A 66,056-nucleotide genomic window follows, 5' to 3' on the forward strand; every position below is an offset into this window, starting at 1 on the left:
AAATGTACAGAGACTAGTCCTGAGCCTCACAATACATAGCTTTGCTGCCAGAGAGACATTGATCATCTTCCCTAGTTCTGGTTCAAAAAGCCCTAGAGAAGAGTTCTGATAAGTTTGTTATGACAAGTACTTACCCTGGGCAAATCAACAATAGCAAGGAGAGCAGGGTCAGATAGCAATGATATGAGAAGAAGGGCATTCTCAATCCTTGCCACTCGAAGTGAGGTCCTCTGGTATCATTAGAAATGAAGAATCTTGGGCTCTGAATCTACTGAACCATAATCTGCATTTTAGCTAGCTCCCTAACTGATTACTTAAATTTGAGAAACACAGGACACATTGACTGGGAATAACTGCTCTCTATTTCTTTTGAGGTTGGGAATAGTAGCACTGGTTTTAAGTTGTAGGAGATGTTTCAAGGACATGCCTGCAAGATCATCCTGAGTATTTTCACATAAAATACAGTATTTTGAAAAGTTTTGGAATTTTCTTTTGAAGCAAATTTTACAGAGAAATATTATTCACTATTTTTTCTGGTATAGTTTGTCATATTTGTAAAGAAATAGACATTTCAACTTCCTTTACTGTCCCATTGTTTTTATAGTAAACTTACCTACTCTTATTGCATAGCCCAAAGACTAATTATTGGCTCCTGGAAATCCCCATTTCTATACCAGTGACCTGGTTTCTCCTTGGGCCCCACTCTTATTATGTTTTTGCCAGATGGTCCTAATTAAACAGTTGGACATTGACCATGATAACTCCTAGAGTGGCCCTATGGTGGTATCAACACACTTTCTGAGCTTGTATAACAGTAACCTATGTCAACCAGTCAACAAATATGAGGCTCTGGGTCCTCAGTACTCAGGGCTGTGTCTAGTGATGTAGAGGCTCCTTCTGGAAGGAATAAAATGGAAGAATTCATTTGTACATCAAGCTAATAACAGGTTGTTGAATTTACCAATCTTCTAGAGCATTCTAGATGAGGTCTAAAGACTAAAGAAATAGATATCATTGAACTTGGTTGAATTATTATATGACCTGAAATCTCATTGGCCTGGATTATTCCACTGGTACAGTAATTTTAAGGAATGTGGCTGGTTCTGTCTATGTGAAATAATTTCTTTTTCATTTTTCTGAAAGATAATGTTCCAAAGCAGCAACTCTCCATTTGATTTATATTGAAACTAGAGTAGCCAAGAGCCCTCTCCATTTGGTTCAAAGATTTACTGAAAGGCAACTGATTTTTTTTTTTTTTTTTTTTTGCTCAGGAAGTAAGTCCCTGAGAGAACTTGGTTGGAATCAGCCCAACTTCAGATTAAGGACAATACAGGATTAATATTTGTAAAGTGCAAAATGCAATGCAAATTAAGGAACCAGTATGTAATTAGTTTTGCTGGCAAAATTTTCAATCCAGATCAGATTCTGAAACTATCTGGGGGATGATTTCCTAAAGTCTGGAATGGTGTCAGGTGAAAACACCCTAGTTGGCAGATGCTTTAGGCTGTGGTATAGGCAGTGCCAGACAATCTGCTATTTCTTCTTATTATTTGCAGAGTATATGATAGCCTTGATTGTCTGTAATCGATCAGGAATAAATAATGTCACTGAAATTTCCAGATAACTGAAACCTAATCCATAGAGTTTGAAACTTAATTTTAACTGTTTTCATGCCTATCTTTCTAAAAGAGAATATATTATGTAGGATGTACTGATGACAGCTTAGGTGATGTAATGGGACCTGAGTGAATGCATGTGGCAAAAGTCTTTATGAATGCCCTCCCGTAGACACCAGGTTCATATAGTCTAAGTCTTTATCCAAAGAGTCAGATTTTATTGAGGCACACACATATTTTCACAGAGGTAAGTGCCATATTTTCAATTATTTGTAGTGATCAATATCAAATAAATGCATATGGTAATCAGTGATGGGGCAATGGAGTGGAGAAATCTCATTTACTTGGCATCTTCTCTGAGTGTTTCTTGGACTTGCCTCTCTGTGGCATCCTCTATTTAATGTTAGAATTACTTCAGCTGCAAACCTGGGGTCATCATGCTCCAAATCAACCTTGGTCTCCTCTGGAGACCACTACAATGTTCTGGGAAGTTTGCTAATCTCTGTGGAGGTGTGTGGTGTCCTGTGTATCTTTAACATGCAACAGGGGCCCCCGAAGGCAGAGATGTTGTCCTGTGCTGCAGAGCTGTAAGTTCTCCATTTTCCTCATTTCTGGCTCTGTTCTGTCTTCCCAGTGCTCATTCTTTGTTGCCACTTTGAATTTCTGGCATCACTCTTCTGATTTTTGTTTCTCAATATGCTTTGGCTTTTGTACTATGTAGATTGTTTCCTTTTTATGTGTAAAATCTTTGTTGTGATTATAAATAATATTTATTATATAAATTGGAAAACATTACAAGGTTTCAAGAAGGAAATTTTAATTACCTATTATTTTATATATACATACACTTTTTTTCTTAAACTATTAAGACTATACTGTGCATTCAATTTTGTAAACATTTTTAAACTGGGCATATTAGGGGCATCTGGGTGGCTCAGTCAGTTAAGCAGCCGACTTCGGCTCAGGTCATGATCTCACAGCTAGTGGGTTCAAGCCCCGCGTCAGGCTCTGTGCTGACAGGTCAGAGCCTGGAGCCTGCTTCAGATTCTGTGTCTCCCTCTCTGCCCCTTCCCCACTCATGCTCTGTCTCTCTCTCCTTCAAAAATAAATAAATATTAACAAAATTAAAAAAAAACTGTATATATTGTAAACATTCTACCAAAAGACTTTCTTGGAATGAGGATGAAGTTGATGATGGAGGTGATAAGTAACTAATACTGACTTAGTGATTCTTCTGTGCCAGACCCTGTTCTAACTACTCTACTTGTATTCGTTCAATTAATCTCCACATCAATCCTATGATAAGATTATTATTCCTACATTTCAGATAGAGAAGCTGTAGTACAGAGACATAAGTAACTTGCCCAGTGTTCCATAAGTGAATGGCTATATATTTTAAAGCATTTTTTATGTCAGTAAATTCTTTCATAAATCCCACTTGAAGTGATTGAGTAGAATTCCACCACATGAATAGCTCATACTTTACTATTATTGTTAGACATTGCAATTGTTTCCAGTTTGGGTATCATTCAGATAATGCTTCTATGAACATCTTTGTTGGCAGTTTTAGTTCTTTCCTCATGATATATATCTGGACATAAACTGATGTTTCAAAGGGGTGAAGATATTTATGGCCCTTGGCATTGCCAGTTGCTTTCTAGAAAAATAGTGCCCATTTATAGTTCATGAGGTGGTACATGAGAGTAAACACCTCATTGTACTTTATAAGCATTAACATTTAAAGATATCTTTGTTAGTTTGAAAAGTGTGAATAGTGCTCCATATATGCTTTTAATTAGTAGTATGGATTTTGTTGTTACCAATCAATGGGATTGCTCATAGCACACAGAAAACTAGGGCTAGAAGATACCCTTATTCCCAGTTGAGGAAATTGAATGAACCAATCCATCCTAGTACTTAGGATCTTTGTTGTTCTTGGTTACCTTTGTCACAGCTTATTATTCAGAACTGCTAGTTCACTATCAGATATGCACATTTGATACACGAGTTCCTACAAATATCCAGTGAAACAGAGAAACAGTTCAAAGTACTGGACAACTAGGTTATGTTATATTAGCAAATTTGATCCACATACTGTCCAGTGTTAAAACAAAACAAGCAAGCCAGGCAATGATCTCTGTACTTTAAATTATTAGCAAATTTGATTGGCAGTCAATTCTAAGTTTTTTTAAATGTTTATTCATTTCTGAAAGACAGAGAGACAGAGCACAAGCAGGGGTGGGGTGGAGAGAGAGGGGGACACAGAATCCGAAGCAGGCTCCAGGTTCTGAGCTGTGATTGACAGTCAATTTTAAAGTTAATAGTTATGTTGAGAACAGTTTCTTGTAACAGTTTTGTGAGTCTGCAGGGGTTTCGCCTTATTTCCTGGTTCCTGGATATGTTGTAAGTGTAGATAAGGAAGGTACATAAAACATTGAATTAAATATAAAATGTTTCCTGTTTATGAAGCATTGGCTATAGGATTAAAAAGTTAGGTCTATAAAGGGAACATTTAAAAATTATTTTCTGAAAAGTAAAATGCATGAAAAACTGGTTAATGTGTGGTTTTAGTTATGTCAGATAAACTAAAATGCTGTTAAAGTTCCTTGTACTATTATTCTAGGAATATTTACTCATCTTGTCTGGGTCAGTTGCTTTAGTTCCAACTGTCTTCAATAATATAGGGACAGATCTATGAAAAGAGAAAGATGATTCAAAGGAATAGAACTGCCTGAGTTCTAAATGGTGACTTTGTCACTAACTAGCTGTGTGAACTTACTGAATTTGCTGGACCACTCTTTGCCTCTGCTTCCTCATTTATAAAATGTGGATAATAATATTACCAACCTCGTAAAGTTTCTGTGAAGAAAAATGAGATAATAGAGCAGAAGCTCTTAGAGCAGTATCTGGCACATAGTAAGTGCTAAATAAATGTTTGCTATCCTCATTATTACTATAAATAATAAGTATTCTTGGTTTTTTTTTGTGTGTATTCTAATTATTACTAGAAGGAAAGTCACTTGCCTCCTCTCTCTTCATCAAGCTAATGTTTTATGCTTAGCAATAGTGTAATTGCAACTATGTTGCTGAAGCCAGCCTGCCAATGAATCAGCCTGGAAGTTCTTGGCTATGGGGAAAAGAACTCTGTGAAGATATGAGGCTTTATAGTGTTGATCCAGTTCACACAACTAAGCTTCTGTTTCATGAGGAACTATGGTAAACTGATTAAAGAGGTTGGTCTCTAGATTTCAACTAACTCTGCTTAAATACTACTTAAGTCACTTATCAGTTGTTGCAGGAAACTTACTTAATTCTGAGCCTTACTTGCCCATCTATATAGCCTTTTGATATGACATTTCTTCCCTTTAGAGGACCTTGCTCTGGCTCTTTGATGGCTGTGTCTCTCTCAGGTCTGGCATCACAGGCAAGATCTGTGTAGTCACATATCAGGGCCCTCTACTCAGAAAGGTCCTGTGCTTGGTTTAATGCTTTGCTGTAGTTGTCTTGAAATCCTTATTAATTTTGTCTTTGAGCTTATGTTTTGTAAGTGAAATCTGCTGGGACAATGGTTCATGCATTTAAGTAGAGGAAATACATGCACTATGTGTATCCAGCATTCCTTGCCACCCAGTTTGCATAAAGCACTCACGATGTCTCGTAAGCATAGAACTTGGCTGGACCCACAATGCATTGGAGTTCAGTGAGACTCAAAGTGAGTACCAGGTGAGCATGTTACGTCTGCAATTGAGTAGGTGGTGCCCTGACAGTCCTGAGAGTCTGTACTTTCAGTTCAACCCAGAACTTTTCTTTGAACACAGAAAGAAGGCAATGATATTCTAAGAAACATAAACAACCAAGAAATTGTATTGTATTTTTTTCTTATTCTTGTTACTTCCCTTTATTAGCCAACTACTTATGTTGAAAATGGTGAGATAGAAGGAAAGGGAAAAATAGGGTAACCGTAGTTCCTTTTTCTTTTTGTCCTGCTTACTCACAGGTAAGCGAAAGGTGGAGAACATATATATAACATGATGTGAAATAAAAACTGACTTGAGTCAGTTTTGTTCAGTGTTTTCACTGTTCTGGCAAGAATGAAATATACATGCATGTACAAGCTACAAAATACAAATTGTGTGTTCCACATATAAGTTAAGTGTTCTTACATTTGCATTTAGACCTCGCATTGTACAATATGAAAATGAATAGTAAAATTCATATATGTACTTTCAAATAGTGGTTTATCTTTATTTGGAATAACTTTAAATAACAAAAATATCACAGAAAGCTGAGAAAGACTATGGAAGAAAGGAAAAAGCTTTATATTTTAGGAACTTTTTAAAAGTTTATTTATTTATTTTGAGAGAGTGTGTGTGTTCACATGTATGCACAGAGCAGAGAGAAAGAAAGAGAGAGAGAATCCCAAGCAGGCTCCACACTGACAGCATGGGCTGATGTGGAGCTTGACCTCACAAACTGGGAGATCATGGCCTAAGCCAAAATAAAAAATTGGGCGCTTAAGTGACTGAGTCACCCAGGTGCCCCTTAGTAGCTTTAATAACATTATTTTTTACTGCTGCTTGAACAAGGGGTATTGCATTTTCATGTTGCACTGAGTCCCCATAATTATGAAACTGGCCTGTTCTCTTTTTCTGGGGTAAAGAGTCCAGAGGGCCAAGGAATTATACCCATCCAGTGAATGACCCCCCTTCCCCACTTCTAAAACATGCTACTCATGCCTGAAACCTGAAATTCTCTGATTAGTTAATGGCCCTCCTTTCATGGTCTTTATGGCCCAGAACTGACTTGGGTGCAAGGATCAGTTCTCCCTAGGGCAGAGATTGCATCAAAGGTGTGTGCACTTCCAGGCTAAAGAGACGGATAAAGAGCAGCTATTGATATTGTGCATGGGCTTAAAGAGGCCATACCCGTGAATGTGAGGTCCCTCAGGGTGAGGACTGGAGTTGGGAAGAGTAGGAAAAAAAAGGGTTGCTTCATGGCCCATCTGTTCCTGGGCTGCCATGTTCCAGGATGACATTGTGAGGGTCCAGGAATGTTAACTCTGAATCTGGGTTTTGAAGTCATAATGACGGTATATTTGTGAAGATAGGGGATAAACACATTTTTTTATAGCTTGTTAGCCCAATTTGTATATTTGCATATTTAGACATATTTTAGGTGGGTCATCAGTTTGTACTTAATATTAGGTCAGGACCTGGATGTGAATATGCAAAGCACTTAGTGCCTGACACTTAGTAAAATCCTAATAAATTATGGTTGTTATCAATATTAGGTAATATACCAAATGATGATGGGGATAATGTAATGCCTTCCCTCTTCTTGGCCATGGCCTTGAAACCCTATCATCTCTCCCTCCATCAGCGCTTCTTCCTCACCCCCTAAGCCAGTGGGGGTGATGGTGGTAATGCTAGTACTCTGCTTTCCAACCCCCAAATACTAAATGAAACCTTCCTCTAAATAGCCTGATTGTCTGGCTCCTCAAAGTATTGCTCTGGGTCCCATAGCTATGCCCTATGAGTAGGACTAACTACAGTCCTATGCCCGCTGGAATCACGCATGAGCTTGCTATGGCCACTAACAGTATAGATTGTGCTATACATTCTGCAGCTCTTCACGTGTGTTTTGGTTTTTTCTTTTTCTAATGGATTTGAAATTATTTTTGAAATTTAGGAAAAACTTATCTCTAGTAATAATTGAATAGGCTAAGAAGATCGATTTAACATTTTCCCCTTTTCATATTGCGTGCCAACAACTGGGTTAAATAGATTTTCTAAATTACAATAACTATGTTTTGCTTAGGCTTTCTAATTCAATGAATTTCCTGTCCTCATTATTTGGTTCTTACCTGGATTTTCATCTTTGACTATTTTGGTGAAATTTTACCGTAAGCTTCCTTGAACACTGTTTTATAGATTTGTCTTCTCTTTCTTAGTTTTAATCAATCCCTCAATGTTGAAAATGCTTAGACAGCATGTTCTTTGGAAAGGTTTTGGCATTTGCTCAAAAGTCTGAAGCCTTGTAGAATTATTTGAGAGCATGTAGAATTAATTCACTGAGGCCACACGTCAGGTAGTTTTTTTTAAGTATAATTTTAAAAACATAGTGCTTATATTCTCGTCCTTATTCTTTTGCTGATCTTGATATCACCAAGTAATTCATTGAGTAAATGAAAAGAATTTGATCCCCAGAGTCACTCCAGATTGCGTGTGGCAGTAGAGTTTGCCCAACATGAAAGATGGAATAATACTTGTAGAAATGGAAGTTTGATTAGGATTATTATGCTTATCTTTCTCTTGGTTTTCCCTCCTTATTTTATGCTTCTAGCCAGACATTATGCAAGTAGAAGTATCACTTCCTTTGGCAGATACCACACCACATGTGGACTGGCTACCACATCATGGGTTCTTAAAATAGATGCTTCCCCTGCCCCCATAGCAACTACATTGTGCATTGTTAATTTCCCACTTGCTTGTTTATTGCCAGCTGCCTATAAACTCCTTGAGAGCAGAAACCCCACCTGGTTTGTTCACTGGTTGTATCCTTGGCATTTAATGCAGTGCTAGGGACATAATGTAGATACTTAAAAAAAATATTTGTTGAATGGGTAAATGAATGCCTCAAGCACACAGACAGTATGTTTAATGCAAAGCTAGAGATTTTCCAGGCAGGTGTGATAACAAGATAAGTAGAAGTAGATGAGGGAATTGAAGGGGTTTTCAAGGAAGGACTTGAAGTGACACACCATATAGGGGCTGTACAGCAAAGGAGATAATGGGCTGGGTAAAAAGAGGCAGTCAAGTAATGAGAGAGCATCATGAAATTGCAGAGACAGTTTAGGAGGATAGGAAGTGAGGAAGAGGGTTAAGAGCTTGTCCCAGAATAGGCTATTGTATTTTAAGATTTCATAGGTGGGGTTGTTCTATGCAATTATTAGGTCCAGATTGGACCTTAGAAGTATTAGGTCACACCACATGGAATTGCCAATCATTTTTTAATTTATAAAAAGGCACTTTCATGATTCAGACTAACAATTTGTTAAAGTTTAGTGGAGATCAGTTGAAGATCAAGGAATTTTGAGGTTAAGATATTGATTGACTCATTCATATAGATTATGATATCAGACAGAGAGATTTTAGGAGGCAAGGGGAAGAAAGATTGTTACCCAGGCACCTGTCTTGGGATTGGTAGGTGACAGTGAAGGAACAGAAATGGATGAAGGCTTTAAAAAACAAAACAAAACAAAAAAAAACACCATGAGACCAGAGGAGTAATGGCCTAGTTTGGAAGTTGCAAAGGGAGCTTAGAGAATACTTCTCCCCACCCATCCCTAGTTCTTGGGTACTGGGAGAAGTCTCTTCTAGAAGAAAGGGAGTCTTCCAAGAAGAGTTCAAGCTCAGTTAAGTAACAAAGGCGGAGAAAGCATTCACAAAGGAAGCAGAATGAAGCTGTGGCTCTACATGAAAAAAAATCTATGTAGGACACAGGCCTTTATTTGAAAGTTCTATGTTACCAGTGTCTTGGATATATTCACCAGATTTACCCACCCACTTAAGTGGCCTAGGAGAAACTAAAAAAACAAAGGTCATTTTGGGGTAATGATGGCATAAGGCAAAATTTTGGTACATTTTACCATGTATGACTCCAGATCTATTTTGCAACAAGCTTCCCTACATTCCCAGAGTACATAAGCATGTTTTCCTTTGCTCTTCTCTACTTTCTGCCTTATTTACATGCTGGCATTTACCTCCTTTCCTTAAGTAACATTATATATCCCTATGAAGTTCCCTTCTGTATTCCATAGTATATTCCATTGAGTTTGTCCAAATGGGAAATTAAAATCTCAGTGAGTGACTTAGACATTTTCGAAGCTAAACCCTTGGTAGCCATGTTCCATGAGACTGCGTTGAAGACTTCAGACCCACTTTCTCACATGGGGCAGGTGAGTGGCCCTCTGGTCAGGCACGTGTCCCAGTTTGGTTTTATAACTGTTCAAAGAAACCTTCGAATTGACCTTCTGTCCGTTTGCTTGGCAGAGTACCTGAAAGTGCCCCCAATCAACAGTACTGAACTCTAGGACATTGGTGTGCTTCTAGCCTCAGAACGCTCTGCCATTCAATTACTATAACAAACTTGCATATAAGAACAATTTGGCATAGAAAATGGCCTAAAGGACATACAATCCATGTCTCCAAAATTTATCTTTGGAGCAAACTCAAGAGCTACTTGCTAGATTTGGGTTGTTTGGGTCAATGTAGAGTTGTCTTTCCTAAACAATGCTGGGGTATCACTCTATTGTAACACCACAGTGAAGTGTGATCACAGTGCAGGATGTTGTGACCAACACTATATTAAACTTGTTGCAATTATTATATGGATGCTGCTGAGGGCACAGCCCTTAATATCACGGTACCCTAATTTATTAAGCATCCATTGATGAAACTTCACATGGCTCCTCCTGAGCCTCTGGTGTGTTTTCCATTGTAGACTCTGTTAATTTTGTTACCCTGCAGGGCTCCTTTGTTCTGCCTGCTTGGAGGTTCAAAATGAAATGTGTGATCTGATTGTATCGATTGTATAGAATGTTATATTAGGCGTTGGATGTACTGAACCTTCCACTTGTTTTTATTATATACTTATTTCACTTCATTTAAAAATTTTCTTAATCTTTCTTATATATGTATTGGATGTGTCTCTGAAGTGCCTGAAATCCTATTTTGAAAGAAGGAAGATCTGTATAGAAATAAATTTGGGGCCTTCAGTCAGAGAGCCACCCACATCTTGAATTCGTCATGCTAATGAACTGAGAACTTGAAATACCTTTTACAAGGATACTTCCCCTTGAAGGCCCTGGAATTTGTGATTAGTTGTATGGAGGCTGCCACACTGCTAAGTTTATTTGGCTCCTTTTCCTTTTCCTCTCCTTTTCCTTTCATCTGTCATAACTTTCCCGACTTTATTCAGTTCTTCACATGGTCCTCAAAGTCCGTCTTCTGAAGCATAGCTCTGATGATATCTGCCTCTTCATTAAAAACAAATCCTCAGATATTTTTTATTGCTTGCAGGAAAGAGGCCAACTCATTTGTTTGTACTCAGGACTTAGAATGGGCCTAGAATATAATAGGCAGCTGATGAACATTTGTTGAATGAATTATATTACATAAGATAATGCATATAAGCCATTAGTAGAGCATTTGGTACAAAGCATACACAGTATAATTCATTTCTCAATCACTTTCCATTCATATCAGGCTTGAACCCCCTTTCCCCACTTCATGTCCCACCGCTGTGGCTTTAAGCATCACTGACTTGTAATTTCATGCACATAACATACATTTCTATGCCTGTGGAGATTTCATCATTCTACTATTTCTTTCTACAATGCAATCTCTTCCTGAAATGCATCCTTGCCAAAATTTAGGGAAAAGAATACACATTCCTGGTAATGTTGGTACTAACCTAGTTGGCCATTTCTGGCATCTTTCACATGAAATTACATGTTCTTCTTAATTGGAAAAGCTCCTTAAAATGAACTAAAACATACTTTCATTAATAAATGCCTGAGCAATGATAAAACTTTTGGATTTGAACGGATAGTTTTTATTTATGCATAGCCAGGTGTTTAACATTTTATTTCATTATGTCGCCCTCTACAGGAAAGTTTAAAATACATTTTGGAAAATTTTATAATCAAAGGAAGGATGGATGATTTATTCATTTCATGAAAACTCAGCCCAAGGCTACTGACAGCTGCAATTCTCCTAGCCACTTCCACATAATTTTTAAAATGTGAAGGCCAGGAATGGTGCTGTTGACATTAATTTCAGGACAAGGAAGAGAAGGGCTAGGTATCTCTGGAGGAATCTCGGGGGGGATAAACAAAGACACTCGTGCAATGTTAGAGATTTCCGACTTCAGGTTGGCCTTATCAACAGCCTGAACAGCAATGAAGAGATCTGTGCCATTTTCAAAAGTGATGTTTTCTGGTGTAAACACAAAGACTTCCTCAGAGTTGGCCTCCTTCGGGATGAGATCAGATGTGTTCACTTGAATAGAATCATTGAACTTGTCTCTCAGATCCAGAATATTTGCACTTATTCTAATGATATACTTGTGAGCTGAAAAGAAAAAAAAAGTTTGTGGCATGTGATTCTCAAGTTGTAAAGAAGTTTAAAAGTCTATTAGAAACTATATCACCATCCCCTATGTTCCAATGAATAAATGTAATTGATGGTCCATATTTATAAGTATTAGTATACTTTTTACATTCTCGTTTGTGTATCTTGACAGAGTGATAAATATAAAACTGGATCAGGCATGACCTAAAGCCTTGGTCCGTATTTCTGTGCATGCTGCATGCACCTGACTGAGAAAGGAAGTTTTAAAATTACTGCTTATTGCTTTATTACTTATAGAGGAGATTTTGGTAGTGGTGGTTCTCAGACTTTAATGTGCATACAGAACACCCAGGGATCTTAAAATGCAGATTATGGTTCAGTAGGTCTGGTTGGGGGCTGGGGTTCTACATTTCTAACAAGATTCATGTGATGCCCATGCTGCAATCCAAAGACTACACGGTGCAGCAAAAATCTAGTAGGTTTCTTCCAAAGGCCAGTTCTGCTCCTTAGTAATCTATGCTCCACTCCCAATCCTTTCCAGGAGTTGTTTCTAAAAATGGGGTTTATTAAAGGACAGCTTGGCAATATTTCAAAAATAAAACGAAACAAAAAACAAAAAACAAAACCCTAAGGATTGCCTGTTACTGGTTGAAGTCTCTTAAAACTTAAAGTACGCCAGTTTTTCGGGTTCCAAACCTCTCATATTTAAAAATCCTAACCTTTCATTTCAGAGGACATTCAAGAGCCCTCTTGCCTTCTGCCTTCCACATGCATCACAACACACCCGCCTGCCTCACCTTCTTTTGCACCCCTGCGTGGCTGCTAAACTCCTTTACAGGGTGCATACCACATTCTGCTTACCTCTTCCATGATCATAATCGTCTCCAGGAGCTGTCCAAGTCAGATTAATAAATTCGTACCCGTGGATTTTTGCCTTAAGGTCAGTGATTTGGCAAGGTGGGAAGAGATCAGGTATGGGAGCCTGTGGGACACCAGAGGCCACAAATGAACCTCCTGAGGATGTTCTGCTGAAACACACTTGCTTGCTTTGAGGATCATTCTTATTAATTTCCGGTCTGGGTGGATTCCATTTTACTTCACCTGCATTATATTACATTATGTTATGTTATGTTACATTACATTGTAAGCATTGTATGACTATACTTCCTTCTCTTTGGTTATCAGAATGCCCTCTTGCTACTCTCCCCTTTGCCTTGTTTCCTCCCATACACAAAATTAATTTTAACTATTTGGTATAAAGATCCCAAATCAGGTTGCATCTGGGGAAAAAAAACAGAGAATCAGACATTTTCAGGAATAACAATTCTCATAATTTATTTTCATGACATTTGTCCTGGAATTGTTTCTCTTCCCATCTCTTTGTCTATCCTGATTTTACTCTTCCTCAGTCAGTTTAAATCCTACCTCTGTTTTAAGATTTTAAGAAATCTCTTGCACCTAGGTAATACTGTTGTTTTTATTATTTTTCCTATTTATTTGGTAATCATCTGGACTATCAAGAATTGCCTTGATTATTTATTCTATACATTTTTCTTTTCTCCATGTTCATGTTTTATCTTCCTTATTAGATTGCAGATTCTCATGAACTGTTTTATGTTGGGGTTCTAAAACGTTATGCTTTTGGAAGACTTCTTATTTTCTCATTGAATGCATGGGAAATTAGTGCATGAAGAAATCTCAATTTTTGTCACATTGTTGTTGAAAGGTTTTATAAAAGTAATCCTGGAATTCAACAAATACCCTGCCCTGCTCAGTCAGTAGGGTTCTCAGACTGTCTTTTCAATAAAAATATTCCATAATACCCTAACATGGCATTAGTCAGAATTTACTCTCTTATAAACTCTACTTCCTTAGCCCTTAAAATTTTTGTCTGTAGAGACAGATTGATTTTCATACCCATCAATCTCGTCTTGGGCAAAGATGAAGTGTATACGATAGCAAGTTCAGAGTTAGTATTCAATTTAACAATAGAGACTATCTCTCTTGGTATTAAGATTCATCAAAGGATAGAGGGAAAAACACTGACTTTCCAATGCCAGTCCAGGTCCTGCCACAGTTAGTTCTATCACAGTTAGACCAATAGTCTCCCTAGCCTCTGTTTCTCCATCTATAGAATGGGATAATTAGGAGAAAGTAATGTCCTAATGTGAGTAAAACACTGAGCATGAGGCTAGATATAGCCACCACACCGATCTCCCCTTGCCTTCTTCCCCTAACTCAGAAAGACGAACAAATGAAAATAAACTCAGGTGAAATATATAAAAGAGCTTTGGAAGCAATAGTGTCTTTTAAAGTGTTTTTTTTTTTTCTTTTCTGTGATCGCCTTTGCATCAGATACCACATGTCCTAGAATCCTCCTTTTACTGAGCACACACCCAACCAAGTAAAGAGGACAGTGGGAAGCTACTCAGAGGAGCTGTTCTTATAATACACCAGCACCAACACACTCTGCCCAAGACAGAGTAGAAATTGATGGAAAACAGGTCCTGGAACCCATGAGGACTAGTCTTGGTCCCAGTTCCAGCTCTAGTCTAGAGGATGTGTTTATTACCAAAGGTGGTATAGGAATGTCTGTTTCTTGGTACATAATTTCCCCGCACGCTTGCATGTGGGCTCTGTGTGCTGGTTGGTTGTAGATTCATCTACTAGTCTCCCTGGTCTCAGCAAGAGAAAGGAGACAGTGGACTTGAGATACTGATATATATAATAAGCCCTAAATTTCCTTATTCTATGGAAAGGCCAATATCAGTGGAAAGAGCTTCATTAAAAAATATTTAAAAATGGGGCGCCTGGGTGGCTTAGTCGGTTGAGCATCCCACTTCAGCTTAGGTCATGATCTCAGGGTTTGTGAATTCGAGCCCTGCGTCGGGCTCTGTGCTGACAGCTCAGAGCCTGGACCCTGCTTTGGATACTGTGTCTCCTCCTCTCTCTGCCCCTCCCATGCTCATGCTCTGTCTCTCTCTGTCTCTTAATAATAAATAAATGTTAAAAAAATTAAAAACAAATGTTTTAAAATTTATTAAAAATAATAGCAAACATTTATTGAACATTACTATTTACCAGCAACAGCTTATTAGATGTATTTCCCTGTTTGTTCCTCACAGCCACCATATGAGGTGGTTACCATTATTATTCCTATTTTACAAGTGAGGAAAATGAAGCACAAAGAGATTAACTAAAATACTTTATTTGCTAGAGGGCTCTAATATGAACCCAGGCAGTTGAAAGCTACTTTCAATCTATTGTTTTCAAGTGGAGGTTATTTTGCCTCTTAGAGGACAGTGGATGATGTCTGGAGACATTTTTGATTGTCATGACTGTGGGGGTTGCTTCTGATAACTAGTGAGTAGAGGGCAGAAATGCTAGTAAACATCCTACAATGCAAATGACAGCCCTCACAACAAAGAATTATGTGTCCCAAAATGTCAGTAGTTTTAATACTGAGAAACCCTGAAATTAAATTACACCATTCTCCTCACAGGCTTAATGGTTTTCTCTTGATCTCAAGCCTTTTACTCACGTCAGATGTGTTATTACAAACTTCTTACCATTCTCAATCCAGCCAGGTATGTACATGGCTCCATTCTGCTGGGGTATCAACCTCTGACTGGCTGCGTTTATTCCTCCAAGAGCCCACACTTTCACACTGTATCTACCATTTGCATCGTAAGCTGTAAAATACCTTGAATAGACGCCATCATCCTTAGTAGCATCAGCACCTTGACAGGGAAATGAAGGGATTAATGAATATCCTAAAGGCAGCTGGGCATTTGTATATTTCCAACTTATATGAAGGTTAAAATTTTTCAAAGCAAGGATAATGTCACACTATCTCCAAGAGAGTTTAGGATTTGATTGTGTTAAGAATGAGATCTACTTTTTCTTTGTGTGTGTGTGTGTGTGTGTGTGTGTGTGTGTGTGTGTGTGTGTAGCTTTATGTGTGTATATTTTGTCTTCCTGAATTGTTATCTTTCCTTTTGAAATCTGACATCATGCCGCGTGTCTCTGCTACATCCAACATAGCACCAGGTAACTATTCAATAAGTATCTTTTGAACTGAATTGAATTGCTGTACATTACTGGGGAGAAAAAAATGTTATATGATTATTTTTTTAAATTCATGACTTCTCACTAGGGTAGATTTAGGTAGGCAATTCATTTACAGAATTTGTTCTAGTAAGATTACTTGCAGCATAGTCATGTTCCTTCTAAAAAGAAATGTGGAATTCTCTTTCTCTCACTCGCTGTGTTAGATTCTTTAAAAAATAATGGACAATAATTTCACTTTGGGGGCAAGCTAATACAGAGTCTACATACACAGCGAAGTAACATATGACTGCATTTGAATTTATATCTGCTGTTTTCTAAATACGAAAGCCTCAGTTTCTTCATCTGTAATGTATGGTTTATATCTCAAAAGTGTGTGATGAAGATAAAAATGAAGATAACATAAGATAGTTATTACTTTTCCTCCTTCCCTTTTAGGGAGTGTGCAATATCCTCTGACAACTCCCTAGAGTCTCTGAGTTTATTGAGCTTAAGCCACTAATGTGTTTGGCCTTTGTGGAAGCAAAAGGTAGGCCTGTCTTCATGTTGTCCAACATTTTAAAATATAGGAATTGTGGGGAAGCAGAGAGCTCTCCCAACCAGACCCCCAGTAGTGGACTCCCCGCTTCTAACTATCCTCATCAGACCATGCCCTCTTTCTGTTTTCTTGGTTGCTTTTTGGAAAAGAAAGATGTATTTTCCAATTTTTTGAATGGTTACCTGCTCCATTGTCCAATAATTCCAGGGTAACTGTTTTACCATTCACTGATTCTATTATGGCTGTGACAGTGGCCCTGAGGATCGGTGAGGCTCCTTGATGAATCTTTGCATAAACTGTCATAGCGCTAGGGAATTTTCCTGTGTTTTTGTTAATTTTAGAGGTCACTGTAATTGGAGGCACAGTAGCACTTGATGGACGGGAAGTGACAGTCAGAGTCAGGGTTTGTGAGCTTGCTTGCAGACTGTAACTCCAAATGCCAACCTAATCAAAACAAATGGAGACATTTCCAATTAATAACCATAGGTGACACAGACCTGACTTCAATGCCACCTATAGGAAAAGCTTATCTGATACAAGCATTTTACAAGCATATCGAAGAAGATCTTTGATATTCTGTCAGCCAAGGGAAACTTAGGTACATTTGGAATGACTACATGGTTCTTAGCGTCAAGAAAATTGTAATTTGGGAAAATGAGGTCAGAAAGCTGTGTCCTTATCATTGCTTGGTTTCTAAAAAGCAGTATCAAATAATTGGGTTCCTGAAGTAGAGAAAATGTTTTTCATGATCCCATAGTTTCAAGGACCATTTTGCATCTTGACTCCTACGTAATTTGAAAGTTCTCCTTTTAGTACATGGAGAAAACATCACCAATTTCCTTTCTCTTGATTTGCTGTCATACTAATGAGACAGAGAATTAGATGGAGAATTTTCCGTGTTCTCCCTTTCATTCAATACTAACTCTCCTTTTAGCAACCATGCACATTTAAAAAGCTATGATTTTTAAGAGTCTCTTATGATTTGTCTCTCTTCCACTCTAACCTCTTTTTTTTCCTTCCCCTCTTAAAAACTGAGAACAAACTGAGGGTTGATGGGGGGTGGGAGGGAGGGGAGGGTGGGTGATGGGTATTGAGGAGGGCACATTTTGGGATGAGCACTGGGTGTTGTATGGAAACCAATCCGACAATAAACTTCATATATTGAAAAAAATAAATAAATAAAAATGAGAATGTATTTCAAAAAATAAAAATAAAAAAATAAATAAAAAGCTATGATTATTTTGTCCAAATGTGAGAAGGATAAAACCTGGCCCCATACCTTGGCAGTGCCTGGGATTTGGAGGTAGGCCATTTTGGTGTTTGCGTCCACTACAAAGCCATCCTGTTTCTTTTTACTAGGATCCCAGAGAAGGATTTTGGGAGGCTGTTTTGTCCAGGTGATGAGAAATAAAGTGTCTTTCCCCACAGTGCTGTCCACAAGCACTGTGCCGTTCATCCACTGATTGTTCTGGAGGGTTAATCCCTTACTCTCAAGCTGTTAAGAAAAACAACTCTTTACATACTGGAGAATAGAGCCCGCATCACACAGTCTCTTCCACTCTGCTTCCAGCTCTCAGTTGCCCCATTAAAAGCTTTCAGTGATGCCTGAGTTCTTGGTTTGGTACTTAGGCCTAGTCATGATTGAATTTTAAATTACCTTTCTTCCAATCTTAGCTTCCAAGATGTATATTCCTATACCCAAACCAGACTACTTCCCCAAATGACACTCATGAATCCATGACTCTGACTTTATTATACTCTGCTTTCCCTGGAAATCTGTATGTTAATCTCCTTTTGTTCAAGCTTTATCAATCCTCCAAAATTTGGTTCAAATGTCACTTTCTCTGTGAAACTTTTTCTGACGTCCATCTGACTTACTAGCTGAGAATAATCTCTCCCTCTTGTGAGTTCCCATAGAATCTTGATTCTATCAGTCCTTTGATATTCTCAGAGTGTGTTTTGCTTTATACCTACTAGTGTTTATACCTCATCTTGTTTACTAGACTATAAACTCTTAAGGGGACTGACTGGGACTTTTTTTTCCATCCACATATGGATCATTTGGATTGCAAATAATCAATTACTAGGTCAAGTGTTATTGCAGGCCCTGTGAAGATAAATGAAGTAAGTCAAGGGCCAAGGCAGATTTGCTGTTTGGAGCAGAATGAAGGAATGGTAGAGCAGGAACTGAGGTGGGGAAGACTTAACGGGACTTTTACAGAGAATGTGACCTCAAGGATTGTCTCCCAGATAATTATTTCTCATCCTTAAACTGATATCTATGAGAAGGCAGGGTGACCTGTGATGGGATCAGATTTTCTAATTTCATAGGTAGTTTTGATCTTGGATGTGGAGAAATTGAAGGGCTCTTAGATCTGATTTTTATGGCAGGTAGGTAAATGAGTTCTGCTCATTTCTCTATCTCTCTCCCCGTTAGGTTTCCAAAATACAAAAATAATGGTCAGAAACTGCCTGATTATGAACTTGTCCTTTCATCAGTTTAATTACTTTTTTTTCAGACACCATCCTCCAATTTCCAGACTGGACTCCTGAGTTTAATTTTTTGAATATGAGCTAGGATTACCCAAATGAGTATAGTCTTCTCTAATTGAATAAATGCTACACTGGTAGCCCAGAAAGCCTGTTGCTTCAAAATTTGTCATTATTTGGTTTTGACATTATAGTATTCCTTTACGTTTGTCCAAATTTTCACAATAAAATTGTGAAATCACGATGAAATTATCACAATAAAACTCATAATTCACACACGTGAGTTCTGATTTTTCACTCTGAGGTTTAAAAATTCATAGGAGTAGCTTTTGAAACTATTCAAGGAAAACATTTAAAATACATTTGTTCTTTTCGTAAAAAATAGCCTCAAGACTTTTGAAAGAAAATTTGGTTTTCTTGAAATTTTAGAACAAGAAGGGTCCAAGAATGTTTTCTGGTTCATACCTGGCTGAGGTCCAGAAAGATGAAGTTCTTAACCCACAGTTATAGAGTCAATGGCAGGCCCAGGCCCAGGATCCAGGTGTCTTGACTGACATCATGGGCTTTTCACAGAACAAAACACTTTCCACCCATTATAAGAAACTCTTGGCAAATATAAGGGGTTTGAGGTAATGGAAAAATAGAGCAAGTAATCCCCGAACACTTACTTGTTCCAGAAAATTTGTTTTAAGATGATCTACTGTGAAGAAAATTCTGACCCAATTATATTGCTACGGGTGCTTGTTAGCAGATGTTAAAAATGAATTCTTGGACCTATTATATTTTATGTTGCTGGTTTCCATGAGGAAGTCAGTTAGCATTGTTTCCAAACAAGTAAACACTAATTGCTTTGTTTAAATAAGTAGTGTTTTATTTTAGGAATAATGTCTAATGTCAGGCTGAAACTTCTATTTTTAATTTTAATCTACTACTAGAAGAATATAGTACTTAGGAGTTTTAACCATTAAACTCTCCATCTTGGCTATGATTATTTATAAACATGAAAAACCAAAGAGTAAAAATTCTGACCTGGATAGAGCGCTGGGAGTCAGCTCCATTTCCAGATGAAAGGGCTCCAAAAGCATCAATGAGGCCGTTGTTCTGAGCCTGATCTGAAGCATATGTCTGTAAACCTCCTAAAATGCAATTACATTATCAGAAGTTGTTTTCTAGAAAGCAAGTTTTTGCAGCATTTTAGCTATTGTTAAGACAGCAGAATATGTGAAATATTTTGTTGCATTATTAAGGTATTAATTGATCAATATCAAATAGGCATCCAGATGAACTCAGAAGCTGCTACTAATTTTTTAATCATACTAAATAATAGCTTTAGCAACATCTCAGTTGCCCAACTATGTCAATTATTTGTAAAGCAGCCATGGATCTCTGATAGGTCAAAAATAATATTATAAAATTTCATGTTTTAAAAGTCATGCACTTTCATATAAGAGAATTCATTAAGCCTTATTCCAAGCCTATTGATTTATTCTTATTTTAGACATAATCCTAACAAGCTTCAATTTTGAGTTTTCCCCTAAATCATAAAACATGTATATGTAGCAACAGCAAGAAATAACAGCTGACAAAGAAGAGTTATAGAAAAGTGTAATATGTAGTAAAAAAAAAAAAAAAAAAAGATTATAAACCAGGTCTCGCAGTCTTGGGCTATTTAGAACATATGTAACTAAGATAGTTGATGTGAAAGTACTTTTAAACAATTAATGCCATCCAAAGTTTAAGGTCAGTATTTTGGTAATGTTCTTGGAACCTCACTCAGATACCCTTACCTAGACAAGTGAATCTCTCCCCAGCTGCTCTGAGTGTTAGCTGCTAATGGCAGATAGCTACCCCTTTGTCCAGAGAGTTGGCTTACCCAAAGGGGCTATACTTGCCAGAGAAATAACATGCCCCTTCACCTCCAACTTGCCTCAACTCTTCATAGCCACTGACTGATGGACACAGTGCTACAAAAGGTCAGCCCTTTTACCTCAAGATTGCACCAGGTGTGTGATGCAATTCCAGATCGAAAGCCCACCGTGGGCTTAGACTTCAGCTAGACTCTAAATCCATTTCTGTGCTTACGTCTTTCCCCTGCCCTATCCTACTTCCAATTCTCCTGTTCTCCTGAGGGCTCTCCTTCTATAACTCCCTGTCTCAGGCTCTGTTTCTAGGAAACCCAACTTAAGACAAGTAAGCAGTCTTAAGCAGATAGGAGCAAGCAGTCCTATCATTTTACCTGCCTCGGAAGGCAACTCACATAATAATTGATATGCATAATCCTGGCCCTAAGTTAAAAAAAATGTGCCCATTTACTCTGCTAAAGAAGCCAGGCATATATGGAATCTATGTTAACCATCTGTCTCTGTATGTGAGTTAGAAGCACAAAATATTAATGTCTTATGGAGAAACTGCATTGTTTTCTACATTTTCAGAGTGATCTTCTCTCTGTGTGGTTCAGTAGACCCTTTGCTCCACCTCTGCTACTCCTTATTAAAGTCTCTGCTTGGAGATCATCCTCCTGGAACCTTCTTCCCTCAACAAAGTCAAGGCTTTCTATTCTTTCTTTTTATTCAAGTGCTTTCTACCGCTAATATGGTACTTGTATCATGGTATTATGTGGTTAGTGGCTTGTCATCTGTCCCCCTTGGGTCTCTTAGCCAGCTGAAAACTGGAAGAGAGTGGTTCCTGGGTAACCTATTAGATTCTATCCAGTCCTCACAAAGTGTCTGGGAGGAGAGACCTGCATCCTAACTAGAGTGCTGTGCTGATTCCCATCTTCCTCCAGACTGCCCTAATCCTAGAACCAAGGCCTTAAAATAAATGGGTAGAGTTAGTTCTAATGGTCATTTGGGAGGAAGGGCAGGTAGTTGGTTAATAAGATTATCCCTCTCTCTATATATCCCACCCTTCTCCTTCTCCTCAGTTCACTGGAGCTTGCAGTGCAGTAGAAGCGGCAATTCAGTGGGATGCAGCAGGCCACTCTTCACCTGTCATTTTAGACAGCTCCTCTAGTTCTTTTGCTGCAGAGGGTCCTAGGGCGACTGTGTGGATGATGGCTCCGCTTTGTTTCACCTCGTTAAAGCATGAGCTTATCGTGTTATCCTCCCCATCAGTCAGTAGCACGATTTCAGATCCATCTGTTGAGTATTTCTTCCTAATAACCTGAGAACATAATTCAGGGCATGAGTTATCAGGGTGCCCAAGGTATTGGGAAAACTGCATTTAAAGGGAATGAGAAGAGAAATTCCAGAGGCAATAAACGAGTGCCTGAGAATGGTCACATATCTTTCTATCTTGAAATGATTAATTTTAAATCAACAACTTTCATGGAACTTGACAGTAGTGTTTTCTCTTGGTTACCCTGCTATGGAGCAGGCTCCATTAAGAGGGATACAAGACAGTTCTAGGGATGGACACCACTGTGGAAGCAGCAAAGGAGGTTTTTCTAGTTTCTTTCACATGATCTCTCCTTGACAGCTTTCAGAGGTCCCCAGATATTCTCAGAAACTACCTTCACTGAATGAGAATAATATTTTGGAGATATGAGACTCAGGGCAGATTTTAGCTTATAAAATGGTTGGCATTGGTTCTGACTGGTAAGTACCCGGGTCCCGTGAGTTGTTAATAGTTTTTAATATTCCCTCTAATAAAAACAAATAATTTCATTACTATTAACCCACAGTTCCTAGTTGTCTTATGACATCTACGTTTCAACCATTCCTTATGACACAGATTATAGCTTTTTACATTGTATAGAACCAACCTTTTACCAATGTTGGATAAGTTATGATAGAAGGAAAATTAGATTAGAAAATAGTGATGTTCATTTCAGAAGAGGAAGGCAAGAGTCCACTCTTCCCCTAAGAAGAGTAGAAGGGAGACCCAGAAGTAGGGGAGACAAGCAATCAAGCCTAAGCAATCTTCTCTGGACCAGACTGTCAGAAAGGGAAGGCACCTTAAGTAGCTTGAAATGAAAGCTAAGAACAGAGGGGACTTCTGCCCCACTCTGTTTGGACTCTGAGAGAGGGCTGCCACCCAAGGAAAGAGGGAAGAACTACGACTGCTGCTGCATGTAGGAGTCCAGAGCTCACGATCCTCTCAGCCATGGCTGTGGCCTTGATTTGACCAAGTTGCAGAGCCTGAGAGGCCAGGGAAAGGGCTTCATTTGGATTCTTGTGTCCTACTCCCCATCACTGCTACATGCCATGGAAAACATGCAGAAGTTCCCACATACACCGTAGGGAAGACAGAAGTTGGCAGATAAGAGAACAGGTCATCTTGCCAGACAGGCTGAGGGGTGTACAGTCTGCTCAGGGGCTGAATGGAGGACATGGGGTGCTCAGGGCTCTGCTCCAATAGTGAGAGCCAGAGTGGGGCTGAGTCAGCCAGGAAGGATCACCGGGCCCTGATCAAACCTGGAGAGCAAAGTCCAGTGGGCACTTCAGCAGATACAAGAGCCCAGAACAGACCTGACATGGGTCCTGCAGCAGGAAACAATGGGGAACTTAAGGACAGCGTAGGACCCAAAGCCCTTTACCTCATCACTGTAAAGTCACATATAAGCTCCTCCCACCCCACATCTGGACTCCATTGGGCAAGAGGAGCATGTAAATTCCAGTTGTGTCTCTCACACTCTCTCTCACCCATCTGAGAGGAAAATGCAGAACCAGAAGTTCTGTCTTCACCACCAGGCCATCTGGCATTAGTCATCTCCCCTAAGGTTTTGCATAGCGGGAGTTTAGTCTAACACATCAGCGATTTCAATGTCAGTTCCCCTCCTTCATTTGGTTCTTTAATCAAAGCTTGGGTGAGTGGTAGAGGCCAGAGAATCCAGATGCACACAGGCATCTGGAGAAGGGATCTGCAGCTGACTGTTCAAACAATGGAAACCACTTTTAAAGAACTAAACTTCAAGGTAGAATAAAAGGTCTAGAGGGACAGACCGAATGTGAGGAAATTGTCCACATGCAACAGTGTCTGTTGTCCACATGCAACAGTGTGAGCTGGGTACTAACTATTCCTGCTGCTGCTTGGGAATCTGGAACAGCCCCAATGATGTATTGTGCTCCACAGCAGGCAGAAGGCCAACCTGCCCAAGATGCCACAGATATTCTGAGACCTTAGCCAGCCAGCTTCTCTCAGCCTCTTATTCTTTGTTTCATGGGGCTAAATATCTTCTAAAGAAATATTCAATACTGATTGATATATTTGGAGCAATTAAGAATCAGGTGCCATCAGATAACTCAGTTCAATTTTATTTATTGAGAACCTTCTGTATAAAAGATATTGTGCCAGCAGCCTGGGAGGTAAAGAGATAAGTCCTGTTCCTAAAGAAATTTTGCTTGAGTGAAGTGCATGATTAGAAAGTAAGACAGAAGACCTAGAAGTCGTAAGAGATTTTTTTTTTTAAAGTTCACAGTGTTTAGAGAGATTCTCTACAGTTGAAGGAATCAGGAAAGATGTCAAGAAGTAGGTGGCGTCTGTGATGTATCTTTGAAGAATGAATGGGATTTGAATTACAGGAGAGGGAGGAGAAAGTATTCCAAGTGGGGAGCCTAGCGAAGGTGTGGAAGTGCTGAAGGACAGGTGATCTAATTTGCTTAAACATAGGACACCTGGAAGAGAATCCCTGCCAGGTAAACACAGAAAGGTAGGTAGGCCCCATATTATGATAGAACTTAATATTAGAGGAAATTTGACTTAATTTGTTGAAAACAGAGAGACGTTTAGGAAACAAATTGTAAACATTGACAGATTATAGGGAATTTGTCTTACAGCAAATGCCGATCGAAGCCCAGAGCAGATGGACGTTCCTCCTGTGGCCACGGTTGGTAAGCTTTTGGTGAGGGCATTCCTTTCCACATCACTGTTTATCTGTATGAGTTCACTTTGTACATGGGCAACACTGTCAAATGTCACCATCCCAACCCAGGACCCTTGCTCAACCGTCTGCAGAAGGAAAAGTTTGCCGGCTTGGTTCAGTCGATTAAGACGGTCACCATTCTGAACGAAGAAGTAGAAGAAAGGCAGTCAGTTGGGTTTAGATGAGCGGACTAATAACAGAACAGTCTAGAGGAAATTTGGAAGTAGCTCCCTCAACACAGAGTAAATGACAACAAGCTTATTCAAGGCCTTTATATTAAATTAGATTTCTGTATTAAATTTCTCCTTTATATTTAGTAACATCTTTGGGTAGAATTTTAGGGCCTTTGTATAAGTGGCCCTAAAAGAGCAAATCAGATTTGGCTTTAGTTTGATCATTAGATCACTGCTTTAGTAACAGTTCTATAGATCTACATATTATCAGTGAAACATAAAAAATGTTAAGGCTATGCACTTTATCAGATCAGTGCTCATAAATTGAAAGCTAATTTAATTTGGCAAATGAGACACTTGATGCTGAAATTTCTGTTGAATAGAGTTGAGGTGGGTGTTTCTGATGGTCATGTTATTGTTGTAACTGTTCTGACCCTAAGAGTTGTGTTTATTCCCAACCTGTTACAAATTGCAGTCCAGATCATAGCATATGCAAATGTGAGACCAGAGTCCAGAAGAGCAAGACACAGTGAACATACCGCCATGCTTCCAGACTTATCAAGGACTAAGCACACAATTCTTTGTCCTATCTGCAGCAATGAAAATGTGGGCGTGGGTGGCTGTGTCGTCATAGGAGTGGTTTTCTTAAAGTCCTCAGAATCGCTAATCACTTCCCATGTGCTTCGGAGATTGCATTTTTGGTTTTGCAGGTTTGGGGCTTCTTTATTGTGGTTTTTTTCTGTACAGAATTCAACCACCTGAAATTGTCAATAAAATTATAGAGATAAATAATAGAGAAGGGTATTTAAATCCCTTGCCCTCCTTCCTAGTCTGCCCGGCTAACTCATCAACTTGGCTTAATCCCACAGTCACTCCAGAACACTGCTGGGGAAGTTCACAGTCATAATTCAGAGTTCCAGTCTCATACCATGTCTTCAACCTTATTGGATCCTTAGTGTTCATCAGCAATCTAGATCTGCTCTTGGCTTCCTTCCTACTTCTAAAATTTGCCATTTCAAGCCATCACCACTATCTACAAGCCACCCATTTCTTAACATTTCTCTGCTGGTACCATCCTATCTCTCCATCCTCTTACTTCCCACTCACTTACCAACACCCTACATCCCAGCTCTTTCCACTAAGATGTTCCACAGGCTCCTCAACCTTCGTGTGTTCATAATTGAACCTATGCCCTTTCCTTTAACTCTGCTCCTCCTCCTCTTGCATTTTCTAACTTTTAAAAAAAAATTTTTTTTAACCGTTTATTTATTTTTGAGACAGGGAGAGACAGAGCATGAACAGGGGAGGGTCAGAGAGAGGGAGACACAGAATCTGAAACAGGCTCCAGGCTCTGAGCTGTCAGCACAGAACCCGACGTGGGGCTCGAACTCACGGACCGCAAGATCATGACCTGAGCCGAAGTCGGCCGCTTAACCGACTGAACCACCCAGGCGCCCCTGCATTTTCTAACTTAAGTCACCACTATCCACACAACCACCTAAGTCAGGAAATCCTATCGTCTTCCTTCTACCAAATAACCAAGATCCATATATTTCACTCTCTCTCCAGTTCATCATTTTTCTCCTTCTCCATTGGAATCTCCCTCATTCAAGCCCTCATGGCCCGTGACTCAGACTATTTTGGTCTCCTATCTGACTTTTCCATCTTGTTTGCCCTCCAGTTGGTCCACTGCGCAGCTTTTAGAAACATCTTCTTTCTTATTTCTGTACTCAAGACCCTTTGGTGGCTAATCATTGTTCATACACTGTAATTTGTACTATTTCACAGAACAAGGAGCAATCTGTGTTTAGATTTTTGCATCACTCTACATCCTCACTCTGCCTGTGCATCCCAAGTCTTTTAATTTCCCCCCACTGTGATCCATAAATTCTCAAACTTGCCTTGTTTTATATCTCTATGCCTTTGCTCATGGTTCCCACTTTGTCAAGGAATTCCTTTTCCTCTGTCTTCTGCATTGTGAACTTTACCTTCATTTTCAGCCAAAAGGTCATTTTCAAATTGTTTTTTCATTTCCTACCTTCCCTCCAGAGAATTTCTACTCAGCCCTTTGGCTTTCCAATACCCCGTGGATGCTTCAGTAAGATCCCTTTAACATCGTTAGTACACTTATTCGGCTATAAACCGAATATAGCAGAAAACTGACTCATTAAATTTTGCTTTCTCAAAACTTGGTTCAGTGTCTGATACATAATAAAAGCTCAATATAAGTTTGTTGTTTTTTGAGTAACTCTAAAATCTGCGTGTCAGGTTTTTTTTTTTAATCTGCAAAAGGGTAATAGTTATTATGCAAGAATTATATGAGAACATACGGAATAGGGTCCATACTAACACAGTCAGTAAATGAAAGTTTCCTCCCCTTTCTTAAGTATTTACATTGCTAGCATTTGGGGGGATTAAAAAAGGTGGCATAGTATGCAAAGAATGTGTAACCTCATTCCTCCTCTCAGACTATTATTCGCAGTATTATCATTCAATTAAAAATCCTAAATATCCAGGATTCTAGTAATATAGAAAGTAATAATTAGGTGTAAAGCACTTATTTTTTTTTGTTTTCATTCTCCAGGTCATTTTGGTAGTGTTTCCATAATATCATTATGGCTACATATTAGCAGGGGTTCTGAAAAACTTGTATGTGAACTCCAGGCAGAGGTTCCTAAACCTGATCATGCATTAAATTTAACTTTGTGGTTAATCTAAAACATAATGAGGGCCCTCTCTTGAAAGTTTCTGAATAAGTCTAGAAATAGACTGCAAAGCCAGAGTGAAGGATGGGCCTTTTGGACCATGGTACATCACATTTTTAAAACTTACACCACATTTTTATTGACAGAATCTTGCAAGTTACTTCGCCTTCTATTTCAAAAGGAAAACATAATTTTATATGAGACTGAAAGACAGGAGAATCTCCCCACAAAGTCTCTCCACTGATTTTAGTTAGTGATAAACTGATGCATTTAGTTTTAGTTTATGCAAATTTGCTGATATATATATTTAACACTAATAAGGATAATTTGTCAAATTTATTATATACCAGTTGGTCATTTAAAAAAACATTAGGACACATTTAAAAACTACTTAAAACTATTAAAACTATGTTCAAACCCCTTATAGGCAGCAACACTCTTAAAGGATTGAAAATTTCAGTTAACAACCAAAAGCAAATATGCAGACTGAAAAGAGATCTCTGCAAATTAAATTTAAGGCTACTTTTTATTAATGAATAAAAAGAAGTGCCTAATTCTCTTGGGTAAATTTCTTAGTTAACCAAAAATTGTTGTGCTTGTCTGCCTTTAAGGATATTTGAGATGATTCTAAGCAGTGAAACCACAGGCTCATGGGAGGGAGATGATGGGAGTCTCACTAATGGACCTAAAGAGGGGGTGCGGGGTGCGGGGGGGAGATAATGAATTTATCGCTGATTTTGTACTCCCAGTTTCTCCCACAGAGAATCAGCTGCTCACTGGTGATTTCCTAAAATTTGATCCTTTCTTGCAGCAATCAGGGATAAGATACTTCACTAAATTCATAAGTGTCAAGAAGACAAAAATACAAGAACAGAATACTTACAGAATCAATACTTTGTGCAAACATTATGGAAGCCTTCACAGTCTGCAGGCTATGAGGTATGAACTCACATCCTTGTTCATACAGCCCTGTTACTTTGTCGAGTTTGCACGATTTGGTGACACAGCTGCCTCCCTGACACTTGTTTATTACATTTTTGCCAGTAATATCTGCCGAACATCTGAAAATACATTAATACGTTTAGGTGCTGTAATCATTTTGAAGGGTTATTAGACTGTGGTCAGGTTGTTCTGATGTCTACAATTTCCTCTTATAAACAAATAGATCACCTTAAATAGCAAAATTATTAAATTCTCATCAGAGTCATTTTTATTTGCCAGAAAGTATCTGAAGAGTTCCCCAAACAGTATCAGAATTTGTTTCTTTGCAGCAGAAAAGCTAACTCTGGCTTATGGCTGTTGTCAGAATTAATAAACTTCCAAGTCCTTAGCTACCTCCTAATCTAGGACCCTCATTGCTAGAAAATCAGGAACTCTCTTTTGTTTCCCTCAAAATGCTTACAGACATTTCCTGTTTTTATAGTTATACAATTTTTGATATTTCTTATATGTTCGTAGGTATTTTAGATTTTTCTTTATATGCTTATGAGTTTGTGGCTATTATAAATGGACGACTTTCCCCCAAATTTTATTTATTAAAAATTTTTTGATGTTTATTTATTTTTGAGAGAGAGAGAGAGAGAGAGCGTGAGCAGGGGAGGGGCAGAGAGAGAGAGGGAGACACAGAACTGGAAGCAGGTTTCAGGCTCTGCGCCATCAGCACAGGGCTCAAACCCAGTGGGGCTCGCAGAGCGGCTCAAACTCACAAACCACAAGATCATGACCTGAGCAAAGTCGGATGTTTAACTGACTGGACCACCCTGGTACCCTTCGCCCCTACATTTTATTTTTTAAACATATAAGTAATGTATCAACACCACAGAAAATTTGGAAAATAGCAAAGGAGCATAAAGAAGAATATAAAAAAATCATGTCCCACCATTAGAAATAAGCTACTGTTAACATATTGAAGCATTTTCTTCTCTATATATCAACATAGCATTGCACATATAGCTTTACTTCCTGCTTTAAAAAAAAAAACTTGGTATGTTAGTATACTTAAGATTTTAATGTATTATTATAATTCATAATATCCTTTTAAAATGTGACTTTAATAGCTGTATGTTTTGATACTATAAAATGAATCTAGCCTAATTTATTTAATTTGCCCCCCCCCCCAATTAGTAGAAATTTGGTACTGATTTTTCAGTACTAAAAGTAAAACTTCAATGAATAAATAAAATTTACATGAAGTTTGGCTCTGTTTCCAAGTTTGCTACATGATTGATTCCCAGAGTAAAAGTTTGAACATTTTAAAGTCTGTGGATACAACCCATTCTGTCATTTCCCTTAAAATGGATTTTTAAGCATGAAATTACTGGATCAAAAAATAGGAAAAGTTTAACAGATTTGATATGTGCCATCAAATTGCTTTCTAAGGAAAGTTATGCCAGTTTATGCCTCCAACAACCATCTGTGGGAGTGCTCATCCCGCTGAAAGTAGCTTTACTTACTAGGTAATAAGTGATTCTCATCCTAGTCACATTTGTACCTCTTTGATTACTAGTAAGTCTGAACATTTATTATATGTTTATTGGCCATTTTTATTTCCTCATTTGTGAGTTATTTATTCTTCTCCAGTGTCTATTTTTCTATTAGGGAGTTACCGTTTTGTTTTTGGTTTTAAAAAGTTCTTTGTGTGTTATAATACTAAGCTCTTAAAAGTCTGGTTTCTTAATGTTCATAGATATGTTTTTCTGTTGTTACCTTTTTCTTTAATTTACGTTTGATTTGTGTACAACCAAAATTTTAATTCATATGTCGCCAAATTTATTATTCCTTTATTTACGTCTTTTTCCGATTCCTGAATGCATAGAAAGAACTTCACCAAATAACAATTCAATATTTATTAATATTTATCTAGTTTCTTACTCATTATACTTAATGAGCCTATCCAACTGGAAAGAGGGTCTGTTAATTTTTTCCCCACACAGTTAAAAATTGCTCTGATATCTTAAGAAATTCTGCCTTTCCTCATAGATATGTAATTCTGGCTGTATTAAATAATAAATTATTATATATGTGTCTATTAGACCCCATTGTTTTAATTAATGTAGCCTTAGAGTATATTTAAAATTCAATAAGTAAAATGACCACTTATTACTATTCTTTTCAAAACTCTTCTTAGCTACTATCTACTGAATAATCTCTAGGATTTTAAAAATGAGGTAAAAATAGATGTATTTTAACTAGTTTCATAAAATCTATGTATTGATTTGTGTTGAATTTACATCTTCCATGAATTCAAAGTCTCTCAACTTATCTTGATATTCTTTTAAATTCCTTAGAAGGATCTCACTGTTTTATTCTAATATGACTTTCACATTTCTTAGAGTTGACCCTACTTAAAAAAAATTATTTTATTTATTTTTTAAGTTTTTATTTTAGTTACCTGGTGCTTATCACAACAAGTGTGTGCACTCATTCCTTAATCTTCATCACCTATTTCACCCATTCCCTCCACCCACCTCCTCTCTAGTAGCCATCAGTTTGTTCAGTTAATTAAGAATCTGTTTCTTGGTTTCCTTCTCTCTCTCTCTTCCCCTTTGCTCATTTGTTCTGTTTCTTAAATTCTACATATGACAGAAATCATATGGCATTTGTCTTTCTCTGACTTATTTTACTTAGCATTATACGGTCTTGATCCATTCATGATGTTGCAAATGACAAGATTTCATTCTTTTTTATGGCTGAACAATATTCCATTGTTCCAATATTCTTTATTCCTTCATCTATTGATGGACACTTAGATTGCTTCCATAATTTGTACATAATGCTGCTATAAACATAGGGGTGCATGTATCCCTTTGAATTAGTGTTTTTGTATTCTTCGAGTAAATACCCAGTGGTACTATTGCTGGATCATAGGGTAGTTCTAGTTTTGACTTTTTGAGGAACTTCCATGCTGTTTTCCAGAGCAGCTGAACCAGTTTGCGCTTCCACTAACAGTTCAAGAGGGCTCCTTTTTCTCCATATCCTCACCAACACCTGTTGTTTCTTGTGTTGTTGAGTTCAGGTATTCTGACACTGCGAGGTGATACCTCTCCCCTACTTTTATTACACTTTTAATTGCTATCTTAAGTGGAGAAGAAATTTTCCATTATATTTTTGAACTTGTTATTGTTAATCTATGGAAAGGTAATTTGAATATTCATTTTGTATCTGGTCACCTTATTGACTTCCTTTGTCAGTTTTAATTTCTATTTATTTCCTTGGGTTTTCTGAGTGGACTATGTCTCATCTGCTTAAAAGCAATTTTCTCTCTTCCCTTTGAGTAGCAGCTCCTACTGCCCCACTGTTTTTAACCTCTTCAGTTTAAGGTGTTATTGCATTGGCTCCAACTTTCTAAACAAAGTTAGAATGTGCTAATAGTGGTCATCCTTATTCCTAGGAATGTCTCTAGCATTTCCCTATTAAATATGAAAGGCTATCAGTTTTCAGTGAATGTTCTGTATCTTATTAAAGAAGTAACTTTCTGTTGTGGTCACTACCATCATTTTTTAAAATTGCTCCTAGCCCTTCAAAGCAATAAAAATATTTGGAAGATAAGAAGCAATAAGCATTATTAATACACTATAATTACATTTTTGTTAAGAGGACATGGTGATCATGTCAGCTTTGCTAATGTTATCTGTGGAAGAACATGCTGTATATGTAAATATGTCTAGAATATCTCTAGGAAGGACTAATAAGCTTACTAATAAGTTTTTCTCTTGAGGGAATATACAGCATTCAACTATGTAGAAGCTTAGAAAAGAGAAGTGTGGAAGGCAGGTGTTGGGTTTGGAATGGCATGCATTGGCTGAGACTGTAGAGGTCGGTCCAATGTATGATCACATCAGGGAAGGGCCCCTGGGTGTGGTCTGTGAGGTGCAGAGGGAATAAGCTAAAGGAATCTGGTGGACTGTGCCTGGTTCTAGGAGGCACGTAATGTCTATTTATGCCTGAGGTTATGTAACAATGAGGGAAGATACAACAGAAGTGGACCTAGCTAACAGAGTTTGAATGTAGTAAAGAAAGGCGAAATGGTGAGTAGTAATGCTCCCGTGGGAGAAATGGGAAGCCAAGATTGAGTGCTGAGCCAAGTGCAGCTCCCCTTGGAAACAGTTGCACCACGTAGGACAGTAACTGAACCCAATCCTAGTTCCCGTCCTTGAACAGCATCAGGCAAACAGAACTGGAAGCAGAAGTGGAGAGGAGTGTTGTACCAAATTTTAGTCTTTAAAAAGGAGTTGTTGTTTTTAAACTCGGGCATATGTGTGCAAGGTTATCAAACTCCTTTGAGAATCTATTGGCATCATTATTTTTCTTCTGTACTCAATATACCATATTAATTAGTTACCTAATATCACAATATTTTCAAATTTCTGGAAGATATCCTACTTGGCCTTAGTATGTTTGTTATCCCCTTAATTCTACCAGATATAATTTACTATCCATTAATTTAAAATCTTTTTAGAAAACTGTATCTACAGAATTATTTTTCATGCCATCTGTCAGGTTTTAGTGTCTAAATGATGCTACCTCTTTAAAGTAAATTGGAAGTTCCCTGCCTTTTATGTTAGTGCTAAAGCAGTTTATATTCACTGAAATTGAACTCACCCATAAAATAATGGCAGCCAAGAGTACTTTTCAAGTATTCGTTTTGCTTTCTATTGACAGTACAGAAAGTTTAATTTAAATTGGGATAAATTTTGTTTTGTTTTAATATTTGGGTTGTCATTTATGTAAGTTCCACAGTCCCTCCCAGGCCCATTTGTACTGATCAAGTCCACATAGATACCATTCTGCCCTCAAGGCACTAAAGAATCCCATTAGGCTGGCTTATGTCCCTGATTCTGATATAGGGAGATGGAGACACTGAACATGGTACCTGTGGATTTCTTATCGTTGCACACACACACACACACACACACACACACACACACACACAGAGGCAAATGATTTGTAGCTGCAGAGTAGACAATTCAACTAATTGAAGCACTTATAAAGGGAACAAAAGAAGTAGTTTTGTGGGAAGCTGAAAAAGAGGGCGCTAAGAGAATGAAAGATAAAAAATATTAAAAAACTGATATTTTTGAAGTCAATTCATGGAAAAAAATGATTGCAATTTTATAATAGTTTGGGAAGGTGGCTCAGTCAGTTGAGCATCTGATTCTTGATTTCAGCTCAGGTCACGATCTCAAGGCTTGTGAGATCGAGCTCTCTGTGCCCCCCTTGGGCTCTGCACTGACAGTGTGGAAACGACTTGGGAGTCTCTCTTTGCCTCGCTCTCTGCCCCTCCCCCATTCACACACACAAGTGCCCATGTGTGCACATGCTCTCTCTGTCTCTCAAAATAAATAAATAAGCTTAAAAATAGGTTGGGAAAAATTAAATTAAAATACACATACCTTACTGCTTGTCTTTTTCCATTGGAAAAGTAGAATTTCTGGTTATTATTGTATTCATCATATACCCCCCACCGCAGATGAGCCCATTCATGGACAAAGACCCTTCCTGTGAGAAAATAGTTTAAACACCGGATTACAATAAGAATGACAAAACTATCTTCTCACACTAGGAGAAGGTAATTTTTCTGAACATCATTATGCATTGCTATGTTAATTTTTTTCAGTTAAAGTTTTGATTTCCTCAGGGAAAAAAAAAATCTAATGACAACTGCACATTTCTTTAAAATATAACTACTTATTTTGCCTCACCAAATGTTAATCAGGCACTAGTAGGTGCCAGGCAGTTATTCATACAAAGACGAAACAACTGCCTTGTCCTTACACAGCTCACAGTCTAGCAGATGATACAAATGATCAGATAACTAAAATCCCTAGTGGTTCAAGTATAACGATGGAGCCCAGTGCAGGCTGTTGTGGGAGCCAGAGGCATTCATAGGGCAGCCAGACCAGCATCCCCAGTATGTCCTTCTCCCTCATGGTTCATATCTGGTTAACCCTCAAGGTCTGCCTACTACACCTCTGGCTTTTTGCTTTGACCTAGTCTCCTCTTTCCAATCTTACTGCTGCCTACTCCTGAATCACTGCAATGGCCACCCACTGGCCACTATATCTCTAGTCTTAGATGGCTCCCCTATGGTGCTCAGGTTAAGTCCAGCATCTCAACATGGCATACAAGATTCCTGATCCAGGCTCTGCTCCTCTCTGAAGCCATATCTCTTGCTGTTCTTCATCCACTACCAAAACTCTAAAATCACAGTGAATTTCTAAACTCCTTTTGCTGTCTAGAGTCACACCATGTTCTTGCTCATCTCTTGTTCTTTTCACATAGTTTTCCTCTGACTCAGAATACTCTTTCCCTCTTTCTCTGAATAACTCCTACTCCTCTTTCAAAATCAGGCTTATCTCCACCTAGAAGCCTTCTCTGACATCCTAAACCTGTCCATATACCCCTCCTTTGCACTTTCATTATATCCCATTATGATACCTTATCATGTTATATTTTCATTACTCTTTAATGCTAGTCTGTCACACTAGACACATCTCCATGAGAATAGACACCATGACTTCATTGCCGTGCCTTGGCAAATAGTGCCTAGAACTTAATAGGCGCTCAGTGAGTATTTGAGCTTACACTCAGCTCAGTTTTTCTGGAATGTAAATTCCTAGGTAGGCTGAATTTGGACAGTTATATGAAGGGATGTATGCTAAGGAAGACCTAGAATCTCACATTAAAGATTTAGACTATTTTGTCAGTGCTGGGGAACAACTGATGACCTCTTAAAGGGAAGGGAAGGTTGTAGGAGAGCAGGCATGGAGGCACAGTACAGAAAGAAGGGATTATAAATGTGGTGACCATGATGGCTGAGGTGGGCTCAGGAGTGGGATGGGCACTTAAGTAAATCAGTTCAACACATATTGAGCCATAGGTTGGGAATTTTCTGTTCCTGTTATGGAGTAGAGATGGAATGTTGTAAAGGAACAAGAGAGAGGTACATTTGTTTGACACCTCTTTCTGATAAGGTCCATAAGTGCATTCGTGTATTTGGGGGTGGGGTATTGAGGTGCTAGTACTCTTTTGTTTGTTTTCTCTGCCTTCCCTATTTAAATGAAGAAAATCAAATGGGTCCTAATCTTTTCAAGATAGAGAAGAAACCTAGTACTAGTTATTAGTTACCTTAATTATCTAAAACTTATTGCATTTGATTATACTTGGAAAGTATATTATAATACTATCTGATAACAATTTCTAAAAATTAAAAATTCTGTACTTACACATGTGTGCTAAACATGAAGAATTTAAATTTTAACTGGGAAATACACTATTCTGAATCTCTATTTTTTTTTCCAGTATATGAAATTTATTGTCAAATTGGTTTCCATACAACACCCAGTGCTCATCCCAAAAGGTGCCCTCCTCAATACCCATCACCCACCCTCCCCTCCCTCCCACCCCCATCAACCCTCAGTTTGTTCTCAGTTTTTAAGAGTCTCTTATGCTTTGGCTCTCTCCCACTCTAACCTCTTTTTTTTTTTTCCTTCCCCTCCCCCATGGGTTTCTGTTAAGTTTCTCAGAACCCACATAAGAGTGAAAACATATGGTATCTGTCTTTCTCTGTATGGCTTATTTCACTTAGCATCACACTCTCCAGTTCCATCCACGTTGCTACAAAGGGCCATATTTAATTCTTTCTCATTGCCACGTAGTACTCCATTGTGTATATAAACCACAATTTCTTTATCTATTCATCAGTTGATAGACATTTAGGCTCTTTCCATAATTTGGCTATTGTTGAGAGTGCTGCTATAAACATTGGGGTACAAGTGCCCCTATGCATCAGTACTCCTGTATCCCTTGGGTAAATTCCTAGCAGTGCTATTGCTGGGTCATAGGGTAGATCTATTTTTAATTTTCTGAAGAACCTCCACACTGTTTTCCAGAGTGGCTGCACCAATTTGCACTGAATCTCTATTTTAAGTGAAAAAAGTTATAATAATTTATTTTGCTTGTATATGCTTACTCAGATAATGCTATTATTGATCTACTTTGAGAATAAAATCATTAAATTGTGAGAAATATACCAGATTATTTTATCTCTAGCCCTACCTTGTGGTCCATATTGAGCAAGCTTTTTTCCCGCTAGGAAGTCAGGAGTGAAATGAATCCTTTCCCCTTTTTCTCCACAGTTGCCCATCTGCTCCGTGTAGGGTTCATCATTACCTGGAGCAGTTGGTTCAGCAACTAGAACATCAGCCTGAAATTTAACAAATAGTCATTATTACAAAATTCCGCAAATGAATTGACCTTTTTCATGCAAGAGTATTTTGAAACAATTTCATTTGATTCTAGAATATTTTGATGAAAAAAAATCTGAATTAGAGAAGGAAATTGAATGTGAAAAAAAACTTGATATTCTCACATTTTTGTAGGTCTCGAGTTTTGGTCTCACATACTCAGGTTTTGTCTTCCATTTTTCAGGAATCAAAATGGCAACCTTTTTGAAATAGAATCTTCTTTCTGTAGCTTCAAACAGATATGGAGATGCCTGGGTCACCATGTCCTGGGAAAAAAGAAAACACATATAACCAGCACATTTATGACAGAAAATAGGCAAAACTGTCAATCATTCAAATTTATATCCATATTTCACATTTCCAAAGACTAGCTATTTATCAAGATGGGAAGGGGAAATGTGGAAATAGCTTTTATTAATAATAATAGCTGATCTTTTCTGAGTACTTACCACATGCTGTGTATTTCAGTATAATGGTTGACAATGCAGACTCCAGAGGCAGACACTAATTGTGGTTCCACCACTTATGGCAGGACATCAGGCAATTTCCTCAAGCTCCCCTGAACCTCAGTTTCTCCACGTGTAGAGTAGAAAATATTCTAACGACTAACTCATAAATTTGTTGTGAGGAGCAAATGAAGTCAAGGAAGCACTTAGAACCATGTTTACTTAGCAACATGAAATGTTAACATTTCAACATTGTGTTACCATTATGAAATGTTAGTTATTGGTTTCATTTCATTTGATCTTTTGAGGATCAATAAACTTTTAAGGGAGAAACTGACAGTTCGAGAGTATAGGTCTCAAAGTCCCACACCAAGTAGTACTGGGAGAGAAACTCAAATTAAAATGAATGCAACTGTAGCACTGCTGGCTCCTGTAATAATTTTGGGGTTAACTAAATGATATGAGAGTATTTATTTTTAGTATAGTACTAAGTGTTCAATATAAGGAAGTGGCGTAATTAATTTCTCTTCAAGTTATGCCTGACTTTATTTCTCTAAAATGAAAAGAGCTGTAGTGTTAAATTATAAATGCCTCTGCACATTCCCTGAGCTGCTTCATGACAAGGCGGTAGAGAGGGTATTATAAGAAATTTATTATAGAAAGGAGTATTGGGTCTACTAGGACTGAAAAACACTGAAAGGTACAAAAGCAAGTATAGACAGAGGAGAGAAGAGGGCTGAAGACTGAGCCCTCAGGCCCCCAGCATTTAGGGGTGAGGTGAGGAGAAGCCAGCAAAGGAGATCCGGAGGGAGCAGCAGGTGCATGGGGAGGAAATCAGAAGGCACTGTTTTTAAGTGGCGAGAGTGTTTAAGGAAGGAGAGATTCCTCATCGGTGTCTAATGCTGTTGAGCAATCAAGTATGATGAGGACTAAGAACTGAGCAATGAATTTGGCTACCTGAGTGATCCATTTTAGTGGAACAGAGATGATAGCTCCATATGAATGAGTTAAACACACTAGGGGATGAGGAAGCAGAGACGGTGAATACAGACAACAGGTCAAGTTTTTCTGTAGATTAAAGTGGAATGGAGAAATGAAACATTAGCTGAAAGAGGACTTCAGGACAAGAGAGTTTTGTTTGGTTTAGTTGTTTTTTTTAAAAAATGGAAACTATTATAACATAGGTATATGCTAATGGAAAAGAACTGATAATTTAAGAGAAAAATGGGTCATTGCAGGAGGAATGTCCTTGCTGGAGCAGACCAGAATGACTAGAGTCCAGTGCCTGGCAGGGTTGGCCTTAGGGGCAGAAACAGGTCATCATTACATGGGGAAGTACTTGCCCGTTGATGCAGAAGTGACTCCTACTCTGCCACTTCCTAACAGGATAAACTTGGGAATTTATTTTATGTCTATGAGCCTTAGGTTCCCTCCCTTCAGATAGTGACAGTAATGGCTGCCTGGACAGTTTTATTAAAGTTCTTGTAATTTGCATTTCCTTCTTCCCCCAAAGCCAGATTTTTAACAATTACTAGGATAATATAATATTGTCTCATTTAAAAAAATAAAAACACTGGGGGCACCTGGGTGGCTCAGTCGGTTGAGCATTGACTTTGGCTCAGGTCATGATCTCCTGGTGCACAAGTTTGAGCCCTGCATCAGGCTCTGTGCTGACAGCTCAGAGCCTGGAGCCTGCTTCAGATTCTGTGTCTCTTCTTTCTCTATGCTCCCTCCCCCACTCATACTCTGTCTCTCTCAAAAATAAATAAGCATTAAAAAATTTTTTAAAATAAAATGAAAAATAAAAACACTGAGTCAAGATCACCAAAAAGTTGAAAAGTAGATATAAAACTTCCTACATTAGAGTATTATATTACAATTTGACTTGTGAAATGTGAATTTTCATTATCTCCAGGAAGAATAAGCAGCATGAAATTTTCTTGTGTTCCATGTTTTAATAGAAACATTAATAAGGAACCTTTGCTTCATCATCTGTTCCAGATTTTGAGAAGGCGACTTCATATCCAAATAGACATTTAAACTTAAGAGGTTTGGAGAAGGTTGAGGATAACAGTTTATAGGATGGGCTGGTAATGCCTTAAGGGCAGGGATAGTATACTATTCACCAGTGGATTCCTGGTACTGACATTTTGTAAATGCTCTATGAATATTTGTTGGATGGATGAACAAAGAATGAATGAACGAAGCGGTCCAGGAGTGCCAAGTCAGGGCGTGCCTGGGCTCCCACGCATTGAGAACACCCCAAACTGCTCCCATTCAATATCTTTAATGTGTGTGTGTGTGTGTGTGTGTGTGTGACAGAGAGAGAGACAGAGAGAGACAGCGCTCACACAAGCAGAGAGCGAGTTTCTCCCTTAGTCTCTCTCACTCTGTCATGTGTGTTCTGTTGTTGCTACAACTAAAACGGACTAGAATGTAGGTGCGGTGGATAGAACTGCTGCAGCGCCATCTGCCGGTCCTATATATGGAAAAAATGTTAGGGACTGTCCTGCTAAAGCCAGTATTTAAGAGCTGACTTAGAAGCTTCTGCCCCACAAGGGCTTGAGGAAGAGAATCCCCTTAGAAAGCAGAGTGAGGGATGGCCAGGAAAGGCAGCAAAGCCAACAGTGAGGTCCCTCAACTCTGCAGATCTGGAACATCAAATAGTGAGGAACCCACTTTTATTAACTACTCAGGGACACAGAGTACACTATTGTCCTTAAAAGTGTTCCTGTTACAGAGAAGATGTAGAAACCAACTTATACCCAACTCATTTAGGACTCCTACCAGGAAGCAGATTTAATCATTGTAGTGAGAAGTACATTTCTCAGGAAGAAAATCCCCCTAAGATAGTGAGATGAAAGAGCTTTGAAAGCTTTAAAGCACAATATAAATACAAATGACCATTGTCATTCAAGATAAGGCATCTGTGTCCTCCTCCTGGTATTTCCTGAGCCCTACTGACTATCCAGCAAGAGACAGAAACATTGCCAGCCACATTTTTTCTTCCATACTTTGTCTGTTACTTTAAGTGGCTACTTCATTTTTGCTCATGCCTAAATTTAGAGGTAATCAAAACCTACCCAAGGTATCTGATTTGAGGGATTTCAAAAGATGTAAATTTCTCTTTCACCAATGGTGGTAGACCTCATAGTCTTCCACTTAAACAGGTAAGCTTCTCCTCCCCCATCAACTGCTACACTTCTCCAACCCCAACCTTCTCTTGGTGGTAGAGATGGCCCTTTTTCCAAACTCCATATTTCTGGCCTTGCTTTTGCTCAGAGCAAAGAAACTTTGGGGACGACCTTTGGGGCCCTTACACTATTAACTTCTGAACTCACACTTAGGAACTTTGCCTAGAAACAAGCTTCAGTCCCTTTGGCTTGGTTAAGAGGGAGGAACTCTTTTGATCTAGAAGGATTAAAAGTGGGATTGATGATTGATGGCTATACCTAACATTTACTGAGCTCTTATTATGTATCAGGCATTATGCATACATTTTTGAAGTTTTTAAAAAAATTTTTGAGATAATTTTAGACTTACAGAAGACATGCACAAAATTGTACAGAGTTCCCATATACCCTTAACTCAGCTTCCCTTATATGCATGCATTGTTAAACTTAATCATGACAAAGTCCTATGAGGAAGGTGCTTACTATTATTCCCATTTTACAGACCTACACGTTTGCCTTTTATAATGCATTTCCTTCTTAAAGTTTGCTGTTGTATGCAACCTCTCTAATCCCTCCACCTTATAGCAGTTAGATGCTTCCCTAGTTTTTCCTTCCCCCATGGGAGAAGTAACAAGTGAGGTGAGCCTGCCCAGCAGCCCTGAGAGGGTCCCTTGCATTGGAGCTGGTAAAATGCATAGTTTCCTCTCATTGGAAGGGTCAGGATTGTTCTTAAGTCAGAGATTTGCATCCTGGGCTCCTGTATTAAATAGGATCACAGAGAAGGGGATTACAATTAGGAGAATAAAAGGAGAATCTGATATAAACCAATGGTAAAATCCAGTCAGTGTAGACATCATTTATTAAGCACCAATGATGTATCAAACTCTGAGTTATGTGCACTGCATTTATGGTCTCATCTGTCACAAGAATCCTAATAGTTTAGTGTTATTATTTACATTTTACAGCTGAAGAAACATACTCAGACCTGAAAATAATGTGGCAATGTCACACAGCTGGAGTTAGAGAATTCATGTTTGCTCTACAACAATATTACACTTATTTTTTTTTAAAGCATAGAGGCGCCTGGGTGGCTCAGTCAGCTAAGCATCCAATTTCGGCTGTGGTCGCGATCTCATGGCTCGTGGGTTTCAGGCCCTGTGTTGGGCTCTGTGCTGACAACTCAGAGCCTGGAGGCTGCTTTGGGTCCTGTGTCTCCCTCTCTGTCTGCGCCTCCTTCACTCGTGCTCTGTCTCCCTCTCTCTCAAAAATAACATCAAAAAATAAAAATAAAAATAATTGGATAAAAAATGTTTTCAAAGCATGGATAATTATCATTTTGAACCTACCTTTATTTGTTGAATGAGTGTTTCATCTTCTGGCACATTAGGGTCGATTGCAATGACAATGCCTTCATAACCATTATTATTCAGCTGAATGAGTGACTTGCTCACAGCGCCTTCCAGGAGATGAAGGACCAAGATGAAAACAGAACACTTAAATGACCCCATTGCTGCACATTGCACTTTGATTTCTCTCTTTGGAGAATGCTGCATTTAGAGGTATCTTTCTTTACCTCTCTCTCTCTATATATATATGAATATATAGACACACATTTTTCCAAGTTATCAGAGGTGGTTTATCACAGTGTTTAACCCTTTGACCCAAAATTCTTTCACCATTGCATTTGTCTCCAATATAAGGAACCATACATATAGCTTAGTCTCAAATTCTGTGTACTTTCAAATGTTTCATTTTGAAAGGATTATTAGCCTTGTCTACACCTGTGCCAGATGCTGGGAATGAGGGTGGGGAGCCCACATCCTGTTCCTTGGAGGAATTCACAGGTGACAAGCAGCTCTGCCATTAAAAGATGTTTACTTATTACAAATGTTTGCTGATCCAGGGACACTGACCCACCCAACACCACCCTCCAACCCTCACCTCCCAATGGAGGCCTGACTATTCTGCATATTCAGTGAGCACTATTAAGTGTAAGTCATATACCCAGTTATCTATGATGGTGGTCTTTTTTTTTTTTAAATCCTCATTGATCTTGACATAACCTCATCACCTCTTGATGCTCTCTTATACAATCCACTTGCAACAACAACAACAAAATTAGAAAGCAACATAGATATTATTGAATATTTTATAATGGAGAGAAAAGATAAAATTTATATATCACTGTGCAAAGCAAATTCCCTCCAGTTCCCTCATCAGACCTCTATTTTTCTATTCCACAGCTCATGGGTCAATATAGTTCAAATTAACAACATTAAATTATTTTTTGAAACTAAATTTCTCTCAATATGAATTATGGAGTGCCATCTACTTCATAAACTCTTTTAAATTTGTCAAACCTCAGATGGAAACTCAAGTTGGTCTACCAATTTACTGTATTCAAATTACTTGAAATATCCCTTCATCCCAAGACTTCATTTGTGATAAGCATCAATTTCACCTTGTTTATCCCCTTTCTTTGACTTTGGCTCATAAAAGTTAGGTTAGTACTTACCGCTAATAAATAGAATTTATTGCTCAAGTACATGTCTTTAAGCAATTGAAAGTAAAGCATTGAAGTAGTGGGAATATCTAATTATAAAGTGGTTGTCCAGATGATCTAAATATGCTTTGGTGCAAAAGTAATTTATTTCATGTGTACTGAAAAAATGTATGCGTTCATCATACATCAAAATTTTTGATTCTAAAACATCTCACACCCCCAACTACATATGTTTTTCCTGGGTTCCCTAAAAAATAAAGTCTAGGGCAAGCTTATGTGTTAATAATTGGAGAGTTTAATCCCAGAGCAGAGCAGTGAGAGTGAGGGAAAGGGGGAAATAGTCAGGGATGGCTGGGAAGCAATAAAATGTGAAATGTTACTAAACTGGCCACTGTGGTACAATGAACAGACCCAGCGGGCCACCCTGCAGTTGTACTTGCCCTGACATTTGGGATGTCTACTAATGGGCTCTAGAATGAAACCATGCCTTGGAACAGTCCATGGGAAGGAGGAAGAGGAAGTATTTGGCTTCTCATCTCCTATAGGTGATCAGCTCCCCTGAACTTACTGGCTTTGTTGTCCAGCCCATTCAGCAGTAGCTTGGAAAGAGCGATTCCATGCCTTGTGGTGTATAAGGAGCTATATTCCCAGTGGTGCCTGGTTGACCTCCGGCAGTGGAACCACTTGGGCCCTCAAGGAGCAAGTAGGTACTGAGAAGGAGTGAGTAACTGAGGGCCCAGTGCATAGATGGGGCCAAGAAAATCTTAAGGGGGTTCTGTAAGATTAATCCAACACAATTTACCCCTTGAACTGCTCATATCCACCCTTCTCCTTCCATAATATTTAGCTCTAATATTGTAATGTAGAGGTGGCATTTTTTTGTGTGTGCGAGCCTATGCTATTTTGCTTTTTCTTTAAGAGAATGTACAAGTCCAATCATTCATAGAATCTCCTACAAAGTGGTGGCCAATTGCAATCTCCTAAAAGACCTAAAGCAAGAGAGTTACTGAATAAATCAGTGTCTGCTGCTAGGACTTGTCTCAAGACCATGTTAATCTTAAAATAAAAGTCAGTCATTTTGCTAGCAAAAATGGGTTTATTCAGGAGTAACTGAGAATTTTATTTTACTTTATTTATTTATTTTTTAACATTTATTTATTTTTGAGAGACAGAGAGACAGAGCATGAGCAGGGGAGGGGCAGAGAGTGAGAAGGAGACACAGAATCTGAAGCAGGCTTCAGGCTCTGAGCAAGCTGTCAACACAGAGCCTGATGTGGGGCTCGAACCCACGAACTATGAGATGATCATGACCTGAGCCAAAGTCAGATGCTTAACCGACTGAGCCACCTAGGTGCTCCATAACCGAGAATTTTAATTTGGGGCATGCAAGCTATAGCAAAACCATAGGCAAGTCAAAGAAAAAAAAAAAGGAAGGGAACAGTATTTTATGAAGATTGAGAGGGTTTGTTTCAAAGGAAAGTCCATTGGAGAAATTGGCTGAGTTGCAGGTACGGTTGATTTCTTATAGGAGATGCCATGTAAATCTTTCCCTGTTGAGGCCTGTAATGGATGATTCTTTCCTGTTGATGATTCTCTACTGGGGAGTGTAATTAACAATTCTTCCTGTAATTGACATTGAGTGGTATGGTTCCCCCTTTCAGCCTCTGCTTCTACCCTCCTGATTCCATTTTTAGTGAGGCTTCCCTATATTAATTTTCACAGCCAGTATGCATATTTATCTCCTTTCTTTATCACCAATTTCCCTCACTTTTAGCCAGCATTTTGGCTGATCTGTATTGTTTGTTCACCTGTTGGTGTAACCAGAGCCTTCATTCCTGAGGGGTGTGAGCCTTTAGTTGCCCTGCCCTTATTGAATTGTGGCTTTTGCAGTTATCTATGACAAAGTTGTGAGAAACTCAGTTTAGGTGCTTCCCCAGATTTGCTTGGCCTTTCCTGCTCACTGGGCCTTGGCTGCTTGCTCAATTGAGAGTCTATGCTGCTGCCATGACCACCTCACCTCCTCATGTCCTCCTCGTCTTGTCTACTTCTCCAGGGAGAGGGCCTAGTTTAGCATGGCCTCTATTGGGCTGGAGTGGCAGCTCCACTCTCTCTGGTGCCCAAGTCTGGTCTAAACTGATTCACAGAGGCTTTGGCTCAGATAAAGCATTGCACCATGGCAAGTGGGATCTGGCTTTGTCAGAGGCAGGGCAGGTGGGCCAGAGGTGCACAAACCAGAGGTACAGGGAGTTAACACCCTGAGAGACAAACTTTTGCCAAAGGTGTAGAGTATTTCCAGCACCCAGAAATCTCTTTTGTGTTCCTTTTCAGTCAGAAACCCCCAAATGGTCATCACTATTCTGACCTCCATTGCCACATAGATTAATTATTCTTACTTTTGAACTTCAAATAATAGAAATATACAGTACATCCTCTTGTATCTGGCTACTGTCACATAACATTCACTGCATGAAATTCAGCCAGGTTGCATGCAATAGTAATATGTTCTTTATCCATTGTATTGCATTTTAAGAATATAACACTATTTACTTACCAACTGCTGTTGATGAACACTTGGATTATTTCCTGTTTGGGACCATTGTAAGTAAAACTTCCGTAAGCATTGATTTCATGGGTATATTCCAAGAGTGGAATTGTTAGGTCACAGGGTATACTTATGTCTAGCTTTAGTTGACCTGCCAAACACTTTTCAAAGTAGTTATACTGATTGCTCTGCTTTTCTACCAGTATGTAGTACTGTCAGTCCTTGTAATTTTAGCTACTCTAAGAGGAATGTAATCATATTGTACTGTGGTTTTAATTTGCATTTTTCCCTGATGACTAATGTTTTTAAGTACCTTTTCCTATGTTTTTGGTCATTTGGATGTCATCTGTTGTAAAGTGCCTGTTCAAATTTTTTTGCCCAATTTTTAATTAGGTTGTCTTATTGATTTATAGTAGTTCTTTACATGTTCTAGGTCCTGAGTCCTTTGTTGGATATATGTATTGTAAATTGCTTTTTCCAGTTTGTTGCTTGCCTTAATGGTGCCCTTGGATGAACAGAGGGTCTTAATTTTAATGGACTCTAATTTAATCTTTTGTTTTATGGGTAGTGTTTTTTGCATCATATTTAAGACAGCTTTTTCAAGTTCATGAAAATATTATACAGTATTCTGTTATGTTTTATTGTTCTACCTTTCATGTTTAGGTGTGTGATCTATCTCAAGGTGTTTTTTGTATATAGTGTAAGGTAAGATTCATAAGTTTTGTCTTGTTTTGTTTTGTTTTCCTTTATGGATAGCCAAGAGGCCCAGATCATTTATGGAAAAGACCATACTTTCCCCCATTGAATTGTAGTTGTGCTTTTATTCTGAATGAGGTGCTTGCAAATGTGCAGGTCTGTTTCTGGACTCGCTTTTCCGTTTCATGGGTCTATGTAGTTATCTTTACCTCAGTAGCATATAGTCTTAATTACTGCTGCTTTGTATGTCTTGATACCTGGTCGTCTAAACACTCCAGATTTGTTTTTCTTTAAGATTATTTTGGCTACTTTAAGTCCTTTACATTTCTTTCTTTATTTTTTTTTCTTTTCCTTTTTTACATTTAAATTTTAGTTAGTTAACATACAGTGTAATATTGGTTTCAGGAGTAGAATTCAGTGGTTCATCACTTATGTACAACATCCAGTACTTATTACAAGTGTCTTCCTTAGTACCTATCACTGATCTAGCCCATCTCCCACCCACCTCCCCCCATCAACACATAGTTTGCTCTCTGTCATTAAGAATCTCTTGTAGTTTATTTCCCTCTCTTCCCTTCCCTACCCCCTTTCCATATGTTCATCTGGCTGTTTCTTAAATTCCACATATCAGTGAGATCATATGGTATTTGTCTTTCTCTGGTTGACTTATTTCACTCAGCATAATACATTCTAGCTCCATCCACATCATTGCAAATGGCAAAATTTCATTATTTTGATGTCTGAGTAATACTCCATTACATATAAATACACACACACACACACACACACACACACACACACTATAGAGAGCCCAAACGTATATATATGTATATGTATACACACACACACACACACACACACACACACCACATCTTCTTTGTCCACTCAACAGTCAATGTCCATTGACTCTCTATAGAGAGAGTTACTGCTCTCTATAGTTTGGTTACTCTCTATAGAGAGTTATTGCTCTCTACAGTTTGGTTACTGTTGATAATGCTGCTATAAACATTGGGTGCATGTACCTCTTCAAATCTGTATTTTTGTATCCTTTGGGTAAATACCTAATAGTGCAATTGCTGGATTGTAAGGTAATTCTATTTTTAGTTTCTTGAGGAACCTCTATACTGTTCTCCAAAGTGGCTGCACCAGTTTGTATTCCCACCCACAGTGCAAGAGGGTTCCTCTTTCTCTGCATCGTCAGCAACACCTGTTGTCTCTTGTGTTGTTAATTTTAGCTATTCTGACAAGTGTGAGGTGGTATCTCACTGTGGTTTTGATTTGTATTTCCCTGATGATGAGTGACGTTAAGAATCTTTTCATGTGACTGTTAGCCATCTGGATGTCTTCTTTGGAAAAGTATTCCTGTCTTCTGCCCATTTCTTAACTGGGTTATTTGTTTTTTGGGTGTTGAGTTTGATAAGTTCTTTATAGATTTTGGACACTAATCCTTATGTCTTTTGCAAATATCTCCTCCCATTCTGAAATCTGCCTTTTAGCTTTGTTGATTGTTACCTTCACTGTGAACAAGCTTTTAATCTTGATGAAGTCCCAATAGTTCATTTTGCTTTTGTTTCCCTTGACTTCAGTGATGTGTCTAGTAAGAAGTTGCTCCAGCCAAAGTCAAAGAGATTTATGAGTGTGATTCCCTGTAGTGTTTTGATGGTTTCCCGCCTCACATTTAGGTCTTTGATCCATTTTGAATTTATTTTTGTGTACGGCGTAAGAAAGTGGTCCAATTCTTCTGCATGTCACCATTCAGTTTTCTCAGTACCATTAGTTGAAGTTACTGTCTTTTGCATTGGATATTCTTTCCTACTTTGTCAAAGGTTGGTTGAACATGTAGTTGTGGGTCCGTTTCTGGGTTTTCTGTCCTGTTCCATTGATCTATGTGTCTGTTTTTGTTCCAGTACCATACTGTCTGGATGACTACAGCTTTGTAATATAGTTTGAAATCCAGAATCATGTTGCCTCCTGTTTTGTTTTTCTTTTTCAGGATTGCTTTGGTTATGAGGTGTCTTTTGTGTTTCCATACAAGTATTAGAATTGTCTGTTGTAGCTCTGCAAAAAATGCTGGTGGTATTTTGGGAGGGATTACATTAAATGTGTAGATTGCTTTGAGTAGCATAGTCATTTTAATAATGTTTGTTCTTCCAATCTATGAGCATGGAACGCTTTTCCATTTCTTTGTGTCATCTTTGATTTCTTTCATAAGTGTTCTATAGTTTTCAGAGTATAGATCTTTTACCTCTTTAGTTAGGTTTATTCCTAGGTATATTTTGTTTGTGGTGCAATTGCAGGTGGGATCGATTCCTTGATTTCTTTTTCTGCTGCTTTGTTCTTGGTGTATAGAAATGCAACAGATTTTGGGGTGCCTGTGTGGCTCAGTTGGTTGAGCATGTGACTTTGGCTCAGGTTATGATCTCACCATTCATGGGTTCAAGCCCTGCGTCGGGCTCTGTGCTGACAGCTCAAAGTCTGGAGCTTTCTTCGGATTCGGATTTGGTGTCTCCTTTTCTTTCTACCCCTCCCCCGCTCACACTTTGTCTCTCTTTGTCTCTCAAAAATAAATAAACGTTAAACAAATTTTTAAACAGATTTCTTCAAGTTGATTTCACATCCTGTGACTTTGCTGTATTCATGTATTTGTGGAATCTTTTGGGTTTTCTATTTGGGTCATCTGCAACTAGTGTTTGACTTCTTCCTTGCCAGTTTGTATACATTTTATTTCTTTTTGTTGTCTGATTGCTGAGGTTAAGCCTTCTAGTACCATGTTAAATAGTAAAGGTGAGAGCGAGCATTCTTGTCTTTTCCCTGACTGTAGAGCAAAGGCTCTCCTTTCTTCCCCATTGAGGATGATGTTAGCTGTGTCTTTTTGATATATGGCCTTTATGATGTTGAGGTATGTTCCATCTGTTCCTACTTTGTTGAGGGTTTTTTATCAAGAATGGATGCTGTATTTTGTCAAATACTTTTTCTGCATCTGTTGATAAGATCACATATGGTTATTATCCTTTCTTTTATATGTGGTATATATCATGTTGATTGATGTGCGAATATTGAACCAGCCTTGCAGCCCAGGAATAAATCCCGCTTGATCATGGTGAATAAGTTTTTTAATGTGCTGTTGAATTCAATTTGCTAATATCTTCTTGGGAGTTTTCACATCTATGTAACCAGGGATATTGGCTCGAATTCTCCTTTTTAGTGGAGTCTTTGTCTGGTTTTGGAATCAAGGTAATGCTGGCTTTGTAGAATGAGTTTGGAAGTTTTTATTCTGTTTCTATTTTTGAAATAATTTGAGAATAATAAGTATTAACTATTCTTTAAATGTCTGGTGGGATTCCCCTGGGAAGCCATCTTACCCAGGAATCTTGTTTGTTGGGAGATTTTTGATTATTGATTCAATTTCTTTGCTGATTATGGGTCTGTTCAAATTTTCTATTTCTTCCTGTTTCAGTTTTGGTAGTTTGTGAGTTTCTAGGAAATTGTCCATTTCTTCCAGATTGCCTAGATTGTTCCTGTATAATTTTTCATAGTGTTCTCTTATAACTGTTTGTATTTCCATGATGCTGGTTGTGATCTCTCCTCTTTCATTCATGATTTTATCTACTTACGTCCTTTCTTTTTTCTTTTTGTAAAGTTTGACTTGGGGCTTATCAATTTTGTTAATTCTTTCAAAGAACCAGCTTTTAGTTTCATTGATCTGTTTTTGTTGTTCTTTCTATATCCGTTATTTCTGCTCTAATCTTTATTATTTCCCTTCTTCTGCTGGCTTTAGGCTTTATTTGCTTTTCCTTTTTTAGCTCCTTTAGGTGTAAGGTTAGGTTGTATATTTGGGACTTTTATTGTTTCTTGAGATAAGTTTGAATTGCAATATACTTCCCTCTTAGGACTGCTACATCACAAATGTTTTGGACTATTGTGTTTTCATTTTCATTTGCTTCCATGTATGTAAAATTTTTTTCTCTCTAAGTTCTTGGTTAACCATTCATTCTTCAGTAGGATATTCTTTAACCTCCATGTATTTGAGGGCTTTCCAAATTTTTTCCTATTGTTGACTTCAAGTTTCATAGTGTTGTAATCTGAAAATATGCATGGTATGATCTTGATCTTTTTGTACTTGTGGAGGGTTGATTTGTGACCTGTGATGTGTTCTGGAGAATGTTCCATGAACATGCGAGAAGAATGTGTATTCTGCAGCTTAAGGATGAAATGTTCTGAATATATCAGTTGAGTCCATCTCGTTCAGTCTGTCATTCAAAGCCATTGTTTCCTTGTTGATTTTCTGCTTAGGGTATCTGTCCATTGATGTAAGGGGGAAGAGGGGTTAAAGTCCCCTATTACTATTGTATTATTATCAATGAGTTTCTGTATGTTTGTTATTAATTGGTTTATATATTTAGGTGTTTCCAAGTTGGGGGCACACATAATTACAATTGTTAAATTTTCTTGATAGACAGACTCCCTTAATTATGATATAATGCCCTTCTTCATCTCTTGTGACTGTCTTTGTTTTAAAATCTAGTTTGTCTGATATAAGTATGGCTACTCCGGTTTTCTTTTGACATACATTAGCATGATAAATGGTTCTTCATCCCCTCACTTTCAATCTGTAGGTGACTTTAGGTCTAAAGTGAGTCTCTTATATGTAGCATTTAGATGGATCTTCTTGTTGTTGTTTTTATCCCTTTGGTACCCTGTGTCTTTTGATTGGAGCATTTAGTCCCTTTACATTCAGAGTGATTACTGAAAGATAAATTTAGTGCCATTGAGTTACCTGTAGAGTTGGTGTTTCTGGTGATGCTGTCTGGTCCTTATTAGTCTCTGTTGCCTTGGTCTTTTTTTTTTTTTTTTTTATCTACACTCAAAGAGTCCCCCTTAAAATTTCTTTTAGGGGTAGTTTAATGGCCACAAACTCCTTTGGTTTCTTTTTCTGGGAACTTCTTTGTCTCTCCCATTTTGAATGGCAGCTTTGTCAGATAGAGTATTCTTGACTGCATTTTTTTTTCCATTCAGCATGTTGAATATATCTTGCCACTCCTTTCTGGCCCAAGTTTCTGTGGACACAGCTGCTATGAACCTTTCTTCCCTTGTAGGTTAAGGACTTTTTTCCCTTGCTGCTTTTAGGATTCTTTCTTTTTCTGTGTATTTTGTGAAATTTGACTATAATATGTCTTGGCGATGGCTGGCTTTTGTTAAATTTAATGGAAGGTCTCTGTGCTTCTTGGATTTTGATGTCTGTGTTCTTCCCCAGATTAGGGAAATTTTAAGCTCTAATATGCTCACATAAACCTTTGGCCCCTTTTTCTCTCTCTTTATCTTCTGGGACTCCTATGATATGAACGTTAGTCCATTTTAATAAGTCCTTGAGTTCTCTAAGTCTACCTTCGTGGTCCCTGATCTTTGTTTCTGTCTTCTTTCCAGCTTCATTATTTTTCATAATTTTATCTTCTGTATCACTAATTTGCTCTTCTGCTTTGTCCATCTTCTTTTTTATGACTTCCATTTGGGTTTTCATCTTTGTTATAGCATTTTTAGTTTTGTCCTGACTAGATTTTAGTTCTTTAATCTCTGCAAAAAGGGATTCTCTAGTGTCTTCTATGCCTTTTTTTCAAACCCAGCTAGTATGCTTGTTTTAAATTTTAGTTCATATGTCTTACTTATATCTGCCTTGACTAAATCCCTAGCCATCATTTCTTCATGTTCTTTCTTTTGAGGTGAATTCCTATGTCTTGTCATTTTGGAGGAGGAAACAACAACAACAATAATAATAGAATAAAATAAAAAATTTTAAATTAAAAAAATCACATAAAGGAAGCTAGATCTTAGGTGCGTTTTGGTGTGCTTGTTAAAAGAAGCTTGATAGAAAAAGGAGAAAAGAGAAAAGAAGAAAAACAAATTAAAAATTAAAGAAATAAAAAATTTTGCCATTTCTGTATCTGAGAAACAAAAGAAAAGAAAACAACAACAAAAACAGAAGCAACAACAACAACAAAAAAAATTTGAACAATCAAATGAACAAACAAAAAAACCCAAAGGAAGCTACATCCAGTTTCCCCTAGAGCTGCAACTTTGTAGTACTCTATGATCAGTAGACTTAATGCCTTCAAGGGGTTTGTGTTGGATTTCTGGGGGAGGAGCCTGCTGCTCTAATTCTCAGGTCCATTAACCCTACTGAAGATGTGCCTGAAGGGGCTTGGTTTAACATAACAGCTCCATCTCTACTTGGTGGCACTCCTTAGCACACTGGGGTCAATCAGTGTTGGCAGGCTATGGTGAAAATGGCTTTACCCCACTCTTTAGTCTCCAGAGGAGGAAATTCACATCCTTATTGATATGTGATCAGTCACCCCTCCTGTGTCCCCCAGTTCCATCAGCTCCCTACATTTCCCATCTGTGTCTGAGCTGTCAGCCTACCAGACAGTGCCTCTCTCCAGAGTTTTATCTTGGGTGGCTGTGTTTTAAAACCCCGCACTTCAGAGACCCCCACAATTTGGACCTGCAGTGATTTTATGGGGGAGGTTCTCACCACGCTGTGGCTAGCTTGTCCCAGGAAACAGCTATCCCACCATGCAGTGGCAGTGGCTCAGAGTTTATGGTAAATTGAAACACATAGATGGTGCCAGGGTTTGCTGCCCTCAGCTGGGATCTTTATTTCTATATGGGTGAATGTGGAGGCTTGATGTTGCCCAAAGGGTCTTTTGCCTGTAGAGAGGCTGTATCACCTCTACCAGATGCACTCCACGCAGGGGAGCTACTTCTCCCTGGGAGACCCAAGGGATCCTCCAACTGGACTGCTACCTGTTCCCAGGGCTCCACCCTGTTTCCTCACTAGAGCACCACCAGGGGCTGACCTCTGAAACTTGAGACTACTCTGTTGTTTATAAAAAACTGATGGTATTGAAACCCTCTCCTTTTTCCCTATTAATGGTATGGGGAACAGTTTTCTTATGCAGTCCCCTGTGGTGTTTTCATTCTTTCTCTCTAGCTGCTTTCAGGAGGAGTGCTTTCTTATACAAACCCAATGTGCTGCTCTCTCTCACGCGCTCTCTCTGTCTCTCTCTCTCTCATCTTTCTCCTCCACAAAAACTGCTCCTTCTCTTCTTTGACACCGTGGCTCTTCTGTCCCCTAATTCACCTCTTCAAACCACATAGCTGCAATGTTCTCTCTTTCAAATTATGCAGATTGGGGTGCCTGAGTGGCTCAGTTGGTTAAGCGACTGACTTCGGCTCGGGTCATGATCCCACGGTTTTTGGTTTCGGGCTGCACGGGGCTCTGTGCTGACAGCTCAGAGCCTGGAGCCTGCTTTGGGTTCTGTGTCTCCCTTTCTCTCTCTGCCCCTCCCTGGCTCACACTCTGTCTCTCTCAAAAATAAATAAACGTTAAAAAAAATAAAAAAAATAATTATGCAGATTGTTCTGTTAATCCCCAGATTGATTTCCTAGGTGTTCAAAAGGATTTGATGCTGATCTAGCTGTGTGAGAGGGATGAAAGGAGCCTAGGATCCCCTTAATACTCTGCCATCTTAACTTCTCCTGCAAGTCCTTTGCATTGCAATACAAAATTTAGCATCAGCTTTTCAATTCCATGAAAAAAAAATCTGTTGGGTCTGATAGGATTGCATTGAATTTATACATCAGCTTGAGGAGAATTGACATCTTTATAATGCTGAGACTTTCAATCCATGGGCATGGCATGTCTCATTTTAAGTTTTATTTAATTGATCTCAACAATATCTTATTGTTTTCGGGGTGGAGGTCTTGTTAATCTTTCATTAGATCTACTCCTAGGTTGTTTTGGGGGGTGACCTATCCTAAATGGTATTTTTATAAATTTTCATTTCCTACTTGTTTATTGCTGGTGTATAGAAATATAAGAGATTTTTATGTATTGACCTTATATTCAGTGAGTTTGCTAAATTCTTATTTTTAATAATTTCTAGATTCTTTTGGATTTTATGTATAATTATGCCACCTATGAATAATAACCTGTTTCTTTCTTTTCAACTTAGGTCTTTTACTTTGTTTCCTTCACTTATTACACTTGCTAGGATTTCCAGTATAATGTTGAATACAGATGGAGAGAATGGATATCTTTTCTTCTGTTCCCAATCCTAGGTGGAAAAGCATTCTATATTTCACCATAAAGTATGCCATTATCTAGAGATATTTTATAGATATCTTTATCAGATTAAGAAAGTTTCCTATTCCCAGTTTGCTCTGAGTTTTCTTTCTTCTTTTTTAACATTTACTTATTTATTTTGAGAGAGGGAGAGAGCACACAAGCAGGGGAAGAGCAGAGAGAGGGAGAGAGAGAATCCTAAGCAGGCTCCATGCTGGCAGCACAGAGCCCATTGCAGGGCTCAATCTCACGAACTGTGAGATCATGACCTGAGCCGAAATCAAGAGTCATATGCTCAACTGACTGAGCCACCCAGGTGTTCCCTTAGTTTCCTTTTTTAAAATTATGAATAGGTGCTGAATTTTATCAAATGCTTTTTATGCATCTATTGAGGTGATTGATTTTTCTTCTTTGTTATGGTAACATGGTGACTTACAATGATTTTTCAATGTTAAATCAACCTTATATTTGTAGTATAAATTCTATTTGATCATGATGTGGTATCCTTTTAATTTGCTAATATTTTGTTTAGGATTTTTGCATCTATGTTCAAGACAAAGATTGGTCTATACTTTTCCTTTCTTGTAATGTCCTTGCCAGGTATTAGTATCAAAGCTATCTGCCTCAAAAAATGAGTTGGAACAAATTTCCTCTTTTTTTCTATTCTCCAGAATAGTTTGTCTAAAACCGATATTATTTCTTTCTTAAATTTCCTTCTGTTGCTTTCATTTCATCATGTAAGAAATTTTGATGTGTTGTATTTTAATTATCATTGTTCCAAATATTTTCTAACTTTTAAGTTCTTTTTTAACATATGAGCCAAGTAGAAATATGTTGCTTAATTTCCCAGACCTTTGGAAATTCTATAATTAAGCTATTATTGATTTCTAGCTTAATTTCACTGTAGTCAGAAAATACACTCTAAAATTTAAATACTTGAAATTTGTTGAGACTTCCTTTTTGAATCAGATTATGGTTTATTGTGGTAAAATCTTCCATGGGCACTTGAGAAAAATGGGCATTCTGTAGTTAGGTATAGCATTCTAAATATGTTAGGCCAAGTTGGTTAACCACATTATTCAGATCTTCTTCTTATCAATTTCTTGTCTATTCTTTCAGTTATTGATAGAGTTGTATTAAGATCTCTAATTATGATTGTGAATTTTTATATTTATTTTCTTCTTTCTCTTTTCTTTTCTTCTTCTTCTTCTTCTTCTTCTTCTTCTTCTTCTTCTTCTTCTTTTTAGTTCAGTCAATTTTTGCTTTATACATTTGAAAGCTGTTATTTGATGAATAAAAGTCTAGGGTTGTTATATCATTATCATAAAATGTCTTTTCTGTAGTACCTAAATTTTCTCTAATATTATCTCTTGCATCAAATCTACTTTTTTTAATGACATTGCTATGGTATACTGGTATTTTGAATACTGAAAATAAAAGCAAAATAAATACAACACTAGCTCGCACAGCTAGTACAATGCCTGGCACATAAAATTTGTTTAATAAACAAAGTCTATTTATACTTCACCTTCTCTCCCACTTACCCAAAATTTAGCCTTGTGGGGAAAGATAGGAGAGAAACCAACAGGATAGAGAAAGCTGGAGCGTTAAATTAGATTGTATCAAGTAAGAATGACCAAAGTATATTGTAAGGATATGGAACTTAAGAGTCAGTTTTAAGGTGTTTGCCATATAGGACCCCAATATGACTCCTACCTCCAACTCCTAGTTCATTACCTCTTTTAGTAATGGTAATAATAAGACCATCAAGAAACAGGTATTCATATACTGTTGATGCAAGTAAAATTGGTATAACTGCTTTGAGGGGAAATGTTGATCAAAATTTAAGTGTGTGTATCTTTCAACATAACAATTCCACTCCTAGGAATTTACCCTACAAATATACTCACACAGGTGCATGAGATTACACTTAAAAGGGACAAACTCATAAGATTATATGCACAAGGTTAATATAAACTGTCCCTAAAAGTCTACTTTATAATAGCAAGAAACTGAACTACTCAAATTTCTTTTAATAAAGGAATAAATAAGTAAGCTTATTTATTTCAAGTCTACTCTATCACATCCTACTTAACCATCTGTACTTTTTATAATAGCATGTATTACTTTTGTAATTGAAACAAGTTTATACATAAAAATAAAAATTTTGGATTAAAGACCATCCTTTTGAAATACTTAACATATTGACATAAGAGTCAATATGTCTTCTTTACTCTAAATTTCTAATTTTTTTCTTTACTTTTCTATTTTTTTTATCCCACTTTCTTTTCCTTTTATCTTTTTCATGCTCTTGCTTCTTATTTCCTATCTTGGCATGAAGTGAGGTCATGTCAATTTTAGAAAAGTTCCTCTTGGCTGTTTGTTAATTTATACTGCTCCTGCTCCACAGAGCCAAGGAGGTAGGAAAGTAATTACCCACTGTACTGGATAGCTTCCTTCTCCTTGTGCCCTTGAGGCAATTGTTTTCAGAAACAGCTTTTTTTGATAAGACTCAGCAGCCTGTAGATGAGAGGGAGTGGGAAATAAAATTGGCCGCCAGCTGGGTCACTCTCCACCCTACCCAGAAACCATCCTGCTGATAAGAGTTAGATATATTCTAAGTGCAAGAGGGAGGCATTCTTTTGAACCTTGGGGATCAGGCTCTAATTACCTCCATGGGTATGAACATATGTTTCTATGTCCTTGAGTGCTCCTCTCTCTATCATCATGTACTCTGTAATCAGTATCCTTAACTTTCATATCTTATTTTGTCTCTTTCTTTGGGCCTGATCTGTGCCTTTTGTGTTTCCTCTGATACACAATAAATCAGATTCTCATTTCCTTAGCGCCCACTTCTCATCTGGCTTCCCCGCTGCTTCTATTCCCTGTTTCCCTATATTTTACATTCATAAATGACCACACATATCTTAATATGTAATAAAACACACTCCTACTTTATATTCATTCCTCCTTATAATTTTTTCATCAATTGGATTTTTATCAACCTTTTGAATTTGTATCCTCTATCATGGACCATCTTTATTTAAAATATTTTTTCTCTTCATTCTTGTCTTCCCAACCTCATTTAAATCTGACTCACAGGTTTTTTTTTTTTTTAAGTTTATTTGTTCTGAGGGAGAAAGAGAGAGAGAGAGTGAGAGAGTGAGCACGTGCGGGAGCAGGGAAGTGGGAGAGATTGAGGGAGAGAGAGAATCCCAAGCAGGCTCCATGCTGTCAGCACAAAGCCTAACTCATGGCTCAGTCTCATGACCCATGAGATCATGACCTGAGCTGAGATCAAGAGTTAGACACTTAGCTGACTGAGCCACCCAGGCACCCCTGCCTCACAGTTTTGTGTTGCCCCTTCCCCCTTCACTAAAGTCACTTTTTCTTATATTCATGTATTGAATATCCCTACAAATGACCCCTTTCACTTCTGTCTATAAAGCAAGGTTTCTCAACCTTGGGACTATTGACATTTTTAGCTGAGTATTTCTTTGTTGTGGGGGCTGTCCTGTGCATTGTAGGTTGTTTAAGCGGCATCCCTGGCCTCTACTTACTAGAGAACTCCTTACCTGTGATAATCAAAAATGTCCACAGATATTGCCAAATGTCCCCTGGAAGGGTAAAGTTACCTCTGTTTGAGAAGCATTGCTGTAAAGATTGCTAACAGGTAAAGATATAATAAATTCATTCATATTAAGTTTCTCTCGAGGTAAAGTTTACGTCTGATAAAATGCACAGATCAAGTGTACACAGATAAATGAATGTTGACAAATGCGTAACCACCATCTCAATGAATGTATATAAATTTTCATTGCTCCAGAAAGCCTCCTTGTGCCCCTTCCAGTCACCTCCAACCCTTCTGTTCTGAGACAACCAACCACTCTTATGATTTCCATATCCAGAAAATATTCTTATTCTTGAACTTTTTAATAAGTGGAATTATACAGTATGTGTTCTTTTGAGTCTGACTTAGTTAACTCAAGATAATGCTTTTTAGATTCATGCACATTGTTGCATGTGTCAGTTGTTTGTTTCTTTTTGTTGCTGAATGGTATTCTCTTGTGAAGTCATACAAATAGAAACATTTGTTTTATCCATTCTGTTAATAAAAACTTGGTTGTTTCCAGTTTGGGGTTATTATGAATAAAGTGGCTATAAAACTCTTGAGGAAGTCTTTTGGTGGACATCGTTTTATCTCTCTTGAGGTGGAACTGCTGGGTAAAAGGTTAGATATATGCATAACTTTTAAGAAACTGCCAAGCAGTATTCCAAAGTGCGTGCACACTCACCAATATCGGAAACTTCCCATTGTTCCACATCCTTGTTGACATTTTCTTGTCAATCTTTATACCTTTGCTGGTGGGAATGAAGAACTATATTGTGATATTTATCATTTTAATTTGTTGGTGGCTAATGGTGTTGATAGCCTTGGTGTGTATGTGCTTATTGGCCATTTATATATCCTCTTTGTCAAGTGTCTGCTTAAATCTTTTGCCCATTTTTTGAGGCACCTGGGTGGCTCAGTTGGTTGAGTGTCCGACTTCAGCTCAGGTCATGATCTCACAGTTCGTGAGTTTGAGCCCCGCATCAGGCTCTGTGCTGATGGCTCAGAGCCTGGAACCTGCTTTGAATTCTGTGTCTCCCTCTCTCTCTGCCCCTCCCTCACTTACTCTCTCTCTCAAAAATAAATAAACATTAAAAAATTTAAAAAAATATTTTCCCCATTTTTATTGGGTTCTTTATCTTTTGTCACTGATTTGTAACATTTTTACATATTCTAGATCTGACTTCTTTGTCAGACATATGTGTTGTGAGTATTTCTTCCACTCTGTGGCTTGCCTTTTCATTATTAACAGTGCCCTTTGATGAGCACAAATATTTAGTGTTGATGCAGTCCAGCTTATTTTTTTTCCTTTTATGCTTAGTGTTATCTCTGTTATAAGAAATCTTTCTACACTATACTTATGAAGATATTATATTTTTTCTACAAATATATGTCTTAATTCATTTTTATACCTATGATTCATTGTGAATTCATATTTTTATAAGGTAGGAGTAAAATCACTTTCCCAAACATATGTTTACTTGTTCCATCATCATTTATTGAAAAGAAATCTCCTTTATCCATTGAGTTGCCTTCCCCCATTGATTTGCCCCCATTGATTGCCTTTGTAGAAAACCTGTTGACCATATGTGTGCAGGTCTATTTCTGGACTCTATATTCTGGGATATGTTTTATGGTATAGCACATGATCTAACTTGGTGACTATTATTAGACACTTAAAAAGAATTTGTACTCTGCACTAGTTGGTTGTAGTGTTTTATAATGTCATAATTGGTTGATAATGTTGTTCAAATTCTTGTTCCATTGTTGAATACTGTTCCATAATATTGAGTTTTCCTATCTAGTTGCCACAGTTTTTGACAGTGGGATATTTATGCCTCTAAGTTTGATTATTGGTTTGTCTATTTCTCCCTTTAGTTCTGGAAATTTTTGTTGCTGTATTTTGAAGTTTTGTTTACAGGTAAATGCAAATTTAGGATTGCTATATCTTATCAGTAAATTTATTTTTTTATCATTATAAAATGACCCTCTTTTTTCTCCTTTCTCAAGGCTTATTTTGTATTATGGTAATATACTAACACCAACTATCTTATGCTTAATGTTTGCATGATACACCATTTCCTCTTCTCACTTTTGACTTCTATGTCTTTAAATTTAAAATATATCTGTTATAAATTCCATATAGTTGGGGGATCCTGGGAAGATGGCAGTGCAGGAGGACGCTGGGCTCACCGCGTGTCCTGCTGATCACTTAGATTCCACCTACACCTGCCTAAATAACCCAGAAAACCGCCAGAGGATTAGCAGAACGGAGTCTCCAGAGCCAAGCTCAGACGAGAGGCCCACAGAAGAGGGTAGGAAGGGCGGCGAGGCGGTGCGCGCTCCACGGACTGGTGGGAGGGAGCCGGGGCGGAGGGGCGGCCCGCCGGCCAAGGAGAGCCCCCGAGTCTGGCTGGCAAAAGCAGAGGGGCCGGATGGAGTGTGTTCTGACAGCAAGTGGGACATGACATCTGGAAGGTTATAATCTAACAGCTCTTCTCGGAGAACAGAGAACGGGAGGGCTGGAGGACAACGGGAGGGAGAGTTGTTGAGCCCCGGAAGACAGAGCTCAGCCTGGTGGGGAACAAAGGCGCTCGCCAGCACCATCTCCCTCACCCACCCCCCAGCCAAAATCCCAAAGGGAACCTGTTCCTGCCAGGGAACTTGCTCGCACCAAGCAAACACCCAACATTGTGCTTCTGTGGATCCATCCCTCCGGCGGCGGGTCTGACTGCCTCCCGGTGCCGAAGGCCCCACCTGAAGTGGACAACCGAAGGAAAAGTGAGCTGAGCCTGCCCCTCCCTCCCCCGTGCACCTTGCCAATCCACCCCAGCTAATACGCCAGATCCCCAGCACCACAAGCCTGGCAGTGTGCAAGTAGCCCAGTTGGGCCATGCCACCCCACAGTGAATCCCGCCCCTAGGAGAGGGGAAGAGAAGGCACACACCAGTCTGACTGTGGCCCCAGCGGTGGGCTGGGGGCAGACATCAGGTCAGACTGCGGCCCTGCCCACCAACTCCAGTTATACACCACAGCACAGGGGAAGTGCCCTGCAGGTCCTCACCACTCCAGGGACTATCCAAAATGACCAAACGGAAGAATTCCCCTCAGAAGAATCTCCAGGAAATAACAACAGCCAATGAGCTGATCAAAAAGGATTTAAATAATATAACAGAAAGTGAATTTAGAATAATAGTCATAAAATTAATCGCTGGGCTTGAAAACAGTATACAGGACAGCAGAGAATCTCTTGCCACAGAGATCAAGGGACTAAGGAACAGTCACGAGGAGCTGACAAGCGCTTTAAACGAAATGCAAAACAAAATGGAAACCACGACGGCTCGGATTGAAGAGGCAGAGGAGAGAATAGGTGAACTAGAAGATAAAGTTAGGGAAAAAGAGGAAGCTGAGAGAAAGAGAGATAAAAAAATCCAGGAGTATGAGGGGAAAATCAGAGAACTATGTGATACACTAAAAAGAAATAATATACGCATAATTGGTATCCCAGAGGAGGAAGAGAGAGGGAAAGGTGCTGAAGGGGTACTTGAACAAATTATAGCTGAGAACTTCCCTGAACTGGGGAAGGAAAAAGGCATTGAAATCCAAGAGGCACAGAGAACTCCCTTCAGACGTAACTTGAATCGATCTTCTGCACGACATATCATAGTGAAACTGGCAAAATACAAGGATAAAGAGAAAATTCTGAAAGCAGCAAGGGATAAACGTGCCCTCACATATAAAGGGAGACCTATAAGACTCGTGACTGATCTCTCTTTTGAAACTTGGCAAGGCAGAAAGGCTTGGCACGATATCTTCAGTGTGCTAAACAGAAAAAATATGCAGCCGAGAATCCTTTATCCAGCAAGTCTGTCATTTAGAATAGAAGGAGAGATAAAGGTCTTCCCAAACAAACAAAAACTGAAGGAATTTGTCACCACAAAACCAGCCCTACAAGAGATCCTAAGGGGGATCCTGTGAGACAAAGTACCAGAGACATCACTACAAACATAAAACATACAGACATCACAATGACTCTAAACCCGTATCTTTCTATAATAACACTGAATGTAAATGGATTAAATGCACCAACCAAAAGACATAGGGTATCAGAATGGATAAAAAAACAAGACCCATCTATTTGCTGTCTACAAGAGACTCATTTTAGATCTGAGGACACCTTTAGATTGAGAGTGAGGGGATGGAGAACTATTTATCATGCTCCTGGAAGCCAAAAGAAAGCTGGAGTAGCCATACTTATATCAGACAAACTAGACTTTAAATTAAAGGCTGTAACAAGAGATGAAGAAGGGCATTATATAATAATTACAGGGTCTATCCATCAGGAAGAGCTAACAATTATACATGTCTATGCGCCGAATACCGAAGCCCCCAGATATATAAAACAATTACTCATAAACATAAGCAACCTTATTGATAAGAATGTGGTCATTGCAGGGGACTTTAACACCCCACTTACAGAAATGGATAGATCATCTAGACACACGGTCAATAAAGAAACAAGGGCCCTGAATGATACATTGGATCACATGGACTTGACAGATCTATTTAGAACTCTGCATCCCAAAGCAACAGAATATACTTTCTTCTTGAGTGCACATGGAACATTCTCCAAGATAGATCATATACTGGGTCACAAAACAGCCCTTCATAAGTATACAAGAATTGAAATTATACCATGCATACTTTCAGACCACAATGCTATGAAGCCTGAAATCAACCACAGGAAAAAGTCTGAAAAACCTCCAAAAGGATGGAGGTTAAAGAACACCCTACTAAAGAATGAATGGGTCAACCAGGCAATTAGAGAAGAAATTAAAAAATATATGGAAACAAATGAAAATGAAAGTACAACAATCCAAACACTTTGGGATGCAGCGAAGGCAGGCCTGAGAGGAAAATACATTGCAATCCAAGCCTATCTCAAGAAACAAGAAAAATCCCAAATACAAAATCTAATAGCACACCTAAGGGAAATAGAAGCAGAATAGCAAAGACACCCCAAACCCGGCAGAAGAAGAGAAATAATAAAGATCAGAGCAGAAATAAACAATATAGAATCTAAAAAAACTCTAGAGCATTTCAACAAAACCAAGAGTTGGTTTTTTGAAAAAATAAACAAAATTGATAAACCTCTAGCCACACTTCTCAAAAAGAAAAGGGAGATGACCCAAATAGATAAAATCATGAATGAAAATGGAATTATTACAACCAACCCCTCAGAGATACAAGCAATTATCAGGGAATATTATGAAAAATTATATGCCAACAAACTGGACAACCTGGAAGAAATGGACAAATTCCTAAACACCCACACTCTTCCAAAACTCAATCAGGAGGAAATAGAAAGCTTGAACAGACCCATAACCAGCGAAGAAATTGAATCGGTTATCAAAAATCTCCCAACAAATAAGAGTCCAGGACCAGATGGCTTCCCGGGGAGTTCTACAAGACATTTAAAGCAGAGATAATACCTGTCCTTCTCAAGCTATTCCAAGAAATAGAAAGGGAAGGAAAACTTCCAGACTCATTCTATGAAGCCAGTATTACTTTGATTCCTAAACCAGACAGAGACCCAGTAAAAAAAGAGAACTACAGGCCAATATCCCTGATGAATATGGATGCAAAAATTCTCAATAAGATACTAGCAAATCGAATTCAACAGCATATAAAAAGAATTATTCACCATGATCCAGTGGGATTCATTCCTGGGATGCAGGGCTGGTTCAACATTTGCAAATCAATCAACATGATACATCACATTAATAAAAGAAAAGATAAGAACCATATGATCCTGTCAATCGATGCATAAAAGGCCTTTGACAAAATCCAGCAAACTTTCTTAATAAAAACCCTTGAGAAAGTCGGGATAGAAGGAACATACTTAAAGATCATAAAAACCATTTATGAAAAGCCCACAGCTAACATCATCCTCAATGGGGAAAAACAGAGCTTTTCCCCTGAGACCAGGAACATGACAGGGATGTGCACTCTCACCGCTGTTGTTTACCATAGTGTTGGAAGTTCTAGCATCAGCAATCAGACAACAAAAGGAAATCAAAGGCATCAAAATTGGCAAAGATGAAGTTAAGCTTTCACTTTTTGCAGATGACATGATATTATACATGGATAATCTGATAGACTCCACCAGAAGTCTGCTAGAACTGATACATGAATTCAGCAAAGTTGCAGGATACAAAATCAATGTACAGAAATCAGTTGCAGTCTTATACACTAATAATGAAGCAGCAGAAAGACAAATAAAGAAACTGATCCCATTCACAATTGCACCAAGAAGCATAAAATACCTAGGAATAAACCTAACCAAAGATGTAAAAGATCTGTATGCTGAAAACTATAGAAAGCTTATGAAGGAAATTGAAGAAGATATAAAGAAATGGAAAAACATTCCATGCTCATGGATTGGAAGAATAGATATTGTCAAAATGTCAATACTACCCAAAGATATCTACGCATTCAATGCAATCCCAATCAAAATTGCACCAGCATTCTTCTCAAAACTAGAACAAGCAATCCTAAAATTCATATGGAACCACAAAAGGCCCCGAATAGCCAAAGTAATTTTGAAGAAGACCAAAGCAGGAGGCATCACAATCCCAGACTTTAGCCTCTACTACAAAGCTGTCATCATCAAGACAGCATGGTATTGTCCCAAAAACAGACACATAGACTAATGGAATGGAATAGAAACCCCAGAACTAGACCCACAAACATATGGCCAACTAGTCTTTGACAAAGCAGGAAAGAATATCCAATGGAAAAAAGACAGTCTCTTTAACAAATGGTGCTGGGAGAACTGGACAGCAACATGCAGAAGATTGAAAGAGACCCCTTTCTCATACCATTCACAAAAATAAACTTAAAATAGATAAAGGACCTGAATGTGAGACAGGAAACCATCAAAACCCTAGAGGAGAAAGCAGGAAAAGACCTCTCTGACCTCAGCTGTAGCAATTTCTTACTTGACACATCCCCAAAGGCAAGGGAATTAAAAGCAAAAATGAACTACTGAGACATCATGAAGATAAAAAGCTTCTGCACAGCAAAGGAAACAACAAAACTAAAAGGCAACCAACAGAATGGGAAAAGATATTTGCAAATGACATATCGGACAAAGGGCTAGTATCCAAAATCTATAAAGAACTCACCAAACTCCACACCCAAAAAACAAATAACCCAGTGAAGAAATGGGCAGAAAACATGAATAGACACTTATCTAAAGAAGACATCCTGATGGCCAACAGGCACATGAAAATATGCCCAACGTCGCTCCTCATCAGGGAAATACAAATCAAAACCACACTCAGATATCACCTCACGCCAGTCAGAGTGGCCAAAATGAACAAATCAGGAGACTATAGATGCTGGAGAGGATGTGGAGAAACGGGAACCCTCTTGCACTGTTAGTGGGAATGCAAATTGGTGCAGCCACTCTGGAAAACAGTGTGGAGGTTCCTCAAAAAATTAAAAATAGACCTACCCTATGACCCAGCAATAGCACTGCTAGGAATTTACCCAAGGGATACAGGAGTGCTGATGCATAGGGGCACTTGTACCCCAATGTTTATAGCAGCACTCTCAACAATAGCCAAATTATGGAAAGAGCCTAAATGTCCATCAACTGATGAATGGATAAAGAAATTGTGGTTTATATACACAATGGAGTACTACGTGGCAATGAGAAAGAATGAAATATGGCCCTTTGTAGCAACGTGGATGGAACTGGAGAGTGTGATGCTAAGTGAAATAAGCCATACAGAGAAAGACAGATACCATATGTTTTCACTCTTATGTGGATCCTGAGAAACTTAACAGAAACCCATGGGGGAGGGGAAGAAAAAAAAAAGAGGTTAGAGTGGGAGAGAGCCAAAGCATAAGAGACTGTTAAAAACTGAGAACAAACTGAAGGTTGATGGGGGGTGGGAGGGAGGGGAGGGTGGGTGATGGGTATTGAGGAGGGCACCTTTTGGGATGAGCACTGGTTGTTGTATGGAAACCAATTTGACAATAAACCTCATATATTGAAAAAAATAAAAGAAAATAAATTCCATATAGTTGAATCTTGCTTTTTGTTTAATCAAGTCAAAAAATCTC

The 66,056-nt window shown here is 38.3% G+C and overlaps 1 protein-coding gene across 1 annotated transcript; it reads right to left on the minus strand.

The window, feature by feature from the left end:
* Window positions 1–11,244: 11,244 nt before the first annotated feature.
* CLCA1 (chloride channel accessory 1) lies at window positions 11,245–42,085 on the minus strand. The gene is made up of 14 exons (XM_060623204.3): window positions 41,797–42,085; window positions 36,957–37,097; window positions 36,644–36,791; window positions 33,979–34,084; window positions 28,470–28,647; window positions 25,421–25,639; window positions 24,621–24,848; window positions 21,833–22,007; window positions 19,875–19,981; window positions 17,635–17,850; window positions 16,538–16,799; window positions 15,319–15,489; window positions 12,611–12,850; window positions 11,245–11,749 (listed from the first exon to the last, which is right to left on the minus strand). The coding sequence occupies exons 1-14, from the start codon at window positions 42,001–42,003 to the stop codon at window positions 11,361–11,363; spliced, it is 2,787 nt and encodes a 928-aa protein (XP_060479187.2). The 5' UTR covers window positions 42,004–42,085; the 3' UTR covers window positions 11,245–11,360.
* Window positions 42,086–66,056: the final 23,971 nt, after the last annotated feature.

Source organism: Panthera onca, chromosome C1 (assembly GCF_046562875.1).
Source record: "Panthera onca isolate mPanOnc1 chromosome C1, mPanOnc1 haplotype 2, whole genome shotgun sequence".
Lineage (NCBI taxonomy): Eukaryota > Metazoa > Chordata > Mammalia > Carnivora > Felidae > Panthera > Panthera onca.

Excerpts from the sequence above, each read along its gene's own strand:
- CLCA1 (XM_060623204.3), bottom strand. The coding sequence starts at position 42,003 with ATGCAGCATTCTCCAAAGAGAGAAATCAAAGTGCAATGTGCAGCAATG. Across the intron at positions 16,800-17,634 it reads AAATCCCAGGCACTGCCAAG|GTTGGCATTTGGAGTTACAG; the intron begins GTATGGGGCCAG and ends TGTTTTGATTAG. Across the intron at positions 12,851-15,318 it reads ACCTGGCTGGATTGAGAATG|GTGAAGTAAAATGGAATCCA; the intron begins GTAAGAAGTTTG and ends AATATAATGCAG.